Raw genomic sequence first — 71,923 nt, forward strand, 5'->3', positions numbered from 1 at the left:
ATGCCGCTTTTGAGTCATAATCAATTATTTTTGCAGTTGACATTTTATTTTTCTACCTCTGGTTACTTCCCAGTGTGACACTGTTTCAAAGGGCAAGAGTTTACAGTCTCTGGAGAAAAAGTAATTCCAAAGACAATATTTGTCAATTCTGCTTTACGCTGTGGCTTCCAGCAAGAAACTGAAATTTATTACAGAGATTCACACTATACACTAACTCATAATGTGAACTGGTTCATTTGGGTTAAGTGTACTGTGTGGACCCAGCCTTTATGGCTAGGTGTAAACATGAATTCAGCTAATTGTAACTAATTGAACAAACAGTGGTTAACAAATCATGGCTTCTATAAATATGCATCAATTATGGAATTTTCTAAGAGAGAGAGAGAGAGTAAACTAGAGAGAGCAATTTGATTATGGAACCAGTTAACCAGATACAGATAGACTTCAACTTAGGAGCACAATTGGGACCAGAATTTCCATTGCTCTGCAAGGCATGTGTTAAGTGAATAATAGAATATACAGAGTGGGAAAGGATCCTTGCTCAATAGGAAACTCTGTACCAGGGTAGGGAACCCTGGCTCTTTTATGACTTGTGGACTTCAATGCCCAGAATTCCTGAACCAGCCATGCTGACTTAGAAATTCTGGGAGTTGAAGTTCACAAGTCATAAAAGAGCCAAGGTTGCCTACCCCTGCATTTCAGACAATTGGTTGCCCAATCTCTTCTTAAAAACTTCCAGTGTTGGAGCATACAAAACTTCTGGAGGCAAGTTGTTCCACTGATTAATTGTTCTAAGTGAGTTACACTCAGTTTTATGACCCTTTTTGTCATTGTTGTTTAGTGAATCATTGCGGTTAATGAGAAATTCCAGGTTCCCCCATTGACTTTCTTTTTGGAAACTGGCTAGGAAGGTCGCAAATGATGATCATATGAGGCACAGATGATACAACCATTGTAAATACATGCTGGTTGCCAAGTGCCCAAATCCTGATCACATGATCACGGGGCTGCTGCTATGATTGTAAGTGCAAGAACCTGTTGCAAGTTACTTTTTTCAGAACAATTGTAACTTCAAATGGCATTAAGCTAATAGTTGTAAGTTGTGGACTTTCTGCAGTTTAGTGGATGAATGCAGTCAAAGAACAGACAACCAAAACAGACAAACTTTAATTTGGATTTCTGCACTAAGCATGGATCCTTCAATGGCCCTTCCCAACTTTAGGATTCTAAGAAGTAAAGAAAAAAAATCTAATTTTTCCTCCTTTATGCTTGTATAACTTGTTTTGGGGTAGAAGATTTTTTTCTCCAACAAATTTTATTATTTAAAATATTTAGAAACTTTGGACATGGTGTTATCGGTCTAACATACCTTCTTGTCTTACATTATTTTTTGTGTTATATACATTTTATATACACATAAATGTATCATTTATATACAATTGTGCACATTAAACATATTTATACATTTATGCCAATAATTTTCTTCAATCTTATCGTCTATCTTATACTAATATTGCTTAAGTACATAATCCTGTATACCTTTATTAAGACCTTCCTTTCTGTTCCCACCATAGGTAAAAGATTTTTTTGGAGCATCCAATTCATCTTCTTGTTTTATTCCTCAATGAAACAATCCAGCCTTGCAGGTTTTTTGGAAGTAAATTTTCCAGAATAAGGAAGTAAGGTGGAATCTGGAGCGAGTGGGCGACAAGAATGGAGCACTTGTCTCCAGCAGTTGTTTAAAGCAACTGCATCTTTTTCTGAGATCACATAGGTTTCTGGGGAAAAGAAGCATTTTACAGCAGAAAAAGATTGTGAAAAGAAAGGGTTAACTTTCTTTCTTCTGGATTAAGAGCCCAATTTAATTTGAAGGTTTCTCCTGTCTGCCTTTGGTTTTCAAAAACAGGAAACTCACACAGGAAGAAATATATCTACTGATCTGGGATGTCATTTGGGAGGAAGGTCATAGGAAAGCTTTTCTGAGATATTGGTGATTATTCTTTTAGTTTTTTTGGGCTCCTGCAGAAAACAAGCACATATTCTTTTTAAAATTATTTAAACGTCCATCCAATTTGGTCATGCCTGTAAGTGCATTTCCAATTTGTCTTCAGCAGAAATAAAGGATTATAAATACGACTGGACTCGTGCCATGGCACAGCACAGTTAGACAATCTCAGCTTCATCCTAGAGCATTACAGAAAACAGAGAGAGGAAGAAAAATTCTTTGTACACCTGAAAGTGCATCAACATTCTTGTTTCCTTGCTTTTCAAGGCACAGGTGCCCTCCTAAATCATGGAAGTAAGACTAACTGTGATCAGCTAAAGATGTGTATTCAAAATGAATGAAAAGCTTCACTTACTAAAAATGTTTAGGGAAGCCTGTGGTTAGAAAAAAAAATATCAAAAGCACAAACAACATGAAGTATAATTAACAAATATTCTCAAAAGTACGAAACAAAACAAAAAAAACCCTCAAGAAAAAGGCTATTTTAAAATTTGTAAAATGTAGAAAGAATTTTTCTAGACTAAGAAAAAAATCATCCATCTGTGATCTTAATTTTAAGTGGATCAGTTTAATAATTTGTTAATCTTTTATTCATAGTGTTTTTTCTTATTATTTTTCCTCACAACAGCCCTGTAAAATAGGCAGACTGGAAAGAACATGAATAAAATGGTACTTAGACAAGGTATGTTGGGAGGGCCCACCTATGGAACTCTTTCTAGTGGGAAGTCTTTCTAGAAGGAAAAAGGACCTTCTCTGTGGTGGTTCCTTCCCTTTGGAATACCATCCCCTCAGATATAAAAGTGGTCCCCACCTTGATACTTTTCCAGAACGCCCTGGAGAAGTGACTCTATAAGCAGGCTTGTACGCTCAAACTTGATATGAAGGCTGGTGTGATTGTGTGGTTGCTCCTGTTGTGGTGGTTGGTGGGTTTATCAGTTCTTACACTGTGAAATTTTAATGTTGTGAGTCACCCAGTGTGAGTTGAGTAGCCATATAAATTGGTTTAATAAATAAATAAAATATCTTCTTTCTTAGACCATGAGCCGTAATCATGACGCTGCAATTTCCACTTTTTGTATGATTTAAGGCAGAGCTGGTAGAGTAGTTAAGATATCAAGCCAGAAACCAAGAAACTGTGAGATCTAGTCCTGCTTAGGCACAGAGCAAGCTGTGACCTTGGGCCAGTTACTCTCTCTCAGTCCTTGGAAGGGAAGCAATGGAAAGCTTCCCTCCCAAAATCTTGCATTTCAGAAATACAGAATATTTATTTATTTTATTTTTTATTTATTTTATTAGACTTATATACCGCCCTTCTCCCGTAGGACTCAGGGCGGTTCACAAGGTTTTTTAAAAACAATAGAACAAATTGCAAAAATTAAAAACAATTAAAATGATTACATTAACCTTGAAATAAAACCCCAATTACAATTAAAATACAATTAAAACCCCAAATAATACTCTCAGTCCAGGCCAGAAAGCTCAAAAAGCCAAGTCTTCAGGTCCCGGCGGAATGAGCGAAGGGCAGGGGCAGTCCTAAGCTCTACATGCAGCTGGTTCCAAAGGGCCGGCGCACCCACAGAGGCCTTCCCCCTGGGTATTGTCCCCCGGCAATCTTTTACTGGTGGTACCCTGAGAAGACCCTCCCACAGGACGAAGGGAGCTTGATGCCGGCAGCAGGTGTTCCCTCAGATATCCCGGACCCAAGCCATTTAGGGCTTTATAGGTCATCACCAGCACCTTGAATCTTGGTTCTTGTAAACTGCAAGTCAGGATCCAGGCACACAGAGTTTGCTTGAAGAGGATGTAAAAAGATGCTCAGAATTGCTTCAGACTGCAAGATGGGTGACAGATAAATTTGATGATGATGATCATCATCATCATCCACATCTGCCAATCCCAGGTCCTTGGTAAGGACTCGATAGGTAGACAAAAATGTCAAAGTCAGTCTGAACATCTGGCTGACTGTGTGAACAATAATAATAATAATAATAATAATAATAATAATAATAATAATAATAATAATAATAATAATAATAATAATACCTTCAAATATCCACATCTGCTTATCCCAGGACCTTGGGAACTTCTCAATAGTCAGACAAAAATACCAAATCCAGTCTAAACATCTGGCTGACTGTGCAACAAAATAGTAATAATATATTCTCACTGACATCTAGCAAATTTAGCTTCTTCAATCATGATAGTGACACCCTTGATATATTTATCCCTGATACATCGGTAAAGACATAGTGTGTTCCTTCTCCCAAAATCAATCTCTCATAATAGTTTTTGAAGCAAAATCCAGAATGTCAAAAATCCATCCAAAACCAAAGTAAAATTTCCAGCTTTTACCAAAGAGTTGCCAAGTTATGATGCATATCTCTAAATGTGGACCACTTAATGGTGGCTATCAACTATCTCATAGAGGCCAATTTTCAGAAATGCTGCACTGTATAGCAGTATTTAAAATCATAATATACAAGGGTGTTGATGGTTGCATAGAGAGGATGTGAAGAACAAGCATTTCCATAGGCAAAAATCCTTACCGGAGCTAGACAACTGAAACTCTTAGGAGAAAAATTGTACCCTGATATTATTAAAATCAGCATTTATGGTATGAGGAAATTATCTTGGAAGGTAGACAACTTTGTTGCAAATTTTAATGTTTAGGCATTGTAAACCTTTAGTGAAACGTTCTCTAGATATCACATATTTTCTAGGATCTTTGATTGACTAAATAACCTTCAAGGTTTGTTAAAGCTTTATAAATCTGTTTAAATCTGTCCCTTGTACCCTACTCCTCCTGGATTTTCTCATTGTTGCAGAACAAATGAAATAGTTCTTTTCATTACTATTCAAAATGTGGAGTTGTTAGTACTCTCTGAGCTTGGTTGTTTGTTAGGGTAATGAAACATTTGCAAGCAAACAAGCTCAGAGAACACCAAGGACTCCACAGTTCAACACTGAGCTACAAATATTCTCTTCTATTGGAATTGTTCAAATCATAAAAACACACTTGGCTGGTTCCCAAACTGATAACTGAATCATAAACTGGAAATTAAGGTGGTGCTCTAAACATGCCTGCATGAAAGTTAAGCCCATTAGAATCATAAATCTGATTAAAGAAAAATATGTTTCAGGTGGCAGTAAAGATGTAACATCTGTAATTATTTCTAACTTAAATTTAGAAATTGAGACATTAGAGGGAAGGAAGAGTACATGTATTCAAGAAAGGAAAGTAGACTTCCCACCTTTTCCTTTTGTTATAAATCATATATGAAAAAGAATAAAAGAATAAATGAGACTAAAAATTTCTCACCAACATTAGTGGGATACAAGAGTACAATAAGGTAAAGGTAAAGGTTCCCCCGCACATGCGTGCTAGTCGTTTCCGACTCTAGGGGCCGGTGCTCATCTCCGTTTCAAAGCCGAAGAGCCAGCACTTGTCCGAGGACGTCTCCGTGGTCATGTGGCTGGCATGACTAGACACCAAAGGCGCACGGAACGCTGTTACCTTCCCACCGTAGTGGTCCCTATTTTTCTACTTGCATTTTTTATGTGCTTTCGAACTGCTAGGTTGGCAGAAGCTGGGATGAGTAACAGGCGCTCACTCTGTTACGCGGCACTCGGGATTCGACCCGCCAAACTGCCGACCTTCTGATCGACAAGCTCAGCGTCCTAACCCACTGAGCCACCGTGTCCCTTGAGTACAATAGAGTCATCCAAAACTCTTGCATGAATCCATTAGAAACCTCCAAAATTTGCCCTCATATAGAAGGTTTGAATGCATCCAAAGGAGAGAATTATTAAATGGATGATGCAGAAAACAATTAATTTTGTTCTGTTTTAAATTTATTTTTTTAAAAAAATGTAAATTCCTTTTTAATTGGTCTAACTCTGTCTACATTTTGGAATACGACCCTGGATTACAATTCAAGATCCTACAGGAGACTTTAACCTGGAAGTTGTACATGCCTAAATCATAATATATGTGAAGTTAATGTTGACCAAGTTCTAAATGAGCTTCAGAAATTTTAGACACTTGCCCAAGAATAAAATCTGATGCTCAGCCTCATGTCTATCTAAACAAAATTTTATGTGATGATGCAAGTTGGTAAGCACTATTTATCAGGCAACTGTCTACTTGAAACTCTGGCAATAAATTCTCCTCTGCTGGAGGCTTTCAAGTGGCTGTCTGTTGGGAACAGTTAAGCACTGAGCAAGCATCATTGTTTCTCAACCTCAGCAACTTTAAGATGTATAGACTTCAACTCCCAGAATTTCCCAGCCAGCATGGGAGTCCATACATCTAAAGTTGCTGAAGTTGAGGAACCCTGAACTATGTAGTCCTTTCCAATACATCCTTTCTCTGATTCTAACAGAATATCGTTTCCTGGTATATAACCAATTGTTCTTCTCAGAACTTGCACCAAACATAGTTACATTTTGGGGACAAGTGAAAAAGTGGGCATCTGACTTTTGGAGTCTTAATTTATGTCATTTAAAACAGGGGTCCCCAACCTCCAGTCTGTGAACCAGTACTGGGCTGTGGCATGCCAGCAACCGACCTGCACAAACAAGAAAAGCTCTATCCGTGAGATGCAGGCAGCACACAAAACCACACCCCCTCTGGTCCGCAGAAAAACCTCTCTCTATGGAACTGGTCCCTGGTGCCCAAAAGGTTGGGGACCTCTGATTTAAGAGTTATGTTATTAATTTATTTACTTAGTATAAGGAACAAGAATATAAAAACCAGAGTCAAAAGATAAAACCAGAAATTTGTAGCTGTTGGGTACTCACAACTCCACTTCCAGTCAAACAGAACACTACCTTCTCTCCCTCTATTTATTCTGTTTGATTGTTTTTTTCTCCTTTGGTTGTATCCTATCTATATGTCTATTGGTATTCAATTCTTGAAAAACATATAGAACTGGGATACATTTATGCCTAATATTGGCACATGAGATTGGCACATAAAAAAAATATTTCTGTCATTAGAACTTTTCACTTTCTACCTTTTGTGTACAGTTGATAGTGAATCCTAAAGACATTGCAGCATGAATCCTATTTTATTTGTCCTGATCATAGCTGATTTTTCAGAAAATGCTAACAGTAAGGCTGAAAGTTACATGATAATTTCAGCTATGGCATGTCATACACTTTTTATGTAAAGCACATAGGATGTAGATAATTATTTTCATCCAGTTTTTTCCCTGGCATTTCCCTGCAGTATAATAGCTTTTTGCAGTGCTTTTTTTGTAAAAGAAAAAGGTGCAGGAACTCCCACATGTCACACAACCCACCTTGCCTACCCTACAGGGTTCCATCCAAAAAAGGTGCCGGAACTCCGTTCTGAGCGTTCTATGAGGAAAAAAGCCCTGGCTTTTTGTAACTCAGTGCTATTTTATCTAATAATGAGAAGTGCATACTTTAGGTCAGCTTTAATGAGCCAGCTTGGGATATTAAAAATAAGAGTATCAAGGACAAATAATTGAACAAAGATGGCAAACTATGGTTGTCAAGTAAAAAGAAATACACAAATTGAATATCTGTACCAAAGTCTATAGTACATTGATTGCTCCAAATCATTAGCAATGATCTCCATCATTTATTTGCAGAACCTTTTTTCCTATAACTCTGGAATGGTCATGGTTAACTTTTCTTATCTGGCCACTAAACAAAAAGGAATCAAGCACTTTTAGTTTCTCCAGAAAGGCCTCGTTTATCCTGTGATGCTGGTATGGAGAGGTTTTATGACTTAGGTGCTGCTAAGGCATTTTTGTCATAGGATCCCCTGAATTAGAAAAATAGCAGTCTTTTTTATTTATTTTTTTCACTTCTAAAAAGCAACAGACTATTGTAGCCTGTAGGGAATGGTAGAAATGGGATGGTCCTAGTTTCTTGTTCTTTTTGCTTTGTGATCCTGTTTTTGGCTTTTACCTGCTTTTTCTTTTATTTCACTTTTTTTCACCAATAGATCAGGGGGAGGCAGAGATTCTAGTCCAGTATGACAGCTCATGACTGCTCTATTAGCTTTATGGAACATAACGAGTTGCATCTTCAAATAAGAAAAGGTAAAGGAGTCCCTGCAGATTTTACTCGGCTAATTGTTGCTGACTGCAGGGGGCAATGCTCATCCCCGTTTCAAGGCCATTGAGCCTGCGCTGTCCGAAGGCATTTCTGCAGTGGCCAGCATGACATCACGGAGTGCTGTTACCTTCCCATTGAAGTGGTACCTATTTATCTACTCGCATTTGTATGCTTTTGAACTACTAGGTTGGCAGGAGCTGGGACAAGGATGGGAGCTCACCCTGTCTCATGATGCTCAGTTCTCAAACCTGGGCTGATGGCTTTCCAACTGTCAAGCCAGTATCTTAATTGCTGAGCCACTGTGCTACTTGCCTCTTTTAAAAAAATTAGGCAATTTAAAAACTTGAAGGTACTGTATTTTTTTTTACTAGAAATGCGTATTCTTCTGCAAGAGAAGAATCTCCTATAGATAAGATGGTCTACTCACATATACATTAGTAGAAATTCTAAATTGGCTAGAAAAATAGGAAATTTGAGTAACAAATGCTCAAAATATGTGATCCAAATTTTTTAATACTGGTGATTAAGTATTTTAATGAAAGTCCTATATACACCTTACTATAGTTTTATTAAAGTTTTCTACAATTGTTACCTAGATGTTTTGAATATCTTTTTAAGCTATCCAAAGCACGGAGGGTCATGCAGCATGTATGTTTAATAAATTATTATTATTATTCATTGGTCACAGAGTCAGCCAGATGTTTAGATTGGATTTGTCATCTTGATCCACCTATCTAGTCCTTTCCAAGGATCTGGGATAGGCAGGTAATATTGTTTGGTATCATCACACAGTGTAGACTATTCCAAATAAAGCTGCCTTTCAGAATTAATTGATTGTGAGTTTGTCAATGTTCATGGTATTCAAGTTGTGCTCCAGATTTTTTGGAATTATTATTATTAATAATAATTTGACTGTTGGATGAGAAAGTTGTGGCTGTGAATATTGGTCAGGTTTTAGAGTCATTAGAGAATATCATCACAGTTAAATCTCATTTCTGTACCTGAAAAATATTATAAATATACTGTATATGTTGCAGTTTAATTTGATGTGCATATGGTAATTTTTAAATCTTTTGCAACAAGATTTCTTTTCCAGATCCACTTCAGAACTGTTTACAAATAGATGATTTTCTGTACCTTGATCCTTAATTGGATAAATTTATTAAAGTAATATACATGTTATTGCTATTTCTGGTCATGCATAAGTAACATTTTCAATTATTACAGAAAGAGTTACCCCATTTTTTTCAAAACAGTGCTGAAATATGCCAGCATTAAAAATCTACCTTTCCAGAATGGATTCAAAAAGAGTTTGAAGATTTTTTCTTAAATATTTAAGGAAAATAATGTAAATAAATATTTAGGTAATATTGCTATATTAATTTTATCCTCATCTGTTCTACTATCTTCTCTACTGATATAATTATTATGATTATTATCCTTTGTTATTATAATTATTATTACTGTTGTTTTGCATACACACTGAGAACAAATTCCTTGGGTCCCAAATAAAGAATTCTGTTCTGTTCTGTTCTGTTTTGTTTATTGGTTTTTGGGATGCCTTTAGAGCATTGGTCCCCAACCCTTGCCACTTGGCATCCTGACTGGGCAGGGAGAGGGGAACTGGGCTGTGTGAGTGGCAGGCTGGCACACACATGTGCAGCTCAACTTGCACAAGTAGTGGGCCGGCATGCATGCACACAACTTGACTTGAGCAAGAGGCAGGCCAGCACACACATACAAACATAGCTTGATTTGTGCAAAGAATAGGTTTGGTCTAGTCTTGTGTTTAAGGCACCAGTCTATCACTAGGAGACAGTGAATTCAAGTCCCCTTGTATATAAAAGCCAGCTAGGTACCTTTGGGCTGGTCACACTCTCTCACCCAACCCATCTCACAGGGTTGTTGTGGGGAAAATAGGAAGAGGAAAAAGTGCTAAATACGTTTGCGACCAGGTGTTATTTATAAAATTTATATTCTCCAATGAATAATAGATACGATTACATCTATGAACATAGGAAAAGCATCTAGTCCATACGATTAGCCCATTGAATAGAACAAGGCAAAGTAAAGTCTGTATATTAATACTACAGGATATTTATATTGATGCCCTTTTAAATATGATCCCATTAGGTTTATGTAACTGATTTGAAGGCTAGAAAAGATTTTGTTGTATGTTCAGGCTGTTAACTGGTTTTCTTGTTAAATGTGGATACAAAAATACTGACAGCAACTCTAGCACCAAGACAATAAATACAGATACTGTAGTCCTCGACTTATGACCATTTATTTAATGACCATTCAAACTTATAACCAATCCTGAAACTTATGACCCTTGCAGCATCCCTATGGTCACATGATCAAAGTTGGATTGCTTGGCAAGTGATACATCGTTATGATGGCTGCAGCATCCTAGCACCACACGGCTGCCATTTGCAACCTTCCCAGCTGGCTTCACCATGCAAACACAATTGGGGAAGCCAGATTCAGTTAATGACAATATGATTTGCTTAATGACTATGGCAAGAAACGGTCATAAAATCAAGCATGGTCACATAATGACTAACTTAACAACTGCATCTCTTAGTGACAAGATGCTCCAGTCCCTACTGTAGCTGTAAATCAAGGACTACTTGTATTATTTTTGATTATTCATCCTGCACAATCTAATTTTATAAAGAGCTGCCAAATGTCTGTATTATATTATTACTTAATATTGTGGGTGTATATTAAAAAAAATCAATAATGGCCATCTTGCTGAACAAAGAAAAAAGCTTTTGATATGGTGCAGTGGGAATTGTTGAAAGACGTTTTGTATCAATATGCACTCTTTGTAAATTATTGGAATCAATATATGGTGCCCCTTTTGCTAGAGCTAATTAAAAATGGAATCATTTTTATCAGTGACTCATGAAAGTCACCTCTAATATCCTTTTTCTCTCCTTCTTTTAATTTGACATCGGAACTGCTAATTTTCCTGATTAAAGAAATGGAAAATATTTTGACTGGGCTTGAACAATTATAACAAACTGCAATATTTATCATAATTAACATTTTCTTATGTATTTTTAATAACAAAATGTAATAATATAGTTTTAAAATGGTAATTTATCAGGCTATTGGTTTAATAGAATTGGTTCCTATGCTTCCTGTGGGTTATAGTATTACTATGTAAATTTATAAGGGATGCGGTGGCTCAGTGGGTTAGGATGCTGAGCTTGTCAATCAGAAGGTCGGCAGTTTGGCGGGTCGGATCCCGAGTGCTGCGTAGCAGAGTGAGTGCCTGTTACTCGTCCCAGCTTCTGCCAACCTAGCAGTTGGAAAGCACGTAAAAATGCAAGTAGAAAAATAGGGACCACTCCGGTGGGAAGGTAACAGCGTTCCGTGCGCCTTTGGCGTCTAGTCATGCTGGCCACATGACCATGGAGATGTCCTCGGACAAGCGCTGGCTCGTCGGCTTTGAAACGGAGATGAGCACCGGCCCCTAGAGTCGGAAACTACTAGCACACATGTGCGGGGGAACCTTTACCTTTACCTTATGTAAATTTATAAAAATTAGGAATTGGCTTGTGGTTTGAATTCTTTTAAATATCTGACAACAATTATTCTCAGAAAGCATTTGTGGATTTAAATATATCAGTGTTTTTTTCTCTCATGAAAAATCAATACAAATAGATATTAAAATCACGTAATATTAATATTTATTATTATTTATTACATTTGTATTCTGTCCAACATTAAATCTGGATGGTTCACACCTGTTAAAAAGTTTTACATAGAGCTAATGGGAAAAGATAAACATTGTATGAATGAATATTGCTTTAGATTTATATAAAGCAATATTCATTTGCATTAATCAATTTTTATAAGTGTTCCTATGTTGACAACTTATTTCAAGCAGATTACGATGATTTTAAAGTTTGAACTTGCCCCGAAGACTTAATTCAAGCTCCAATGAATTGTCAGCTGTTGTAATGCTATGAGTTGTCTATCTGACCTCTGGTGTGGTATATTTTATTTATTAAGTTTTATTATTTTATCATTTTCCTTTGTGTTTAATTTTTTAAAACTCTTGTTAGCTACCTAGGATTGCCTGGCCAGGGCCGGCCTTATAAATCTACAACTCTATTGATTTTCAGAAAACTACAAGTGAAACGATAAATAAACAGAAAAAAAAAAGATTTGAAAGAAGAAAAATGTCAGAGCAGAAAAGAAGTAAAGATGCAAGGAAAAAAAAGAAGAAGGACAAATAGAAAAAGAATGAGTTCTGACTTTCTTTGGTACACATATAAGTATAAACAAGTACATGAAACTCTTACTCTAAGATTAGCATCTGTCTGCATTATTTCCATAGTCCCATATAATTCTAATCATCAAATCCCAAAATCAGCTTTTCTTCTCTTTGTTTCTCAAAAAAGTTCAGAAGTGGTTTGCAAGCAGAAATAAAATTTGTCAAAGTCTTTTCTTTCCTCAAGGCAGTCAGTTTCACTGTGCCAATTCCCGCAGCTTCACTATCCATTCTTCCATTGCAGGTATTTGTGTGTCCTTCTACCTTTCAGGATATAAAAGCATCACTGTTTTATCATGCATAAGAACATGGGGTGGCCCTATATATCAGGTAAACCAATAACTAAAATTTCAGTGGGAAAAATGATTGCCTAGATTTACTTTATTTAAATGACAGCTATTGTATCTTGTTTTGTAAATTTTCCTGCGTCTCACTTTATCACTGGGAATGCTAGTGACTTCTATTTATGGGATTCAAGTGATTAAACCATGGCAGTTTTAAAAAGTTATTACTGTATAACTATCTCTTTGACATCTGGGACCTGGCCCTATTTTATCAACAGATCTGCTATGTTTCCCACATTAAAAGCCACAAGGCTCATTTGCTGAGATGAAACTATAATTTTGATGCTTATTCCTATGATGAATTTACAGCAGATGACAATCCCTGTTTTGATCGTCATGGCAAGTAGAAGCATTTATGTTTTAGATCAATTTAGGATTGCAAAAAACAAACAAATAAACAAACAAAAAAGAATCCAAATTCCCTACATTGTTTATCTCATAATTACATTCTTGAATTACTATTGTGGTTAGTCCTTTTTAAAATGTACGTGCTTTTATTGCTCTTAGTCAGTCTTTCTCTTTTTGTCTCTCTCATGTATTAAATAAAACTGCCTTTTTAGGATCCTGTAATCCCTTAATTCGGGATAAAGTTGGGGCAAATGGATGGAGCTGAGCATTTACTGGCCAGATGCCCTTCCTGATGCCACACGGAGCACACAGCAGATATTTTTATTTTTGTGCCCTAGGAGAGAAATATCTACTACCCAGGATTGAACTCTCAACCTTGTATCTTTACTACTAGGCCACCACACTTCTCTCTCTCCCCCTCTCCCTTTCTCTTCCTCCCCTCCTCTCTCTTATATTAAATACATAAACAAAAAGAAGCCTCTAATTTTGATGGTTCTCGTTAGTCACCAGCCTATCCTCTATTCATTTTGAAAAAAATGAAGAATACCCAGGATTTCGTTAATGCAGCAAATGGGCTTATCTGCAATTATCCATAGCAACATTTTTAAAAGGTGCCCATATTTCCCATATATGTTCATGTAAAAGTTCATTCATGGATAATTCAACCCTTGGATTTTTAACCAAGATACCATAAAAGTATGGCTTGGTTAATTTGTGGGGGGCACATTTTTCATGGTAATTGGGTTAAAAAACCCAATGAATTTATCCACAAGTATATATGGTACAGTATATAGAATACAAAGCCATGTATTTTTTTACCACCTACCCCAGTTAGTGTATATAGATTTAAGTACATGGATAGTAGGGAATGAGACTGTTAAGGAGGAAGAAATGGCCATCAGACTAAAGTTATATGTTCCTGATGATTGCTTGATAACTGCCTCCCTCTTTCTCACACACTTGTGACACGACTTTCTTTTGAATTGATCTTGGGAATGAGTCTCACGGTTAAGACTTTGTTTTTCCAGTTTCCGTGCTGGACATTGGTGGTAATTTTGTATTGTGTATGCTGATATCCTAAGCCAGAAACAGAATCTGATGATGTGCATCCTTTAGAAGTTGCCACAGTGTTTTCCTTTAAACTCTGAAAGTCACTTGTCACCATAGTGATTCACTTTGTTTCTCTACTTGACAGTATGGAAGTCACGGTGCTCCTGCTTTCAAATTCATTACGGTATATTTATTTACTGACCTTGTGTGCTTTTTCATATTAGTAATGGATGATGCATTCTCATTAGTTCCAGATAACCTGAACAACTATGGATGTTTTATACTTAGTTGTTTTTATATGATTTATATGTTTTATTCATTGTGTTCTGCTATTTTATTGATGTTTGTATTGTATTAGCTGCCCTGAGTTATTTAGGTGAGGTGGGTGGTCATATAAATCAATCAGAGAGAGAGAGAGAGAGAGAGAGAGAGAGAGAGAGAGAGAGAGAGAGAGAGAGAGAGAGAGAGAGAGAGAGAGAGAGAAAGTAGTAGTGATCTACAGTACTACTTATTACATCACATTTTCAAGGACCAGTGAATCTTGGCTTAACTTTAAAAGCAGATGTAAAATGAAAAATGTTTACTCAGTAGAATGGAGAAACTGGTCCTCAAGATATGAATTATGGGTTTTGACAGCCCGCCTTTCATTAGCATAATCAGTAATGAGCGATGATGGAATCTCAGCAACATCTAGGGAAATGCGTTCTCCTCATCCTGTTTTACTACTACTGCCTCCCATTAGTAAATTTTAGAATCTTCACTATACAACAAGGATATCTAAGATCTGAAAAGATTCTGCCCAAGATCAGTAATTGATTTCTCCTAAATAATAAACAACATGTGTTCTTAATTGTGAGATGATGAATTGGGATAACCTATCTAGGAAAATTAATGGGTTCAGGTCTTAAGAAATATAGAATACACATCAATATTTTTCATGTATTTATTAAATTTTTATCTGCCTTTATTACTAATAAAGGAAAATATTTGTAGCTCAGGGTTGAAATGAAGGATACCTGGTCGTGATGTTACGTAGTTTGGGTAATGAAACATCTGGAAGAAAACAACCAAAGGAAAAAAGGAAAAACAACTTAGTGGTGATGATATACAGAATGTGTTGTCATTTCATTCTGTTGCTCAATAAAACTGTCTGAAGAATGGCAACATTTCTTTACCTTTAAAAAATCACTTCACTTTCTCCAGTAAACAATAACATTCATTAGTAGTTGAGGAAGCATATTGCAACTGAAACTTCAGTTAAACGTTATTCTTCAATTGCCAGATTTTTGCATTGATTTTGTTTTTCTGTCATGACTTTCACCTTCATATATCTCCTGCAAGCCTACTTCTAGAAATTTCTGTCTGCAATTTTTCAAAATGCTGAGCTGCAAGTTTATAAGAAAAGCAAATGCATAAAAATGTCAGGAAAAAAGCAGAAATCAAACACTGCATTTTATTTCAGCCTTCTTATTTCATTTGATGAAATGTTCTTGACTATTTTGATGTGCTTTTGGTCTTAGCTTCTGTATCTGTGACTAAAGTTTTAGCCACAGGATATGACTTAACTCATTTTGGGGGCTTTACTCCCCCTCCTTAACTATAGACATGCAGCCTGTATGAAGTAGCACTGAGGCTGAGTTTATACCTTGCCAAGAGCAGAGTCCAAACAAGCAGATTTTGTATAAATTGAGTGTGACACCTTTCACAATGAATCTAAAAGACAGCCGACTTCTGGATAAAGTTTGTCCATTAAATGTGAACTGCTGAAACATCCTTGTTCAAGATTGATAAATATTTTGCCAAGGACTGTAAAAAAGTATAAGCAGAATGCATGTAAATTAGAGCCATAATAAGACTCTGAAAATATACTGTGCTTGAAGGATGCTTTTAGCAAAGATACTTTCCCTTCAGAGGTGACTCATGAAACATTTTCTCCCATTTCTTCAAAACAAAGCAAAACTGCGATGAAACTGCATTGTCTTTGGGGCCTCCTCCGCCATATCCTGAAACTAGACATGAAAAAGAAAGAACATCTAGAAAGCTACAAGACGGATGAAGCATCTTAATGATATACATATAATCTTGATATATGTTGTGGCAGGAACAGCTAATGGTACTCACTTTGAAAAGCACTGCTTCCTGCAAATGTTATAAAACTTAGTTAAGAAACTGAACAAAAAGAATGACAGATAGTTTATGGTAAATGGTACTGATTCTCTTTCAAAAAAGACATTTGAATGGATATTGCCTTTTCTGTCATCCCAATTAAATTAAACAGAATTTAGGTGTATTAGGAAGTCAGATTGTTCTTGTTGTTTTGCCATTTGGAGATTAGTTGTTTTCATTCACAGAGTTTGTGAGCCTATGGGCAAAAAACACCCTGCCATTTTTTAGCTGCCAAAAAGCAGCCCACTTTTAGAAATATCTAAAATTGTATTTCCAAGTAATGAAACATGGTATCATCTCTTAATTTTATATAAATCACATATATCATTTATATTCCCTTTTTATACTGCTTAGATTGGCAGAGATTATTCTTGTTTCTCCAGGCACTACCCCTGTAGAAATATTTCAGACAACCATCATATAATTTCTTTAGTATTTGGAAATTTTCTTTGGCAAGGATATACCTCTGATTTGAATGGAATATTGTTTGGATCGCAAGTAGCAAAATTACATGAAGGGTGATAAGACTGAATAAACATGAGGCAAAGGGGCAAAGAATCTGCTTAACTGAAGCCAATTGTGCTTTAAAATTTAGTCTCCTTTGCACTCTGAGTTCCCCCTCTTCTCTAGAGAGTTTGTGGTAATAGCTATAAAGCATTAATAATTCACTGGACAGTCTTTAAAATGCTGCTTTGTCTCAGCTTTGGAGAACAACCAATAGCATCTGGCTGACCTGGGGCCCAGCTGTTAAACAATGTTGACCCTAATTATTGCTTTAATAGAAGATCTAAAAGGAGTATTTTTTCAGTGAAATTAAATCTTTTCACACATCCTGAAAAGGAAATAATGACAAACCACTTCTGTGTTGTTGCCAAGAAACTACAGGGAATTGTCCAGGAAGTACTCGGGAGTCAAACTTGGCTTGAAGGAGATTTTACACATCATGGAAAAGTGTAAGGCCGTTGGAGAAAGGGAAGGCTTTGGCCGGAGAACTATTAAATGCTGGCATAGCACATTAACTGAATCAGGCACTCCATTCCATGTTAGATAATCATAGAATAAAAATGAATATGGTCCTGGAAACATTGTTGTTTTATGGTTTTAGATGGCCTCATTTATTTATCCTTTGACCCATCTGAAAAGGAAGAATACCAACAAGGATTGACGGATTTTGGAAATGGCTTCTGGATAAATGGAATTCTGACATAAGATACATTCCATTTCACTAGGACCAGGCAAAATGTGCTTGGCTGAAATATACTGAGCTTAATCAGGAATACTTTAAATCAGGGGTGTCAAACTGCCAACCCACAGGCTGGATGCATCATGCCGAAACCATGTCCACCCCACTGCCGGCAATGGAAAAAAAAAGTTGTGATACGTCGCACCACGTCACGTGACGCTGCGGGTTTGAAATCCCTGCTTTAAATAGAATCAGGGATAGATGAGTGGGCCAAAGCTATTCATTCTTAAGTTGCGCTGAAGGAAATAGGTAGCTGTAGTAGTCTGTTGAATTTATTAATTAAAAATTAAGAAACTGGGACATAAATGTCTGTGGAGATTCTCAGCCATCCAGGTAATAGTTACCCCCAAAAGGTGCTTCAAGGAAAAACGAAGTCCAGTTGTCTTTTGAAAAAGCACCTTTGGGACTGGGTCATAAAGTTCATAGCCTTTGTGGCCTCTGTAGTAATGATTACTGTAGAGTATGGACCATAAGCCAGGAGAGCTTAAATTTTTACACAAAGAAGTTAAGTATGACTTAATAGTAATAAACTGGGACCTAATGAAACGAATTCTATGATGAATTCAGAAGATACAATTTGTTCAAACTGGAATCGAATGAAAGGAATGGAAGTAACAAAAGAGGAGAAGCTGAACTGTATATTAAGAATATTGCCAGCTGATCAGAAATCTAAATGAGTGAGCTTGGCAATGCTGTAGAGGACATGCAGTTAAAAAAAATGGAGGAAAAATAAAAGCAATACTCAAACTCAGAGAGCCAAAGCCCTCTGATTGCTAGTGCTAAATGCAGTTCTGTACATGATGTAAAATTAAACCATTGTAGATATATGGTCATAACTAATTTCCTTCAGACATACTATAAAACTATGGTTAACTGAGCACACCATTCCATTTTAAATATGGAAAGAAGTAATAGAAAAAGCAGTTAATCTGGCTAGATGTGGTTTGCTGATGTTGTAACTCCTTTTAAAGTTAAAATATCTTAGCTATGCTTTCCTCTTATTAGTATATAATAAAAAGGCAGTCTGGAAAAATGAGTAATAATTTTTGCTGCAAGCTTTGTTTTAAACTGGCACATAAACATCATTTTTTTTTGAAAATTATTGGCTTCACAGTTATGTTGTAGTAACTGTAAGTCTTTTTTTTTATTGAAAAGTTTTAAAATACAATTTTCCTTTAAAGAACCCCCCTTCCCCCTCCCTCCTCCCCCACCTCCCCTCCTCCCCCCTCCCTCCGCCCCCCCCTCCCTCCCCCCCTCCCCCCCTACTTCCCAGAGCTGAATACAAGGTATATATATATAAAAAAACAGACCTAAGCAACCATATACTAACAACTATAAATTCTAAAATCCATCACTCTCTAGCTTATATAGGATAAAGCAAACCTTAACAATATTAAATATATATATAAAAAAAACTAGAATAAGAAAAGGACACTCTCTAGCTTATATAGAATATAAGCTTATATAGAATGGAACAAACCTTAATAGTATTAAATATATATTAAAGACAAAAAAAAAAGAAAAAGAAAGAAAAAAAAAACCCTTCTCAACCCTATACTTATCCTAAATAAACTCCATCCATTTTATCCATTCCATGATATAACATTCTTACAAATAATTTTTCAAATTAACCAAGAATCCCAAATCAAAAAACTTTAAAGTCAACTCTTCTGTAATCGGCCGTTCCTCTTCCAGTACCACATCTATAGTTATTCCAAACACAAAAATAAGAAAAAAAGATTGCAAACAAAACTTAAACCTCCATTTGAAAATCTTCTGTATATTCCCCCAAACTTTAATCCAAAAAAGCTCACCCTTTCCACAGAACCACCAAATATAAAAATATATTGCGTCTACACCCAAATCTTTTCCCACCTCCCCTACTTGACTACTTGACTATATCGTAAAAGTTCCATAGACTTCTGCAAATCCTGCTATTTTCTCTTCTTAGATCGTTTTGCAGCAGCACGCGTCACCCTCTGTTTTATAGATTCATCTGACGAGGTTGTATCTTGATCTCCTCCAACACCGTTGTCTTCTATCTGACCATCTTCGGCCTCTTGATGCACTCCTTCTCCAGATCCCTTTCCAGCTTCCAAAAGTGTTAATGGCGTTGCATTTAAAACATTATTGTAGAAATCACGCGCTTGCATCACAGTAACCAAACGGTACTTTTTACCTTCGTGCGTCACCATCAACCCCACTGGGATCTCCCATCTGAACCTTATATCTCGCTGCTTGAGCTCTTGCACAAGAAATGTAAAATCCTTCCTTCTCCTTAGAATCTTTGGAGGAATTTCTTTTAAGACCAAAACTTCTTGATTAGCAATCACAACTTTAGTATCATAAGCAGCTTGTATAACTTCATCTCTAGTTTCCCTTTTTGCAAAATATACCACCACATCTCTAGGCAACTTTCTCTGTCTGGCAATCCATGAATTCACACGAAACACTTTGTCCATGCCTCCTTTTATTTCAGATGCTGGCTGTTTCAACACTATTTCAAAAGCCTCAGAAACCAGCTGCTTTAGATCTTCCTTAGTATTCTCCTTTAAGCCTCTAATTCTAATAGCAAACTGCATCTGGAAATATTGAGCAAGACTCAGTTCCTTTTCCATTTTATTTTCATTCTCCAATACTTTTGCTTCTAATATAGCATTCTTTTGAGTCAAGTCTTCTAGCTTTTCCTCCAATTCTTCCACACACCGAGCCACTTTAAACACTGAAGTCAAGATGTCTACCCTCATCGCTTTGAGCTTCTGTTCCATCCTCTCCTCCATTCTCTCCTCCAATTTCTCCAATTTCTCCTCCATCTGTGCAAATCTAACATTAATTGATTCCAAAATTACCTGGGTATGCTTTTCAAGAGCATCTTGTAAGTCCTTTGATGTCAATACATCAGGAGGATGCAGCGCCTGCAATAATGATTGTTGCACGGGAGAAGTTCCAGCACTCCGAAGAGTTTTAGGGGGTGGTTTAGCCGCCATCTTTTACCAAATATGACGCACTTTCACTTCAGATTTATAATCCAAAAAAGTCCATCAAGCTGGAGAGTAAAACATAGTAATCCTCTTTACCATTTCCTCTTGTATCGCTCTGCCTGCTCCTTTAAACCATAGTCATTCCTTCAGGCAGGGGTGGTCGCAGACGGCTGGCTCTGCTCCAAGAAGTCAGGAGCAGAGGCGACGGCCAGCTGGGAGCAGCCCAGGCTACGGGGGAGTTCAATCCTTCAGCCGCCCAAGCCATAAGCTCAGGCGGCCCTGGAGAACTCTACCCCTACCTGGGGGCTCGCCCCCTCCTCTTCTCCCGAGGAGGGGGCTTCAGATTCGCCCGAACAGCTGATCGGCGCTGTTTCGGGCGAAAAAACAACAGCTGAGCCGCGGGCAGCCCGGGAAGGCTCCCTCCGTCGCCGCGGAGCCACCGGAAGTCATAGTAACTGTAAGTCTTGTACAAAATATGATGTGTTCTTTTATCCAGGACTGTTGATCTCATGGTAAAATCTACTTTCCAAGTCATATTATCTTTAATGTGTCTTTAGTAAGTTTGTTCCTCCTAGTAAAACCTTACATACAGCCATTTTAACTCACAGTATTTTCAAATGGTACCAGCTCAGAGAAGGCAATTTCTAACAAATCTTTAAATTTTCTCAAATCTATTTTTAATGTCAAGATAAAGAACACTGAAACCTTTTCACTTTTTAAAAAATGTACTTTATTTCTCAAGTGGATGAGGATTTGCTTCCAGAAACCAGATACAATCCAACTGCAAATTACCACATTTGCACATAATGAGAATGCTGAGCTTCAATTAAAAATATGCTTAAGAAAAGTGGATGTACATATTCAGTATAATTAGTTCAATGAGCCAATGCAAGCATTTAGGGAAAACATTTAAAGTAAATTTAAAAAATCCAATCCAAACAAAACAAAACTAAAAATATATCTACTTAGCTGCAAATTACATTTTCAGAGTGTCTTAATTGATTCAAGAGGCCAAATAGAAACAGTTACAATAAAAAGCTTTAAGGCAATTTGGAAATAATAATACATTTATTAAAAAATAAATCTCCAACTGCTTTCCTCCTAAATATACAACAATGTTGGTCATCCTTTAGGAGACAGTACACATTATATTGCAGTACATATTTGCAATATAGTTGATACTGGTATTCTGTACTTTTGTGCTACATTATGGAGTCATACCTGGAACTCATTATGAATGCAGAGAGACCAATGATATATGTTGTCATTATGAGACCATGATTAATTTTCATTGCTTACTTTTATTATAAATAGAGCTTTTGTTGTGAGAACATACAATCTCTCGTTTGTTGCTTGAAAACCCAAAAAAGGATCATGTGTTTCCAGAGTTGCTACCAACTGCTTAGCAAGCTGATTAACTTGTCTGCCTTCCTTTCGATTGTAAAGAACAGTTGTTAGAGGACTTGGCTGGCGATAGATGAACACTCTTCGCATGCACTCACAAAGGGCAGAATATGAGTGGTCTGGTGCACAAGCCATGAATTTCTTGTCCTGCTTGGATGCCTGCACATAACCTGAAACACACATAGCCAGCAAAAGCAAGTAATTATTATTTTTTTATCTCACAGACCAGTTGTTATTGTGTGAGCTTATGCTCTGGTTTTATGCAGTGTACGATGTGCAGGGGGCACAACTTTTTCTCTGGGATTCAACTGGATAAATGTGCACAGCTTTGTATCCTCAGGGCTAGACTACTGTTAATAGAATAGATTTGGGGTGTTTGAGGAAACTACAAAGACACACAGCTATGGCAAACATGCTAAGAGGACAGCACATGAAAAATACTTTAAGGGAACCCAATGTCTGGATTGGTTCTCTAGAGCAGGGGTGTCAAACTGCCGGCCAGCGGGCTGGACACGTCATCCTGGAAGCTGCGCCCATCCCATTGCCAGCAATGGCAAAACCGTCCTGATACGTTGTGCAACGTGACGTGACGAGTTTGACATATCTGCTCTAGAGCTTTTCAGTGCAGCATTTGAACTCTATGAAATGTTGCTTTCATTCTAATTCAAAGTAAACATCAAATGAAACTGAGTTTCTAAAGCTTAAAGAATTACATGGACTGACACGTCTGTTTAAGCCCTTTAATTGTGCAGTTGGCAAGATATTTCTAATCTTTCTTTATACGTGGGGAGAGTGAAGCAATATTTTCCTTGGAACCTATTACTGGAACAGATTATCACCAAAGTGTTGTATTGTATGCCATATTGTAACAAACTAATAAACGAAGAGGAAAATGTTGCTAGTTTTTAATCAAACTCTTAAGATAAAGCCAAAACAAAAAGAGCAGATTTTTTTCTATCTTTTTGCAACTTAACACAAATCATGGACATTTTAGTTTTTTGCCAAATAGCATCTTTAAGCTTTGAAACTGTACACTGACAGATTCCTATTTTCACTTTTCCAGGCAATATCAACAAGACATTAATTTTCTTCTTTTACAGACCAGACTTGTTTGTTTATTGGTACAAATGCTTCCACTTCTCTTTGCAATGCAGACACATAATGCAAGGAATTTTACAGCAGAAGCAAAGCACAATTTAAAATTACTGAAAGATGTGGGCGTCAATGAAACTGTACACAGAGGCAACAATAAAAACATAATAAAAACTTCATACCAGAGAGAAGGTGGAATTAACATCTAAAATTTAAGCTGTCTTTTAGAGGATGTCTGATTCTCTGGTATAAATGGCTGTCCAACCTTAAGACTGCCAGGATGCTATGACTATCAAAAATAACTTTTGCTGACTAGAATCTGTTCAAGTTAACTCAGCATAAAGATGTTGGAAATGCCAGGTACGTTTCTTCAGGAACATTTCATTTAATTTGGGCTCTTACCCTCAACTGGATATGGAGATGGTCCGCACTTGTAGCAATGAACAAATGTATTCTCTTTATATTCTCCCTAATATTTCAGAGGTTTTCTTCTCTAAACCTAGTTTCTAATTCTGAAAAATATAGATTTGACGAGACAACACTTCAATTGCTATACTGATCTCTTTTATCACAAGATTGCTGTTTTCTGAGATAAGGATTCCCAAGACTCAGCTCAAACAAATTTTAATGGGAAACTTTGCAATATGAACACAGATGACTGAACTAGGTGGAAGAGCGCTTCAGAGTATTATTCAATCAGAGTCTTCCCTTACCTAATGCATTGAAAGTAGAAATGTGCTCCCACTTGTCTTGCTGATCTGGGCGGGGCTGCCAGAGAAGAGCATCAACATCATGGCGTAAGCAGAAGCACGGCATTTCCTTAGGATCTACCACTGTTGAGAAAAGATACTGATTGCTTCCAAGGTTTACCTGCAGGATTAGGAAAAGCAATCTTATTTATTTCCAAAGATTCCAGAAAGTATTAACGGGCTGCACAGAACACAACAATATCAGTAAAAAATAAAATAAAATAAAATAGCTGAGCGGTCCAAATCTCTTTGTCTATTGCATTTGACAGTCCAGTTCTGATCTGCTCTAAAGGATTAGGATTTGGGGATTGGAGGATCAGCACACGCTGTACGAAACTGATATTATTCAGTTGTGCTCCCTGGCATACTGTTTTTAATACTGGCTCTACAGATTCTGATCTTTTATTTGGTGATGAAACTTATTGGGTAAACACAGAGTGATTTATTAATTTTATAACCTTTTCCAATAGAGGTAATATTCAGGATGATTAACAAGTTTTTTTAAAAAAAAAAGCAGTAAAAGTTAAACAAAAGTAATTCTTTTACTATTACTTGCTGTGCAATATTATATTTCAAAAGTCTTGTACCAAGAAAAACTTTTTGGAGGCATCAGAGAACTTTACGCGGGATGTCTATATAGGTTGTGGAATTCTGTGGGTTGTACTTAAGTGGAATAATTTTTATTTTATTTTATTTTTTATTTTAATTCCATTTATATCCCGCCCTTCTCCGAAGACTCAGGGCGGATTACAAGCTTAGCAGTAGCCTTCATTTTATGTATATGCCTGCTTATTAGGGCTTTCACCCCCCCCCAAGCGGTATTATTACAAAGTCAGCTTATTGCCCCCAACAATCTGGGTCCTCATTTTATCTACCTCGGAAGGATGGAAGGCTGAGTCAACCTTGAGCCTGGTGGGACTCGAACCTGCACTAATTGCAGGCAGCTGGTGTTACTTAAGGAGGCATTAGCCCACTGCTCCACCAAGGCTATTTAAAATCTATGAACGTAGAAATTGCTATATGTTCCTTTAGAAAGGCAGCTTTTAGCTGTCTTCCCCCAGACCTATAAATGACATTAGCACATTGTAAAAAAAGAAGTCTGCTGCATACATTTAAACAGCAATAACAATTAGGATGCTTGATACGCCAAACCATTAAAGCTGCTGTTTCCAACAGAAGCAAAAAACAAATAAACAAACAAACTATCTTTATGCCAATTTAAACACATACCTATTTTTTTCAGACTTTGAATGGAATCCAAATAAATAAATCACTCTGTTTTGCATATGGAAAAGGTTATAAGCTGGTCAAAAAAGCTCCAGAGGCTACATATTCAACATCATTCATTGTATCTTGTAAGAAAAACAGCTGCCTCATTGCTGAAAACCAAGGTTCAGGATTTGTCAAGAACAGTTAACCAACTTCTTAATCCAGTATCATCTTTCCTGAAATACTTCATTTTACACTGAATTTTGTGCATTACTACAGATGCCTAGGTCTCAATAAATATGCTCTGAGTAGCAAGACGCCAATTACAAACACTCCATGGCATTTTTGTCCTTGCAGCTGAAGCACTCGTTCTATACGAACCCCAGGAAAGTTCTTCGTACCATAGAAGGATGCAACTTTGGTTTTTAAACTCTCAAGGGATTGAAAATGGGATCTTTTTCATAGTTACCCTATGGCCATTTCACACAAATTGGAATTTTGAAACAAGATTTGTCACATTATGAGGACAGCATATTACCCCCTAAGTACGTATTTAGCTTTGCTGAGTTCAATAGTTTCATACCAATGTTTTAAATAAATCGAAATCAAAAGGTACATATCTTAGCAGAGGATAAACCATTTTTTAAAAAAATAGAAACTTTAATTAGAAATTCTTAATTTATAGTTTTTAGCCCTTACAAAATAAGTAACAGCTGCTTACAGATAATATTCTACATCTTCTGAACTGCTAAATTATTTATAGGCAATCAAAACTGGCAATATTTATATTTACGTTAAGACTGTAATAAAGCCTTACTGGATTAGATCAAAACCAATATTTCTTCAACATTTTGATTCTCACAGTGGCCAAATGTTTATGGGTTCTGACAAGCAGTCAGTGCATACATCTCTCGTCCCCTCCCAATCCTTGCTATTATTTCCTGCTACAATCTGGAATCCTGAACCCCCATTATAGAGATAACAGCTTTCCAAGGTAGTAACTCTTGATAGATCTGTCCTCTATGTGTTTATACAATCTGATTTTAAGACCATCCAAGCTACTATGTGGGTGATAATGCATTCTCTCTCCTTGGAGAACAGATTTGACCCTTTTGTCTATTCTCATTCATTAGGCTCACTACATAAATTCTGGTCCTGAGGCCATTTTCTTCAAGGAATGCTTGACTTTTCATACTTTGCTTGTTCCCCTTCTATTTTTTGCCTGTAGGAAAGGTTTATGAAACCCTTTTTATATTTATATATTTATATTATTGGATTTTATATTATTGGATTTTTATACCGCCCTTCTCCCGAAGGACTCAGGGCGGTGAACAGGGCATATAATAAAAATAAAAAAATACAAAAGTTAAAAAAAGAATTAAATTAATGCCCACAATAAAACAATAGAAATATACAAATAATTAAAACCCTAAAATAACTCCCCATCAGGCCAGGCCAGCTTGTTCGAATAAGTGGGTCTTTAACCCGCGCCGGAAGGAGCGGAGATCCGGTGCCATCCGGAGCTCCACCGGCAGTTGATTCCACAGGGCCGGGGCGCCCACAGAGAAGGACCTCCCCCTGGGGGCCACCAGCCGGCATTCTCTGACCGGAGGCACCCTGAGGTGGCCCTCTCTGTGGGAACGCACAGGGCTTAAAAACCATCACTAAGACCTTGAACCTCACCCGGAAGACAACTGGTAACCAATGCAGCTCGCGGAGCAAAAGTGTAACATGGGAGTACCGGGAAACTCCCAAGACAACTCTCGCGGCCGCATTCTGTACCAGTTGGAGCCTCTGAGTGGTCTTCAAGGGAAGCCCCATGTAGAGAGCATTGCAATAGTCAAGACGAGAGGTCATGAGCGCATGAGTGACCGTACACAGGGCATCCCAGTCTAGATAGGGCCGCAACTGACGCACCAGGCGAACCTGAGCGAAAGCCCCCCTAGTCACGGCTACTATATGATCTTCTAAGGTAAGCCGTGAATCTAGGAGGACTCCCAAGTTGCGCGCCCTATCCACGGGGGGTAAAGACTCACCCCCCATAAAAAGCGATGGAACATTTTGAATGTCCCGGGATGCCGGAATGTACAGCCACTCAGTCTTGTCAGGGTTGAGTTGAAGTCTGTTCCTCCCCATCGACCCGAACCGCCTCCAGGCAACGGGACATCACAGCGAGGGCATCACTGGGGTGGTTTGGGGTCGAAATAAAAAGTTGGGTATCATCAGCATATTGATGATACCCAACTCCAAAACCACGAATGATCTCACCCAGCGGTTTCATGTAGATGTTGAACAGGAGAGGCGAGAGGACCGACCCCTGAGGAACTCCACAAACGAGAGACCTAGGGGCCGATCTCTGCCCCCCTGCCAACACCGACTGCGAACGTCCCAGGAGATAGGAGGAGAACCACCAAAAAACCGTGCCTCCCACTCCCAATCCCCTGAGACGCCGCAGCAGGATACCATGGTCGATGGTATCGAAAGCCGCTGAGAGGTCTAATAGGACTAGGACAGAGGAACATCCCCTATCCCGGGCCCTCCAGAGATCATTCACCAGAGCGACCAATGCCGTCTCCGTGCTGTACCCGGGCCTGAAACCCGATTGGTACGGGTCCAGATAATCCGCTTCATCCAGGACCAGAGGGAGCTGATGCGCCACCACACTCTCAACAACCTTCGCAAGAAAGCGAAGGTTGGAGACTGGACGAAAGTTGTTCAACACAGCTGGGTCCAAGGCAGGCTTCTTGAGGAGGGGTCTCACCACCGCCTCCTTCAAGACGGTGGGGAAATTACCCTCACTCAAAGAAGCAGATATAACCGCCTGGAACCAGCTTCGTGTCCTCTCCCTAGCTGCATAGGCCAGCCAGGAAGGGCACGGATCCAATAAACATGTGGTGGAGCTCAACCTCCCCATAATCCTGTCCACTTCATCAGGGGTCACAGAATCAAACTCCTCCCAGATAACATTGACAAGAGCGCCCGTGTCCTGATCGTCAGACTCTGCCCAGCTGGAGTCCAAACCGGTCTGAATCCGAGCGATTTTATCTGACAGATGTTGACCAAACTCCTCGGCACGACCCTGCAAGGGATCCTCCCTCACCTCCTGATTAAGGAGGGAGCGAGTCACCCTGAACAGGGCGGCCAGGCGATTATCTGCGGACGCAATGAGGGCGGAGAAGTAATTACACCTCGCCGCCCTCATCGCTGCGAGATAAGACCTAATATAGGTTCTTAACCGCAACCGGTCGGATTCGGATCGGCTGGACCTCCAGCAGCTCTCTAGGCCCCGTTTCCGACGCTTCATCTCCCGGAGCTCCACGGAAAACCATGGAGCTCGTTGGGATCTGCACCGGATGAGGGGCCGCAAGGGTACTACTCGGTCCAGTGCCTCAGTGGCTGCCCTTTCCCAGGCTTCCACTAAGGCATCCGCCGAGTTGTGAGCGACGGAGGCAGGTGGGAATCCCAGCGCTGCCTGGAACCCGTCAGGGTCCATTAAGCGCCTGGGGCGGTACCATCTCATTGGTTCCGCATCCCCACGGTGGGGGGTGGCAAGACGGAAGACCAGCCGCAGGAGGTGATGATCGGTCCATGACAGGGGCATAATAAATGGAGAGCCCCCACCAAGATCATCCAACCATCGTCCAGATAAAAAAACCAGGTCAAGGGTGTGGCCTCCCTCATGAGCTTTGCTGGCTGAGGAATTCTGGGAGTTGAAGTCCACAAGTCATAAAAGGGCCAAGTTTGAAAACCCCTGCCCTATACCATTTCAGACCAATCTCTTCTTAAAAACCTGCACCGATGGAGCACCCACAACATCTGGAGGCAAGCAATTAGTTGCTCTAACTGTCAGGAAATTTCTCCTTAGTTCTACGTTAGTTCTCGTTTTATTTCCATCCATTGCTTCTTGTCCTGCCTTCAGACACCTTGGAGAATAGGTTGACACACACACACACCCCTCTTATTCTTTCTGGCAGGCCCTTAGATATTGGAACACTGCTATTATGTTGAGCCCTAGTCAACACAACTGAACGGAAGAAAAAAGACAATATGAAACATGATGCTACATTAGGCTTGCTGTATTTACACAGTATTCTTGTGACCAAGTCTCTTGCACAAAATTTTCTTGTTCCTAACGAGACTATAGATGATGGCTTACAAATTCATTCCTTTGGGATATTAAAGAACAAAAACCAACAATGAAACAATGTGGTTTCAATTTTACCAACAAATACATAATTGCGCTATGTTTTTATTCCAACAAATATTTACAGCAGCTTAAATATCTGATAATTATAATGAAGTGCTTCTAGTGTACTCATTGTCAAAAAAGAACTCAATTCAACTTCAGGATTCAGAAAAAACAACAACAAGCTTATATTATTTCAACAGCTGTTGTGAAAATGAGATTTTCACTACTGCAATATTTTCACGAATCATTTGAGGATGCAATATATTGTAAGTGAGCAGGTATATATTTTTTATGAAAAGCAAGATGCTAGAAGTGTTATGTTTTGCTGAACACATATTGGGGCTGTTTGGAATGGTTCTGACAACCTCTAATGTTGCTTACTAGTTTATAAATTTCATTTGTCTTGATTTTTTTAAAAAAATCTCACATTACTGAAATGCTGCTAAGGTCTTAAGTGCAAGAACTGATCATAGCTTACTTTTTTCAGTGCTGCTGTAACTTCAAATAGTCGCTAAAACAATGGTCATTGTGCGGATTCCCTGTAAACATAACATATTCTTCCAATACAAGCTGAAATGGGAAGCTTTTACTATTTTTCTGAAGCTTTTTGGTGGTTAGTTTCATCCTAAGATTTCCTATGCTGGAAGACAACACTTGCATACTTACCTAAACTTATATATTTAAAAAGACCAGAAGAAGTACAGAATTATCTTTTGAGGCTCATTTTTATCAAATTGGAATAAAAACAATGCAATTTCTGGATCTGAGACCATTGTAATGGGTTCTTCCCATACAGTTGTAAAGGCCCAGGGATTTAAAACAAACATTTGTTTTCATAATTTTCTGAGAAATTTATGGCTGTGACAATTTAGAAACCTAGAAAAATGGTTTTCATTTGCATCCATAACATTTTATTTGTAATGATATATAAAATGGGCTTAAGATACAAGAAAATGAATCTATACACAGAACTATATTTTTTAAATTTTACACATAATTATTTTGTTAAAAAATAACAAAGTGATTTTATAGCTGTGAAAAAAGCAATAAAAATAAAATATGGCTAGATTACAATTTTGGGGGAAGTTCTGTATTCTTTCTCTCCTCAGCCAAAAAACAGAAACAAAAATAAATCTAAGCGAGACATTTTTCTTTTGCTTCAATGCTTCTGAACTTGTATCTCTGTTCCTTAGTGCCCAACATGCTGTTGCCCTAATCCTGCATTTTTATGTAAACTCAATAGCAATATTTATAGCACTTATTATATACCGCTCCATAATGCTTTACAGCACTCTGAACATTTTACAGTGTAAACATATTGCCCCCAACAATCTGCGTCCTTATTTTATTGATCTCGGAAGGATGGAAGGCTGAGTCAATCTGTGCCACTGTCAGGCTTGAACTCCAGACTATCTATGGGCAGAGTTAGCCTGCAATACTGCATTCTAACCACTGCACCACCAGTGGTTAGAATGCAATATTAGAATGCAATATTGAGTTAGAAACTCAGTAAAGAAATCAACCCTTTAATTTAATTTTAATAGTAAGACCTATCCACAAACGCTCAAAATTAGCCATGGTATCATTCTGAATTGTAGTGAATTAAAAATCTAGTAGTATCATCACAGCAATGGTCAAGTCACTTTGGTTAGGAACTCCAAGTTATACTATCATGTACAAAGATCAGCATCCCATGCAGTTTTGCATTCGAAGAAAAATGACAATATGGATGGAACTTCTCTACCTGATGCCCTATGGTTCCATTATATTAGGCATGGACAACCTTTTTCTTCTGTGGGACAGCACTTCCTGTTCCTGCCTTGCTTGGTGGACACAGGGAATGATTACTGGCATCAATGGAGTGGATAAAGTTTTCAAACTCAATTCCTTTTGCATGGGAATTTGCAGGGAATTTCCAGGCTGTGTGCAGAGTTAGCCTGAAATACTGCTTTCTGACCACCGTACCACCAGTGTCTTAAATCTCCACCTTCCCCCAAAAGAGCAGTCAGCTTCTAAAGAAATTTTAATACATTTTAATCTTCAGAATAGCACAACCTGACATAAAGGAAAAAAAAGGAGCTGAAAATTGTGCCCTGTTTACTCTGGACTGGCCAACTGTGTTATGTAACTCTCAAGATTGTGAATCCTGGGAGTTGTAGTCTAATATATTTGGAAAGCACCAGGTTGAGAAAGGCTAATATAGACTGAAGATCTAAGCTTCAATAAGCCTATGGATACATTCATCTTGATTGCACTCAGCTAGAAGTTAATATTTATTCTGCTGCTCCCTTCTAAATGTCAATTTGTGTAAGCATTGGGAATCTGAAAAGGTGAAGTTTATTTTTGATGATAGTAAGAGTATATTGCTGAAGAGCAGATTTTAAGTTAGGTCGACGTGACCCATTACACTGAGCTATATTAAGCACTGGGTGGTTCATGGCTAATGAAATGTTATGGCATGACAGTCCTTTTAGCTTTAAGGGTTTAAGCTGACACTAGTGTAAGGTGTTTAAGTGACCAATTCTTGGTGGCCACACAAGATATGATGGCACAGCAACATGAGGAAATTCAACTATTGATTGTTGCAGGAAAAAAAACCAACAACCCTGAAAAGTATCATGAAGAAAGCAAGTGGTAATACAAATTAATGGAGATTACAGTTCTATGTGATTTAAGGGATAGCACTTTAAATTGGAAGCTATGTTTTTATACAGAATTCTTTTAATAAATGACTATTGGGATAAACAGGTCTATCCATTTGATGTGTATTCCTTGACAGCTAAAATAGACCTCAGGCTTTTTTCTTGACCGATGATGTCAAGTCAGCGTTGCCTTTTAGCAACCACACAGATTTTCCCCAGTATGATGACCATGGCTCTTCATGCCACCCAAGGCTGCACCCATCACCACCATACTTGAGTCCATCAACCTTGCTACTAATCACCCTCTTCTTTTTCTATCTACTTTCACCAGTATTAACGACTTCTAAAGAGACACAGGTCTTCATATAATATGTTCAAAATATTTCAACCTGGTCATTTGTGCCTCAGGTGATAACTCTGAATCAATTTGTTCAATGATCCATTTGTTTGGTTTTGCTACCCATGATGTTCTCAGGAATCTTTTCCAACATCAGAATTCAAAAATCTGTCAATACTCTTTCTATCTGGCTTCTTCAAAATCCAACTGTCAGTTCCATAGAGCCAATGCTGATCTTTGCAAATAAAAGCATATCATCTGATTATCTTTCCAAGGCTTTCCTTGCTACTCTACTGGTTGATAGCCTGCAGATATTTCTTGATTGGTTTCTTATTAGAATACTAAATAATTAATTTCTTTTTCAACAATGATGGAATTACTTACTCAAACTTTGGGCATGACTAAAATAATTTGAATCACTTCATAGATGCCAAGCTTGCATGCTCTTTAAAAGTAAGACCATAACAAGTGCACCAGATCCTTTTTGAATCCCAAGTATGGAAAATGTCTGCAAGAAAACAACCAAGCTCAGAGAGCACCAAAGATCCCTCATTTCAACCCCGAATTACAAATAATTTTCCTTTATAGGTATGAATGTAAAGAATGAATATGCTTATATACAATATAAATACCAAACTATAATCTTGCTCATCTAATTTCAAAGAAATAGATGCAGCTAAAAATTGTCAGCATCCTACTTGAAAGGAACCATATTTATATCCTTTAAAAAAGTAATGAAAGGACACTATGAACAATGCTATAACCACATTTCATGGTTAACTAGCAATTATTTATTTCTTGTCCATAAAAATAAGCTTATTATATTTCCACTGCTTATTACTTATGCTTTCTTTTTCTGTCATAATGAATTATCTTTCTATGTAATCTGCCCAATAATAAATAGCACCATTTTTTTGGCTGAGAAGAGCTGTTATCGTATATACTCTTTAACATAAAAAAGAAAAATGCACTGAGAAACATTCTAAGAATTGTGCTGTTTTAAGTTATATGCAACAGGGCTTTCTTTCAAAATAAATCCAATTTAGGTAGAAAACTCTCAAAGCAAACAGACAGAAAAGGCCTTATAAATTTGCTTGATGTAAAGGTGTAAAATACAGGAGTTACTCTCTACAAAATTCAGTGAGTTTTATCAGGTGATGGAGGGTACAGTAGCAAACATTAATAATAATAATAATAATAATAATAATAATAATAATAATAATAATAATAATAATAATAATAATTAGTAGCGGTAGCGGTAGTAGTAGTAGTAGTTGGAAGGGACGTTGGAGGCCATCTAATCCAACCCCCTGCTCAGGCAGGAAACCCTATACTATTTGAGGTAAATGGCTGTCTCTTCTTAAAAACTTCCAGTGTTGGAGCATTCACAGCTTCTGGAGGCAGGTTGTTCCACTGAATAATTGTTTTAACTGTCAGGAAGTTTTTCCTTAGTTCTAGGTTGCTTCTCTCTTTGGTTAGTTTCCATCTGTTGCTTCTTGTCCCGCCCTCAGATGCTTTGGAAAATAGCTTGATTCCCTCTGCTTTGTGGCAGCCCGAGATATTGGAACACTGCTATCATGTCACCCCTCGTCTTTATCTTCATTAAATTAGACATACCCAATTCCAACAACTGTTCCTTATGTTTTAGCTTCCAGTCCCCTGATCATCTTTGTTGCTCTTCTCTGTACTGTTTCTAGAGTCTCAGCATCTTTTTTACATCGTAGTGACCAAAACTGGATGCAGTATTCCAAGTGTGGCCTTATCAAGGCATTGTAAAGTGGTATTAGTACTTCACGTGATCTTGATTCTATCCCTCTGTTAATGCAGCCTAGCACTGTGTTGGCTTTTTTGGCAGCTGCAACCCACAGCTGGCTTATATTTAAGTGACTGTCCACTAGGACTCCAAGATCCCTCACAGTTGCTACTATTGAGCAAGATACCACCTATACCTGTGCATTTGGTTTTTCTTGCCTAAATTTCTCAAATACAATTACTATGTGATTACACCAAATGATAGATGATACTACTCAGTCTTGGAGTGGTTTGCCTATACATGAAGAAACAGGATGACTTTTTTAAAAAAAAACCTCAATGAAAGTAAAAAAGCAAAGTCTTCCTTACTTCCTCCAAGAACGTGCTGAAAGCAACCAGACAACTGCTTATATAGATCTATGACCACAATAACCATGTATTAGAGAATATAAAATGTATTTTTTTATTTTAAATTACCTTTATTCTTACTGGAGATGGAAGGCTTGAAGTGACATTGTAACATTTTCTTTATCCTCAGTGTTACGGAGTGTCTGATTCACCCTGGTTGTCCTAGGTCAGGGGTAGGCAACCTCGGCTCTTTTATGACTCATGGACTTCAACTCCCAGCATAGCTGACTCAGGAATTATGGGAGTTGAAGTCCATGAGTCCTAAAAGAGACGAGGTTGTCTACCCCTGTCCTAGGTATAACTTGTTTTGGGGAAGAGGGGGCAGGGAAGAGAGCAGGAAATTTCTAAGGGTGCAGGGCTTCCTTGGTGATAGCATGTTGGATGTTTGCAGTGGTTACTAAGGAGGAGTAGAAAAAGGGAAATGCTGGGAAGACCAGGGAACCAGGTGGGCTGAGGGGACAGCTCTACTAGAACAGGGATGTTGGCAATGGTTGAGGGAAGTCGCTCGGGAAGAGAAGAAAACACCTGCCATATTTTTTTTTAAAAAGACTAAAGTCACAAAAACCTCTATCCATTTCTGACTGAAAGGACATTGTTATAGTTGAAAACAATTGGAAGGCCTTGAAAAATCAACAGAAAAAAGAAATGAACTCTGTAAGTTGTCAATCATTATGGAATTTAAGAATATAATTTAATGCTTACCACATGAGTGATCTTCATGGTATCACCATCAAATCTACATAAACTTGTACTGTCTTCAAGGAAAATGTCGCATTCTTCCAGCTCTTGAGCATTACATGGAGGATTTTCTTTGTTAGGATCTGGATTCTGAAGTCAGAAATTAAATTTAGCTTTCTATGCATTCTGTGAGCCAACATTAATAAAACAGCAGTAAAAAAGAAGCATGTGATATAATAAATCTATAATACATGTATTGCATCCAGTATTTCATTGATACCTTTAAAAAGGTATCATTCTATGAATGTATGCTTTTGTTTTGTTTCATTTTATTTACTGTTTTGTGTTTTATTCTCTATAAAACAATACATAATAGTTAAAAAAAAGGTCTAATTCCAGAATTCCAGTCAATTCACAGGAGCATGAGATAACTGCATCCTAAATTGAAAGAATTCAGATTTCAGGTTGGGAAACAATGATTGTTTCTCATAAAAAACCTGGAAACTTGGAATTTTGGGAGGACAGTTGTGCTGGGTTTTAGTCCCCTTCTTTTTATGTTTATGCATACTGAGCTTTTCTTCAAAAGGGTGTAATCATTTAATTTCATATCTATAGTCTGAAATATGCCCATCACTTTCAGTCTACCTAAAGATAACTAAACATAATATATAAAGCCGATCACTGTAGGATATTCAACGAAGTACGATTTCAAAAATCATGCAACATACAATTTAATCACTAGATTGCAATATATTTTGCTATATATAGATATTTATATATTAAAACCACAAATTTTATATCAACAGTTTACCATTTCATCAGAAGTAAGATACATCAGCTGCTCAGCTATTGTGGCACTTTGAGCTGGGTCCATAATAAATTCCCCCCGACAGTCACCAATTATCAGTTCTGGCCATAAACGCTTCTCTTCTTCCTTCTTAATTAAAATTATCTCTAATCTAGGAAGGGATAAAATAGATAAACATTGATAAGCCATGAGCAAAAGTAGATTTCAGGCCTTAATATTAAATGAACTATATTAATCTATTCGCAATACTTTGATAGTAGTAACTGAGGTGCTTCAAGGAAACCCAACTATGAATTCACACCTATACTGTAGATGGTGCCCTTTCACTGGAACAGTCTAGAATTAAATCATTCCTTAAGAATCTCTGCCCACAGGCTTTATATAGCGTCTTCTCCTCAATTTTAATGACTGACAGCAATTCCAAAAGTACAAGGAAATACAAACCATTTGCAATAGGAAGGTGAGTAGATCATATCGGTTTATAGATGACCACAGGAAAATCTTCAGTTATAGATAAGTAATTGACTGAACATTATTATATTTTATGAATCAGACATGGGTGACCAACTATTTACAAACTCACATGTTAAAACGATACAGGGACTGCTTTGCTGAATGCTACATACTACCAACATTCATTTCATTGTGGCAATCTACACTAAAGGTATTCTAGTATTGCCACCACCTAGTTACCCCTTTCCGCATTAAATAGAAAATGAATAATGGCAATAGGCTACAGATGGAAATATGTAACAAATTCAACATATCAAGTACGCAACACTAAAATAAATACCTATTTTCTTTAATTATCCATGTGGAGCTTTCATGGTCAATCAATGAAAAAAGGTCACCTTTCAGTATAGGAAACTGTGGGTCTTTCAATGCTACACTGAGTTGATTTGGAGAAAAGCTGACATGTATATCTTCTTTGGTAAAGTTTTCATGGAGTCGGAAAATGATTGTCAAATCATCTTCAGTCTGTTGCCAGTAATATAGAGGCTCTATAAACAGAAGCACATAAGGGGAGTACATAATTAGCTAAAGGCTAAAACACTGAAGATTTGTGGAATAGCTGTCAAAAAACCAGTTATTAGTAGAATAAAATGTTGCATTGCCTAGCTACCTGAAACTGGAAAAACAAAAGTAACAGCAGCTCCAAAGTACATTATCTGTCATTATTTAAAATCTACTAGGAAGGTACAAATTATCATTAAATATGAAGAGAATAAAAAATACAATGCATAGATAAATAGAATCATAACAGTTGCAAAAGGGGCATTTAGGTTATTAATTCAATCTACTGCTCAGTGAAGAAATGCAAATTAAAGCAGCCCAGAAAAATGGCCACCTAATTACTACTAAAACACATCCAAATGAGGGGTTACATGGTCAAACTGCTATTAATATTAGGAAGTCAGGGTTAAACATATTGTTTTCCATTTTTCATCACTTAAATTTGTAGTCCCTGATCATCTTCACTGCCCTACTTTGAAATTGTTCCAATTTTTCAGGATCCATAAATCATGGAGCCCAGAACTAGATGCAATAATCTAAAGAATGACCAAAAAAGGAAAAGAGCAGAATAGTTACTTCTACCAATTTTGAAATTATATTTATATTTATATAGACCAATGCAGGTTGAATTGTATTTAATCATCTTCTAATGAATTAAATGACAGGTCTGTTAGTCATAGGTAAAGGTAAAGGTTCCCCCGCACATGCATGCTAGTCGTTTCCGACTCTAGGGGCCGGTGCTCATCTCCGTTTCAAAGCCGAAGAGCCAGCGCTTGTCCGAGGACATCTCCGTGGTCATGTGGCCGGCATGACTAGACGTCAAAGGCGCATGGAACGCTGTTACCTTCCCACCGGAGTGGTCCCTATTTTTCTACTTGCATTTTTTACGTGCTTTCGAACTGCTAGGTTGGCAGAAGCTGGGACGAGTAACAGGCGCTCACTTTGTTACGCGGCACTCGGGATTCGACCCGCCAAACTGCCGACCTTCCGATCGACAAGCTCAGCGTCCTAACCCACTGAGCCACCGCGTCCCTTTTTTTTCTGTTAGTCATAGAGTTGTCATTTTTCCTTGACTGTTCCGATTGATAAAATCACTTCAACAATTATATCCTATGAATCATTAGAAAACATTATTACTGTCATCTTAGACACTAATTGAACAGTATAATAAGATAACCCTACCACAAATGTACTGTAATTTACTAAGACATGAATATAATATAAAACATACTAGCTTTTTAAAAATCAAAGTATCATTTCCCCTTATTTGGCTACACAGGATAAATGAGCCTATTAGCATGGATTTTTTTTCTAGCAACTTCGCTAGCTAAAAAGACAGAAACTTTTGAATAAACAGCACTACCCACCATTTATAATGTCTGAACTAGGCTATGATAGTACTTCTGAGGTCTACTTATCTACTGAGAAGTTTACTTATGTCACATAAATGAACATAAATTGGATAACGTCATATTTCTACATCAGCATAGCTTCTTATAATCTTACAATCATAAGGATTGAAGACTTTGGCAGGTTAAATATTTAAACAGATGGAAAGCTCATTGCATACAGGTAAATATATTGTAACTCAAACTTCTACAATTACTTCTTTTAACTGTAAAAACTGTGTGACAAGTTAATAAATCAAGGTATGTAAACATAGAAGTTGCTTTTGAGATTCTGGGATTAGATCATTGACTATCAAATGCTGAAGAATTTTCAAACCTGCATGATTTTAATTATGTTTCCACTATAAAGACTTAGGATAACATGAGTGGTAGGGAGTTACCTTTCCTGTTTACTTCTGTTTTCTCCTTTTCATTTTCATCTTGTTGTGTCTCACCATTCTGCAAAAGAGTATAGGGCTTGTAGGAAATAACCATCAGGCCATTGCCATTTGGTTCCAGAGCTGCATAATGAGGAACAGATTTTCCTTGAAGAACTCGGCGTTTGGAGACTTCATACACTTCTTCACCTGATTTAAAAAAAAAACTTTGAATTTCTTAATTCCTCCAATTTTTAAAGGATAAGCATTCAACAATACCTTGATCATACCAAAATTTGGGGCATAATTTGACAATGTCTCTTTGGAATGCTTTAATACAGCCTTCATGAAAGGAACCAACATGCAGTCCTTGAAAGAACGTTATGTAGATATAGGAGCACAGAGCATATATACTCTCCTTATAACTCCAAGGTTAATTACACCACTAGTAATTCTTCTGGAATATCTCAAAATCCTCATTTGCACGATGGTGTATAGAATATATTCACTGTCTTAAATTATTTGTAAAAAATTATAAAGGTGTGATAGAAATAAATAAATAAAAATGTAAATGGTCTTGTGAAGCTTGTTGGATTCATAGAGAGTGATCAGCCCAAATTCACCCATCTAGTTTTCCATTTTCTACCCTGCCTTATGTCCAGAGCTCAAGGCAGGGTACCAGGGCACACTCCCCTCATTTTTCCATATAATATGAAGTAGGCTGGGCTGAGAGAAAGTGACTAGCTCAAATTCACATTTTCATGATTGACTTCTATGGCCAGGCTCTGCCTTAGAGAAAAGCAATTCAGAAAGATGACTGCTTGTAGCACTGAGTCTTTTTCAGCCATCTGAGATTATTTCTATACATTTTTGGGAAACAGGAAGGATAACGAAACATTTATTGAAAAGGAACTTCTTTAATTTCACTGTGATTTACTACTATTTTTAATGTCATCCTACCTTACCATATTTTGTTTTAAGAAACATTTTCTAACAGCTCTTCCAAACATTTTGGCTATTAGGCATTTGCAAATTTGTATTCGTATCTTTTCTCCATTCCCTAAGTTAACAGTTTGCAGAATTCCTACGGTAAGAATGTAATAAATGTGTATAGATAGACCATGAACTTTCTTTCATAGACCAGCAAAATAAAACCAAGTGAAACACTCACCCTCCTTAGACGTATTCACAATTCTAACCCACTCCAATGAAACATGAAAGCCGCTGCCTTGTGCATCCAATTCATCCTTTTCTATTCGTAAGAGCAACACACCAACTGAATGTGAGTCTGACTGTAAAAACGATATGCTGTGGACTATAATAAAGGGAGTCTCAAACTCTTCGCTGAATAATATCTGGAGAAAGAAGAAATTTTAGTAAGCAACTGAGTAATATTTTCTGAGTGCACAATCCACTCTTCAGATCTAATAGAAAAGACTATCAACCTGTGTTTTTGTGATGGTAACTCAGTATATACTATTTCCAATAACACAGGAGAAGATAATATTTATTTGAAGTGCTTTAGATGTTGCTGATGGTTCATGATTATATGATTCCAATTTTAAATTCCCCCCCATACAAATAAACTTTGTTATTGGTCCAAGATGTTCCATCTTTATAACTGAATCATGTATCCAGAGCAACCTACACGTAAATCTGGAGTCTAGACAATAAAATTTATTCTGCCTCTACATCTTTCAATACTAAAAATCTTTTGCAAAGGGGAAAAAGATCTTCTCAAGGCCAAATACAGTGCTCATTCAAGCCTTATTTCTAGGGACTGGCTTATCATGATGGATGAATCCCCTTAATTGTAGCTTTATTCCACAAACCATGAACACTAATATGCCTTGCATAAACTTCCTCAATCATCCAGGAAAACAACTAGGTCACCACAGATATTCCTCAATCCATCATAGAAAGCTTTATGGGCAAGTGGGAAGTTTGTTTACCTCTTCAAAAACCAGTTTATATTTTATGAATCAAAAAACAGTTTATATTTTATGAATCAAATTCTAAGATTGATTATGAACATATGAATGAGAAAACAAGATACTAAAAACACTCTGAAATACTAAAAAAAGCTCTGGAAGCTTACAAATGTTTACAAGATATCAATGTGGCTCTCAAGATAGAATGCATAATAAGATAGGATGGAGAGCCAATTTGGTCTAGTATTTAAGGCACTGGGCCAGAAGGAAGGAGATCATGAGTTCAAGTCCCACTTTGGCCATGAAAGCCAACTGGGTGACTCTGGGGCAGCCTAACTCTCTCAGCCTAACTCACCTCACAAAGTTGCTGTGAGGAAAACAGGATAAGAAAGGTATAGCGGATATGTTTGCCAGTTTGAGTTGTCAAAATAATAAAAGCAGGATACAAATAAATAAATAATAGTAGCAGGATAACCCAAATTCTGAATTTAGTTATTGCATTCAACTCTTGACACAATTTCTAGGGAAAAGATAATAGTGATATTTATTCTGCAATGAACATACTTAATATTCTTTCCTCCTCCTATTTTCCCAAGAACAATCCTGTTTGGTGGGTTGGACTGAGACAGTCACTGGCCCAAAGTCAGCCAGGTTGGCTTTCATGCCTATGGTGGGACTAGAACTTATAGTCTCCTAGTGTCTAACCTGCTTGCCTTAACTACTGGCTGATTTTAGGAATAACAAAAGAATTAATATTAAAAAAGCCCCACTAAAGATTCTAAACTAGCAAAAAGCTAGATACTGTTCTGAAAATTAGTTCTTTTGCTATATAAAATACGTAGAAGAAATAGTTAATTTCTATGCTGTATCATTTTTTTTCCAAAAATGGCTTAAGTGTAATTTAGAATTTCTTTACTCAGAGAATGTTAGGAAATAGGGCAATTTTCAAGGCTTGATAATAGTACTTTTGAAGCTAGCTCCAGCAAGATGCAATTAAGATCAACATGTTGTTCAATTAATTAACTTTCTATATGAATTCATTTGCATAACTACCATTTGGACAAAAAAAATTTATCCTTCCAGAAATCAACAGATCTATGTAGAAAGGCATATTTCACAGATACTTTAGAGAAAATGTATTTATTTGTTTCTAGGAACTATAAGCCTTTATAGCTGATATCTTTATTTTCATATTTTACATATTTCTGAATGTTAATGGTTAGATCTTCTTATGACTAGAAGTAATTTTTATAAATATTTTTGTTTTATATTTAATTGTATGATGCATTTAATATTTTACAGCATTTGACTTACAACAATAATTTCCATTATCAATCATGATGGTCATAAGTCAAGGCATTCACGTGACCGGACCTGACTTTATGACTTTTTTCTAATAGTTGTTAAGCAAATATTGTAGTTTTAAGTGAATACCATATTCAGTGAATAATCTATTCCTCTGTCATTAAAGTGTAGTGACATGAGTGTGGAACACTGTAACCAACTGTAACAGTGAACAGGTTGTCAAGCATCCAAAAATATGGTCATGTGATTGCGGGATGTGCAGCCATCAGAACTTCAAGTTGTAAATAGCTTTTGGGGGTCTGTTGTAACTTCAGTCAGTTAGTAGCTGGTCATTAAACAAGGACGTACAACAATGCATTATAATCCCAGAGTTTTACCTCCCCCAATTAATTTCAGTATTCTCAAAAGCAATTAAGTCACTCCTTTTAAGCAGGCATCTCCACATGCTCCAGAGATGATTAAGCAGATAATAGGTGTTTAATTTTGACACTTGAGTTGGCTAGATTGATCTTCAAACTTCAGGAGTGTTGGTTTAGAGACTGTGTTTTACGTACATTGTCTAGAACAGTTTTGTGTGTGCATCAGACATTTGCAAAATTATAATAAATGACAATAATAATTAGGTTTCCCGAGGTTAGCAGTCTTTAATGAAAAAACAAGGAGGAAATTATTTATCTTACAATTCAAAACATATATGAAAGCCTATTTGTTTATACCGAAGCAACTAAGCAGTAGAAAGAGGGTGATCTTAGCCAAGCATATTCAACCATTTGAGAAAGGAAACAGCATTTAAAATATACTTAATGCTTCTCAGCAGAAGACAAATTCTCAGGACTTACTTCCCACTTTTCACAAGAACCATCATCCCGCTTGCCAGTTTGAATAAGATATAGTCTTCCTGTTCCATCTGAAAGGGTAACCCAGGTGGAAGATGTGAAATGTAATGATGCACAAAGACGATTATCACAAGCTATTAAGTCTGCAGGAAGCCTGAATACTTCTCTTGGTTTTTTTAAGGCAGTGTCCTGCAAAGCAAGAAAACAAGAATATGTTCAACCTCAAACAACAAAGAATAAACAATCATAATAGTGTAGCTAAGCTTTTCATGGACTCTGCTGATGGTCTTTAGTCTATACATCCCAAAAATAAGCAGAAACAAAGTTAGAAATGATAAGAAGTCAGAAGAAAACATAATCTCCTTATTAGAAAAACAATATATACTGAACAAGAATGTGTGGCTATTTGATCCAGAAATTCTCTGATTAAGGGAATTCAATTAACACTCTGATAAGGGTGGTATTCCCCTGAAAGAATTGGCAAGCGGGATAAAAGTCAAAATCTGGGAGTAGTTTTTTTACTTATGTTTCCTAGTACATTAATACATGGCTAGTATTTTGGTTAGTACCCACTTCCTATTACATCAATTAGAACCACTTCTGGAATGAGATGTACAGAATACTAATACACGTAATTCTTAATGTTCACCTGCACACACTTACCTCTTTTCATATTTAAATTAAAAACAAGTGCATAGCTTTAACTGAAGAGATATTACACATTACAAACTGCAGCCTTTTTGACAAATATCCAGATCATCCATAATTATCTATTAACAGAGAGAAGACTGTTTGCTCAGGGTTGGAAGTTTAAACTTCCCCATATCTGAATACTGAAATTTGTGCGGCAAGAATGTGAAAACAATATTTTTGCTGAAAATTACACATGTAGCTCTTGGACACATACTTGCAAGAAAATTTGCCCCGTTTGCTGCTACAGCCATGGACATATTTATTTTATAATGAACTTACCAAAGTAACACTTAAATTCATGACTCTTCCAAGTTGATCAACATAATAAACATTATCTTGGTACCAGGAATCAAGATGTAGGTAATTATACATGCCAAATGCACGCATGTGATCCAAGGTGTACTGATCATCTCTCAGTCTGACTTCTGCTACCGCTGAAGGGGGAAACAGAAACAGGAAAAATGTGACATTGCATAACCACTTAGGAAATGAATTTACAATATTTAACTCATGGGTCTTGTTCAAAATATAGTTTCCTAATTACATTATTTAAAACAAGGGTATTATAGGTTTTGCCCAAGATACCTCAAAAGTAAATACACAGAAACCAGGCTGATAAGTAAAACTAGTATTAGAGTGCCATCTGCTGTCTGTGACTTTTCTTTAAAAATGCCTTCTAAAACGTGCATAACAGCTTTCATAGCTTCTATTTCCTTGGCATTCAAAAACATGAAGAAAAATTAAATTGTGACAGCAACTTTAATCTACAAATCTACCATACCTATTTTCTTGCACCAGGACCATAAATGTCTTCAGAAACAAAACATGCTAACATTATGGGTATACACAGCAAGCTAAATAATTAGAAATAACTCAAATTTCATTAGTAGGACTCTGGATTATCAAGTAACAGAATAACAATCACAAATCTCCTGGATCACCAAATTAACAAATTTTGTAGGAAGCTGTGGCCTTCCTGTCTCTTGTGTAACAGGAGAACAATCCCAAAAAAGAGTTGCCCAAAGAATTAAGGATATAGAAGCACAAACTGATATAGCTATCTTTAGTAAGGTGGGTAACTTGGAATGGCTGAGTAAATACAAACATACTTTTCAAGTAGACAGTTATTTGAAGTTACAACTCCCAAAACATCTTAGGGAGATATTTACAAGAGCAAGATTCGAACAGCTTGACACAATGGTCAGATATGGGAGATTTCATTCTATACCCTACAATGAGCGTCTCTGCATTTGCGGAGTGGCAGAGGTAGAAGACCTGGCCCACATCCTATTTGACTGTTGCCTGGTGAGAGACAGGTATCTTGGTCTATATACCAAACGAATGACCCATTGGGATCCCCATATCAAAATAACTTATCTTATGTCCGGCCAGAACTTGAAAATAACATTTAACGTAGCACAGTACTTAAACAAAATGATCTGGTTGAGATCTGCATAGTGGGACTGATTGGGGTAGATTGCAAGGGCGACTCCGAAATATAATGTTATCATATTTTATCTATATCTTAAATTATTGTACATTATTACAATTTCCTTTAGATTGCATTTTATTACTATTTCATCTTAAATTGTATTTTATTTTAATTCCATTTTAAATTGTATTTTATCAATTCCATTTTAAATTGCCTTTACCAAATTTTAGTAACAATTTGTTGCTGAAACTTTGCACTTTGATATGGCCCCAGGGCTAATCAATAAAGAGTTATTATAAGTAACAGAATACTGAAAAGTTGTCTACTCATCACAATTTTATAACCTATTCACAAGTATATTGAAAACATTATTATTCTCCCACATTCAACTAGTTTGCTATTACATCTTAGGGATCTCCCATAGTATTTTTCCAGCTGATCCTATCTGGCAAGGTTGACAGACTCCAAGACTTTCCAATTAAATAACACCATCTTTCTGGATCTTTGCAGTGCCTGCCCTCTGGAATGAGGTTTCCTCCAAGATTTGAACAGCTACCAAGGTAAGAGTCTTGGTAGATATTACAGCAGTTACACACCAATAGTATACAAGCTTCTCTGTCACATCATTCTTAATTCTTACAAGTGTTACTACACAGTAAGTTTTACCTTTACTTAAATCACCTTAAATCACTACCATCAAACCTTAGTTTATAAATACAATTATTATGACAATAAAGAATCAGAGTACAATCAAGTTCCTAATATAATTCAATTGACTTTTTATTGATTTCCTTTGACTTAAGATATTTCTTTTAAGCAGAAAAAGAATGTACCGGTACATTAAAGTCTATCTTTAATGATCTAGCCTGAATTAAATTTACAAGCAAGTCAGGTTTTTTGAAAAAAATATTAGTTTGAAACTATTCAGAAGAAATATACAAACTCTATATATTTGAAACCAAAGTATCTGTATACATATTTATTTATTTATTTTATTAAATTTCTATACCGCCCTTCTCCCAAAGGACTCAGGGCGGTGTACAGGGCAATAAAATGCAACATACAAAAGTTAAAAAGAAAATTAAATCAATTAGCCCTAACAATAAATAATTAAGTAAAGAAATTCATGTATGTGTATGCCTATATTTTCATGCTGTTTTATTCTATAATGTATTTTAGATGCTCTTATTCTATACTGTATTTATGTTGTGTTTTAACTGTATTTTAAATGTCTATACCTACTAAGTTAAAAATGAATATGCATTTTTATGTAAGGTACTGAAATGATTTTGCCTAATCTTGAAAATCTAAGCTGGGGACCCCAAACATTTCAGCTCATCAATCCCTTCATGAATTTTCAGACGGTTGCTGGATAGAACGGTAGCTGGAATTGGGTATGTCTAGTTTAATGAACTAAGGGACGCGGTGGCTCAGTGGGTAAGGACACTGAGCTTGTCGATCAGAAGGTCGGCAGTTTGGTGGATCAAATCCCGAGTGCCGCGTAGCAGAGTGAGCGCCTGTTACTCGTCCCAGCTTCTGCCCACCTAGCAGTTCGAAAGCACGTAAAAATGCAAGTAGAAAAATAGGGACCACTGCGGTGGGAAGGTAACAGCGTTCCGTGCGCCTTTGGCGTCTAGTCATGCCGGCCACATGACCACGGAGACGTCCTCGGACAAGCGCTGGCTCTTCGGCTTTGAAACGGAGATGAGCACCGGCCCCTAGAGTCGGAAACGACTAGCACGCATGTGCGGGGGAACCTTTACCTTTACCTAGTTTAATGAAGGATTAGGGGTGACATGATAGCAGTGTTCCAATATCTCAGGGGTTGCCACAAAGAAGAGGGAGTCAAGCTATTCTTCAAAGCATCTGAAGGCAGGACAAGAAGTAATGGATGGAAACTAATCAAGGAGAGAAGCAACCTAGAACTAAGGAGAAATTTCCTTGCAGTTAGAACAATTAATCAGTGGAATAACCTGCTTTCAGAAGTTCTGAACACTGGAAGTTTTTAAGAAGAGATTGGACAACCATTTGTCTGAAGTGGTATAGGGTTTCCTGCCTGAGCAGGAGGTTGGACTAGAAGACCTCCAAGGTCCCTTCCAACTATTCTACTTTTATTATATTCTACCTGGAATATTTATTATCTGAAATTAATTTAATAAATACAACTTTATCCTTAATAGTACTACAAAGAAGAATTTTGCTCTTTTGGATAGTCCCCTACTTATTTCTCTGGGGAATCCTGAATTAAGCAGACTCCAAACTGATGTTTTTAGAACTTGGATGGGAAACCAATAGGAAATTTGAGAGCTGCAGGAGTTTGGGGAGTGAAAAAACACCCCAGAAAAGGGCAAGTCACTTTTTAAGGAAGAAATTTACAGAGCCAGTGGTCGTTTTGTAGTTAAGGCATCAGGCTAGAAACTGAGAAACCATGAAAGCCAGCTGGTGCTCTTGGACTGGTCACTCTCTCAGCTCAGTTCACCTTACAGGGTTGCTGTGTGTGGAAATTAGGATGAAGAAGGTGTGTTGGATATGTTCACCACCTTGAGGTATTTGTAAAATAAATAACTAAATAAATACATGGGAAATAAATAAATGCAACTCCATAAAACCACCAGAAGTCAAATTTGGTTCAAAGGAATGGGAAATTAATAGTCAAACGTTGCTTGACAGTGAGACGGCAGGCATATAAATTTAATAAATAAGACACAAGAAAATAAAATAATTAACTAAATGGAGAACATAAATAGAACCGATCACAAAAGGTGATCACATGACCTGGTCATAAATGTGAACCAAGTGTCTGAATTCTGATCATGTGACCATGGGGATGCTACAATAGTCGCTAAGTGTGAAAAATGGTCACAAGTCACTTTTTCAGTGCCGTTATAATTCGGAACGGTCACTAAATGAACTGCTGTAAGTCGAGGACTGCCTGTATATAAAAACTCAGAGCAGAAAAACATTTTTTTAAAATTTTATTTTCTTAAGCCTGGGACTATTCTCGGCTTTTCCTGCTCCATTTTACCCATCCTCCCGGTTTTTTGCCTGGAAGCGCTCTCCCCGTCCAGCCAGGGCTCCAAAGCCGGGAAGCCGAGCCAGGGGGTCCCCCAACGCAGCCTGCGCTTCCCCGTACCCCAAACCCGGCCGCCAAAGGGGCGCCACGCCGACACTCACGCGAGTCCAGCTCCACTTGGTAGCAGGCCAGCGGCTCCAACGAAAGCTTGTAGCCCTCGAACCTGGGGTCCAACAGCAGCCGCTTGACGCGCAATGAACAGTTCGCCGCCGCCTCCATGTCGCAGGCCTCGGCCTCAACCGCCGCTGCTCCAAGCCTTTCGAGTCCCGGTCGACGCAGGGCTGAGGCCGTGGCAGCAGACACCCCCCCCCCACAACCCCTCCCGCGAAGGATTTTGGGTAGGAAAGGAGTGCAGAGCCTGATGGGAATCGTAGTTTTGGAGCGCCTGTCGCAGGAGACAAGCCTTTCTAGAACTCCTGGGCGCTTCGTGCCGAGGCGTTGCAGTTTGGTGCCTGGTCCTTTGCAGGATGGGGGTCAGTGCTAAGGGTCTCCATCACCCTAATCCAGGGGTCTTCAAACTTGGCCCTTTTATGACTTGTGGACTTCAACTCCCAGAATTCCTCAGCTAGCGTGCCTGGCTGAGGAATTCTGGGAGTTGAAGTCCACAAGTCATAAAAGGGCCAAGTTTGAAGACACCCCTGCCCTAAGCAATTCAGTACAAAGCAATGCTGTTCCGTTCAGGAAGGTTGCTCCTTTTCTTCATTTGATTGGATGTAGTGGGCAGAACTATACAAAAGTTCCTAAGATGGATATTTGGGTTACTCCTTGGTCTAAAGTTTAGACTCTAAACCAGTGTTTCTCGATCATGACAACTCTGAGAATTCTAGATTTCAATTTCCAGAATTCCCCAGGCAACCATGTTGAAGTCCACACTTCTTAAAGTTGCAAAGTTTGAGAAATGCTGCTCTAAGTCGTCTAAAGTAATAAAGGTAGAATAATAATATGACAGACAGAGGGTTTCTTCACTTTGGTTTAGCATATTAAGTGAGCTCAATCATTAGGGTTAATGAAATTTTGATGTCTTGGTTATGACTTAATGTGTTGTCTGGATGAGGATACATAACATTTTGCACTAAAACTATGGTCTATGAACAAAACAGTCTGCATCTACACACCATGCTAAGCCAAGATCAAGCAAACCACATTATGGCTTGGTGCAGCGGGTCAACTTGCCTTCTCTGTCAACCTAACTTTTAGGGTTTATTTTTAGGTTTAGTTAGAGTAATAGTTGGAATTTCCAGATATATGCTGTTTCCAATGCAGTGATATATATGTGTCTTATTTTGAATCTGGTTACCCATTTTATAAAATGATTTCACTTCCAATAAAATATAAGTTGGATTGCAAATTTACTGGCAATAAAATTCATTGAACAGAAAGGGTCCTATTTCTGAATTTTACATACTGAAGGTTTTTTCTCTCTCAGAGACACATATATTTTGAAGTCACTGCCTACTTCCCCGTGTACCATTCACTTTTATGCTTTCCGAGCAAACTACCTGGAAACATCAGAGACTAAACATTACTTTCCATTCATTTTAAATAAAATAAAGGTCAATTCCTGTGTTTTCTTGGAAAGTGTGGAGAAATTGTTCTTTTTCGGGATGTTTTTCCTATGTTCATAATGTGATCCATAGACCCAGGATTTCCTAACCCGATCCCGCCGTGAATTCTGTTTACTTTTCAATATAACCAAACCAAGATTCTTTTTTAAAAAGTAGATCCCAAATACAACAGATAATGGGAATACGCCCCCACCTCCATTGCGCTAAACAGCCAGTTTAAAGTCAGAAAGAACGATTGCAGCATCAACGTAAACCAACCTAGCGACAAAAAAAAGTACAGTACAGAAGAGCATTGTGGGAAAAGTAGTTTTTATGTTAAGGCAGCGTGAAGGCGTCATGGGAACGGCTAAGAGGCAACGGCCTTCTGGGAGTTGTAGTTTTCATTGGGCTTCGAGCCGTTAGAGCCATGCTGCTGAGAACTACGCTTCCCAAAGGTTTCTGCGAGGGTTGAGGCAGGCTGTTGCAAGGCTTCTTCTCTTTAGTTGGGTAAAGTCTTGGGCATCCGGGAGGGTTGGTTGTGTTGCGAGTTCGAGGCTCCTTTGAACCGGGTCTCCTCGGAGGTTCAGCTCGCGGAAGAAGCAAGTGGCTCGCCCGGGAGGTAACCCGTTTGTTTGGGGCGGGCAGTGAATCTAATGGACGCTTTTGTACTCGTGTGGATGTCGATTCTTCTTCGAATTTGCTTGATATTCCCGTCCTCTTTTCCCATCCTTTCCAGTTTCCCTTCGTTAAAACAAAAACCGACTCCAAATCTGACTTTTCAGTGATTGCGGGGCGTTTTTCAGTAGTATAGTTTAAGTATCATCGTCATCATTTTATATTATTATATTATGAAACTGATGGGCGTGCAACTCAAAGCATGCAGGACTCTTAACTGGGTGGTTTTCAGAGAGGGGATCCCCACGTTATTAAGTAACCTCAATTGTTTGGGTGCTTGATCCACTCTACACTTGGAAAATGCATTTGTAGAACAGGGTTAGGTGGGTTGCTGAATTAAACCCCTCTTAATGGGGAAATATATGGACTGGCTTTTTAGTTGAGTAGGTGATGCATGTTGTGTGAATGCAGCCGAAATACCATGCAGGTTCCTGGCAAGCTCAAAATCAAAATTGGCAACATGGCAAGGTAACTTACACCAAGTCACAATATTGATACCCTTATTTCAGTTGTGAGTCTGCAGGTTGTGGAGCTGTACCAAGAATTTATGGAAGCCAGAGATTATCCTTGAAATAGTTTACATCATTGAAATGAAGTAATGATGATCATTCACTAATTATGTATTTATTTGTGTGACATATATTCTGCTTCTTTTATTCAGGAGACCAGGTCTCCATTTTTCCAGTAACTGTAAGATAGTGAGATTTTATGGCTGCAAGTACACCTGAATGCCCGATTCAAGTCAGGATTTAATCCAACCACTAAGTCACATATACTCTTTTTTTACCCTTTTGATAAAATAAAGGTTTTCCATCTTGCCCTTTGCTGCTTCTTTGAACTGTTCAAAGATGCATACACTAGGAAAAAACAGGGATAGAAGTTGGGGGGGGGGAGGGGAGAAGAATCTGAGTTCACATGATGCATCAAACTTCGTGTGGGGTCCTTTAATCACAGCAGTAAATCTTAATCATACAATCATCAATCTTTCCATTACATTGATACCAGTTTCAGATTTAAGTGGGAACCAAAATTAGGTTTGTGTATCCTCTGGCATAGGGACGCGGTGGCTCAGTGTTTTAGGATGCTGAGCTTGTCGATCAGAAGGTCGGCAGTTTGGCGGGTTGAATCCCGAGTGCCACGTAACAGAGTGAGCGCCTGTTACTTGTCCCAGCTTCTGCCAACCTAGCAGTTCGAAAGCACGTAAAAATGCAAGTAGAAAAATAGGGACCACTACGGTGGGAAGGTAACAGCGTTCCATGCGCCTTTGGTGTCTAGTCATGACCACAGAGACGTCATCGGACAAGCGCTGGCTCTTCGGCTTTGAAACGGAGATGAGCACCGGCCCCTAGAGTTGGAAACGACTAGCACGCATCTGCGGGGGAACCTTTACCTTTATCCTCTGGCATGAAATTGGCAGTATTGTCAGTTTCAGAAATTAGACTGCACCCTCCTGAAAAATGAATGAAAATGAATGTATTATATATGACAGTTAAGTCCATCTGCTTCTCTCTCTCTGCTTTTCAGTAGATCTGATCTACTTGCCTTCAGGTGTGAAAAATGAACAAAGATGCACAAATGAGGGCAACTATTAATCAAAAGTTAATTGAAACAGGAGAACGAGAACGGTACGTGGGTTTTATTTTTTACCCTAGTTATAGAACTGCATTGCTCGCTTGTTTAATGTTTTTCTAGTACCCAGGATGGATATATTTCTAATGCTGTTGTTTTTACAGCCTTAAAGAATTATTGAGAGCCAAATTAATTGAATGTGGTTGGAAAGATCAGCTAAAGGCACACTGCAAAGGTAATTGTCACTTTGGAATAGATTGTAACTCTCACTTCATTAATTGGTACCAGGAAGTCACAAATCTGATATTCATGTAATATGTATGTTCTCATGTTGCATTTTAAATTGCAGATGCCTGATATATAGACAATATTTTTAAAAAGGAAACACACATTGCAATATCATACTAATACATGATTCCTAACATCTGGCCTGCCTAAGGAATTTGTTAGTATCCCTCTCTCCTTTACTTTATCTTTCTTCAATATTTGTATCCCACCTTTATTATTTTTACAAATAACTCAAGGCAGTGAACATATCGAACACATCTTCCTCCTCCTATTTTCCCCACAACAACAACCCTGTGAGGTGGGTTGAGTTGAGAGAGAATGACTGGCCTAAGGTCACCCAGTGGCGTGAACTCATGATCTCCTGCTATCTAGCCTTGTGCCTTAACCATTAGACCAAATTGGCTCTCTATCATTGTATTTTTAACAGACATTCTGAGATTAATGCAAAATATAAGGCATATTTGTAGAATATGCTAAGTTAACTGTAAAGCTAGCATGGAATACGACTGGCTTGTTCTGAAACTAAGTTCCCCTTCCTGTTTGCCTGCAAAATAAGCTATTTTATCTACGCTGTCTTCTGCCTAATTTTATTTTCTTTCCTGACAAAAGGTACGCAAAAGGATGAATGGAAATTGCAATCAAAATGGTTTCTATCTACAAACATTATGAACCTCATCTGGGCCCTATAAATTGTGTTTTGTGCATATATACATATTCAAACATACATGTATATACATGTATACCATATACATTCACAAATATTGTGGGCCCTATAAATTGTGTTTGTTCATATACACATATTCAAACATACGTGTGTATACACGTATACATACACATTCACAAATATAGACGTATACACTGCATGGACAAGACCCTGTAAGCAAGATTTTTCAGAAGTGATTTGCCATTACCTCCTTTCTAGAGCTGGGAAGGAGTGTCTGGCCCAAGGTCCCACAACTGGCTTTCTGCCTAAGACAGGAGTATTACTGATAATCTTCAAGTCTGATGCTTAACTACTGCACCAAACTGGCTCTCAATATTTTGTATTAGTTTTCTTTATTCCAATTATTTTGAAACAGAAAAATTAAATAAAATAGCAATGTCAACTAGGTCGCAATGGTGTCTAGTTATGGACCAAGATAGATTCTGCCAAACAAGGACACAACTGGTTGATCTTAGGTAAAGGTTGCTACATTACTATTAAATAATGTAGCACTGCTTTAACTGAGTTGTGCAACTCAACAGTTGCACAAGAGCGCTCTCATCTGGATTTCAAGATTTTTTTTGTCATGGGTTGAATACATTGCTATACAAAAACTACTCAAAATAGTTTGGATTGCTTGGGGCTAAATGATGGAGTAGAAGAGTGAGTGGATATGGTTGGATTCTAGAATATGTAAGTGTGTAATTCAGGCCACAGTCCAAAGTATGCTTATTTATTTTTAAAAGGCTGTATTTTAAAATATAGCCAGTTTGTTCTAGTGGTTAAGGCATCAGGCTAGAAAACAGGAGACTGAGTTCAGGTTCCACCATAGCCATGAAAGCCAGCTGGATGACCTTGGACAGGTCAGTCTCTCAACCCAACCTACCTCATAGGGTTGTTGTTATGGAAAAAATAGAAGGAAGATGTGTTGGATATGTTTGCTGTTTTGCATAGTTTGTAAAAATAATAAAGGGAGGATACAAATATAGTGATATATATATATATGTTTTCTGAGGTTTTCGCGGGTGTTCGTATGTGGATCTTTGGTTATTCGGGTTTTTCCCCGCGTAGAACTAAAGGTGTAGGAGCAACGTCATCATCAGGCTGGTGGCTTCTGCTTCCTACACACACACACACGGTCTGTGCTATTAAATTTAATGTACAAACAATATGTATTATGTCAATTTCTGTAATTAAAACTAATTTCTGTGCTTTTATATGACTTTAACCTGTCTGCTTGTCTTTATCTTGTTTAGATGTCATCAAAGAAAAAGGGCTAGAACATGTTACTGTTGATGATTTGGTGGCTGAAATTACTCCAAAAGGCAGAGGTAATAAGGTTCTATTGCTTTGGTACTCAAGCATAAAGTATACACTGAGTTCTTGGAATAAATTGTTTCTAGACACTGAACAGACTTTATTTGTATAGCTTTAAGAATGTGGCTGATTCATGTACCCTCCAATGAAGTCCTGGGATTTACATTTGCATTTTATTTCAATGTTTATCCCAGTGTTTTTCAACCTCAGCAACTTTGAGATGTATGGACTTCAACTCCCAGAATTCTTCAACCAGCATGCAACACATCCTGGGAACTGAAGTCTACACATCTTTAAGATGCTGAGGTTGAAAAATACTGTTTTAACAAGACTGACCCTTGTTTATTTGATCTCTCCATTAAAATATTCTCATGTTGATTTGCTTTGAAAATGCCTTACTCTTTTGAATGTGATTAGCCACTGAGGGTAACAACAAAAACTAAGAATAGAACTTTCAACAATTTCAAGGGACCAGTGCAGTCCTACTTGAAGAGATATTAATATTAATTGAAAGGGCTGAACTTGCTGGGATCTTCAATCTGTTTTTAATAATGACTATTCTAATAGTAATGCTTGGTAATGTTCATCTGCTCTGCTTTTTCATATTCCAAGATGCTGTTTACTGTCTCGGGGTGATATTTGTGGGGGCCCTGAGATCTTGCTGTAAATAATCATCATAGAATTATAGAGTTGACAACAGCTGTATTGAACTGATCAATGCAAGAATCCAAATGAAAGCAGTGAGAAATGCCAGCCTCTGTAGGAATATATTCAACAAAGACAAGCCCATCAGCTATCTTATTGTTAGGAAGTTTTTACTATCAGCCTTACTGTGCCTTCCAATAACATAAGTCAGTTAAGGTTAGTCCTTGACTTTCAGCCATAATTGGGACCAGAAATTTGATTGCTAAGTGATGCGGTTGTTAACTGAATTATACCCTTTTTTGTCATAGTTGTTAAGTGAATCACAGTGAATCACACTGTCAAGTGAAATCAGGCTTACCCCATTGACATTGTTTGTGGGAAGCTAGCTGAAAAAAGCAATTTATGACTGGTCCTTATGCTTAATGACTGTTGCAATACCCCCACAGTCACGAGATTCAGAGTTGCGATGGCAATCATATGACCCCAGAATGCTACAACTGTTGTAAATACATGCCGGTTGCCAAGGGCTAAAATTGTGATCTTGTGACCGTGGAGGTACTGCAATAGTTGTAGGTGTGAAGACCATTTGTGTTTTCAGTGCTGTTTTTATCTAAATGAATAGTTGTAAGTCGAGGACTGTCTCTATTCTTTTCTGCATCCTCAAATATGTTGCCAAGAACTGGACACTAGGATATGTAGCAAAGTTGAAAAATGACAAAGTGAATCCAAGGAGTTGGAAGCACTCTTTGGCACCTTCTTAAAGCACTTCAGGACTGTCTGCAAATCGGACGTCATGCATCTGTGGGACATATGTGCCCCAATTGCTTTGACTGACTTTCTCCTTTCAAGTCTGGATTGCAACACAGTGCAGAATAGAGTTTAGCTGTTCATTTGCATGATACAAACTGGTCTTCTTTTCAGGTGCACTGAATTTGCTTTTTGAGCAGCCGTATTATACTGCTGATGCACCTTTTGATTGATTTCAGTCCCCCAGGCGCTATTCCCAAGCAAGGCATCGCATATCCTGTACCTTTTGCCTTTTGATTTATTTTTCCAAATGAAATTTTCACCTGCCTCTACTACACATAAATCATTTATTTTCAATCCGCCACTCTATCAAGATTGTTCCACAGTTTGTTTCAGGCAGCTAATACTATTTTGGGGTTCAGCTTGATTTGGTGATTCACACAGACACATTCATGTTGTTATCTTGGCATGATTTACAAATGTTGCCATTCCGTACGATTTCCCATTGAAGTCCTACCCATAGTCCATCATACTTAGCTTTCTAGAGATTGCCAACATTGCTCAGATGGTGCCACATGACAAATATATCTGCAGCTCATACACATAGAAAGGCACAGAGGATTATATAAACAGTACTTGACTTATGTCTCTGAGCTTGGAATTACAGCAGTAAGTCATGTCAGTTGTTAAGCAGATCACCGTGTCACTGTGCCCAATTTTACACCTTTTTTGCTGTGAATAAGTGACTGATACAGTTGTTAGGAGACCCCAATGGACATTTTTTTTGCCGGAAACCAGAAGTAAACATCAGTGTCCAGCAGAAAACATATACTGTAATCAAAAAGCTGTCAATGTGGGCAGGTTGTCACACACCCAAAATGCGGTCAAGTGACCATGGACAGAACTGAATAACCTGGTCGTAAGTAGCTCTGGGTAGGTCTGTTGTAACTTTGGTCACTAAGCGACCAGTCGTATGTGGGGACTATATATTTGAAATTATTTGCAATGTGGCGATGATTTCATCTTGCTCTTTATTATTCTTTTTCAGCTTTGGTCCCTGATAGTGTAAAGAAAGAACTTCTACAAAGAATAAGAACGTTTCTGGCTCAACATGCCAGTCTTTGATCCTTCCTTTTGAACCTTGCCATGCTTTAACATGTGCTCAGTGAATCACATGAAAAACTGGATGAACATTTTTCGTGCTTCAGGATTAAAGTTCACTATTTTTTTTAAATATTTCATTTACTTATTCCAAGTCTACTTCCATATACCAACTTCTTAATGTTTTAATTTAAAAAAAATGCCAACAACCTGTGGTTCAATGTTAAAATCAAAAATGTTTTGCCATTAAAACAGTGTTGTGTGTCTTAACGGGTCTGACCTGTGTCAATATGCTTTAATATTAAATGGCTTCTTTGCCATCCCGCTAGATGAATCCAGCAGAAAGGATAAGAATTCTAAATGTTTGATGTCAATTGCAAAACAACACTGCAACAGAGGGAAAGCAAACTGTAAAATAAATTACCATGGCTCCAAATAGTGGTGCATGACCAGTGACACCATGAAAATCCAGCCATTGCATGCTTGCCAGCTGACCTCTGATGAAAATGCCAACATTTGTGTGACAGCATCTTACACATATTGTCATCTGCCTGCTTTACCTCCTTCCCTTGGATGACCAGGAGAATAATTATTCCTTTGAAATAATGGAAGGTAAAATAGAATAGTAAAATTTAGATTCCACCTACTTTTAGCCCCTCAAAATCCATAATGAGTAAGTAACAAGATGAATTCAGTATTCTTTTTTTAAAAGGAAAGTAATGTAATGTGTTCCATAACCAACTAAGCCATATTCTGTAATCTGCAACACAATTTGGGCCAAATATACTAATACTCCTCTTGCTACAAGACTCTCGGAATGTCAAAAATACAAGACACTCAGAAATCAAACTTACCGGTATTTGTATAATATATGGGTTTGGTTGCTATAATGTAGAAAGTTAAACGTGAATGGCTCAAATAAATGTGAGTCTATATCAGGGGTTTTCAAACTTGGCCCTTTTATGACTTGAGGACTTCAACTCCCAGAATTCCTAGGCCAGGCATACTAGCTGAGGAATTCTGGGAGTTGAAGTCCACAAGTCATAAAAGGGCCAAGTTTGAAGACCCCTGGTCTATATTGAGCCTAATTATGGTAGGATTGCATTTCATGTCTAGTTATACGTAGTCCTCGGCCCTATAATTATTCGCTTAGTGATTGACCATTCAAAAGTGACACAAGACTATTGCAGCCTCCCCATGGGCAGTGATCAGAATTAGGATGCTTGGGGACTTCCGGTGGCTCCGCGGCGCCGGAGACAGCCTTCCCGGGCTGCCCGCGGCTCAGCTGTGTGATTTTTCGCCCGAAACAGCGCCGATCAGCTGTTCGGGCGAATTTGAAGCCCCCTCCTCGGGAGAAGAGGGGGTGAGCCCCCAGGTAGGGGTCGAGTTCTCCGGGGCCGCCTGAGCTTGGAGCTTGGGCGGCTGAAGGATTGAACTCCCCCGTAGCCTGGGCTGCTCCCAGCTGGCTAGCGTCTCTGCTCCGGACTTTATGGAGCAGAGCCAGGCGTCTGCGACCATCCCTGCTTGAAGGAGAGACTATGAAAGGAAAAGAGCAGGCAGAGCAGTACAGGAGGGAAAGATGAAGAGATGAAGAGGATTATCTTATTTTACTCTCAAGCTTGATGGACTTTGCTTAAAACTTAAAGTGAAAGTGCGTCACAATTGTAAGTAAAAGATGGCGGCTAAACCTCCCCCTAGAACTTTTCGGAGTGCTGGAAATTCTCCGGTGCAACAACAATCATTATTGCAGGCGTTGCATTCTCCTGATGTATTGACATCGAAGGATCTTGAAAAACATACCCAGTTAATTTTGGAGTCAATGGGTGTTAAATTTGTACAGATGGAGGAGAAATTGGAGAAATTGGAGCAGAGAATGGAAGAAAGGATGGAGCAGAAACTTAGAGAGATGAAGGTAGACATTTTGTCCTCAGTGCATAAAGTAGCTAAATGTGTGGAGGTGCTGGATGACCAAGTGGAAGACTTGACTCAAAAGAATGCTATATTAGAAGCAAAAGTATTGGAAATTGAAGATTTAAAAGACAAAATGGATAGCGAACAGAGTTTGGCTCAATTTTACCAGATGCAGTTTGCTGTTAGAATTAGAGGCCTAAAAGAGAATATTAAAGAAGATTTAAAGCAGCTGGTTTCTGAGGCTTTTGAGGGGGTATTGAACCATCCAGCATCGGAAATAAAACAAGGCATGGACAAAGTGTTTCGTGTGAATTCGTGGATTGCTAAGCAGAGAAAGTTGCCTAGAGATGTGGTGGTTTATTTTGTAAAAAGGGAAATTAGAGATGAAGTTATACAAGCTGCCTATAATACTAAAGTTGTGATTGCTGGTCAAGAAGTTTTGGTTCTAAAAGAAATTCCTCCAAAGATTTTAAAGAGAAGGAAGGACTTTATATTTCTTGTGCAAGAGCTCAAGCAAAGAGATATAAGGTTCAGATGGGAGATCCCAGCTGGGTTGAGCTTCATGTATGATGGCAAAAGGTACTGTTTGGGTACTGTGAAGCAAGCGCATGATTTTTACAACAATGTTTTAAAAGCAACCCCATCAACACTTTTGGAAGCTGCAGAGGGATCTGGAGAAGGAGAACATCAAGAGGATGAAGATGGACAGATAGACGAGAAGGGTACAGGAGGAGATCAAGCTGCAACTCTTTTGGATGATCCTAGAGAACAGAGGGTGACGCGTGCTGCCTTAAAACGCTCAAAAAAGATAAAAAAATAAGACCAGTAGAAATCTATGGAACTTCCACAATATACTTATAGTCAAGTGGTAGTTGTGTTTTTAAGAGTTTTGGGATGATATGTATGGTAACAGAATTTTTAATTTGGAATTAATGGACAATTTACTACAGAGGAAGAGGAAGAAAGTTTTGTGGGTTAATGCGGGTTAATTTGTGTAAGAACTATCTATTATAGCCTATTTTGGCTAGAGAGGTTAATAGGGATAGGTGCTTGTGATGTGTAAGTGAGAATATGTCTAGGTAATAGTGAATTGTGGAAGAACATAGATGGGAATGATGCTAGTTTTCTTTTATTTTAGTTCTTTATACATATTTAGTATTGTTAAGGATTGGTTTACTCTATATAAGCTAGAGAGTGATGGATTTTAGAGTTTATAATTGTTAGTATATGATTGTTTATGATTGCTTTTTAGATATATACCTTGTATTTTGCTCTGGGAAGTGGGGGGGGAGGGGGGAGGAGGGGAAGTAGAGGGGGGGGAGGCAGGGGAGGGAGGAGGGAGAGGGGGAGGGGGGGAGATAGGGGGGAGGAGGGAGGGGGAAGGGGGGTTTTTCAAAGGAAAATTGTATTTTAAAACTTTTCAATAAAAAAAAAAGAAAAAAAAAGAATTAGGATGCTTGGCAACTGGCATGTATTTATGATGGCTGCAGTGTCCCAATGTCATGTGATCATCTTTTGCTACCTGACAAGCAAAGTCAATGGCAAAGCCAGACTCACTTAATAACCACATTACTACCTTAATAACTGCAGTGATTGGCTTGACAACTGTGGCAAGAAAGGTGGTAAAATGGAGCAAAACAACTTGTCTTGCTTAGCATAATGTGTGGTGGGCATATTTGTTACAACTAAAACTACCTTGAAAATAGAAGATTCTAAAAATGAGTGTGTGCTTTACAAAGCTAGCATTATTTACATTGCAAATATCCAGACAGGTGGTAGCAGATTGCATGTCTCTGCTGCCAACTTGCGATTGCCCTGATGTTTGCAGCCTAATTATGGTAGATCTAGTAACACATACAGATTAAGTGGAGGTAACCTTTTCTGAATGACAGTTCAGTTGTTTGAATATTATTAAGCAAATATATATAGATGTTTGGTCTTAATTCTGTAAAAAATGAAATGCTTCATAACAATTATTTAAAATGTATTCAATACCTTCAATTTGTATTTTTTAAAGATGAACCATTCAGGGTAAGAGAAAATATATTTTTTGGAACAGGAAGATGGGCCCCAATTAAAAGTAACACAAATACTCTAAAATTAATGTTTTTAATTTTTATTTTTAGAAACTGCACTGTTTTAAAGATTTATTTGGAGAAGCTCTGTTTCATTTAGATAGCATCACTTGCCAGCAAAAGGGGTTTAATTTTCTAGATTCATTATTTATGCCATAAAATATATATTATTTCTTGATTGACACCTTTTTTTACTAGAAATTTAACCTCAAGGATGTAGCACTCTTTTGAAAATCCACATTGCCAACCGCCTTCTCTTTAAAAATGGTTTTGAACATACTGTTAAAAAAATACCAATTCCCAGCCTACTATGTCTGTGTGTTTGATGATAAAGAAGTTGCCAGTTTTATTTTGGAAGGCTCAAGTGTAGACCAGCATGAATAATATGTTGAATATTAATATTAGGGAGGACGGCAATGGTAAGCTTAGAGACAATAATAAAGATAAGGAAATTTCAGTGAAACAAAAATCAAGTGGTGATCTATAGCTGATGGATAGTGTACAGGGGGAAAAATCGATGATTTGAAGATTTGGAGATAAGTTACAGGTAGCCCTTCTTTAACGATTGCCTCAGTTTGGACAGCCATTTGTCCAGAACGGTATAGGGTCCTCTGCTTCATCAGGGGGTTGGACTAGAAGACCTCCAAGGTCCCTTCCAGCCCTATTTATGACTTGTTCTATGTAGCTACTCTTTGTAATTACAATGAATGCTAACAATGAAAAAGAAACTTTCCCAAACTTCGCAGATCTGTAGAACACTGCAAAACACCGGCTTAAACCATTCCGTTTTCTCCTCTCCTAAATATAAAAAAAAAACATTATGCATATATTCTAGTCCAGGGGTCTTCAAACTTGGCCCTTTTGTGACTTGTGGACTTCAACTCCCAGAATTCCTCAGCCAGCATGGCTGGCTGAGGAATTCTGGGAGTTGAAGTCCACAAGTCACAAAAGGACCAAGTTTGAAGACCCCTGTTCTAGTCGGAGAAAATGCGCTAAACTCCCAGCACGGAAAAGGCCGTTTCAGACGCGCCCAGCGCAAACCTCTCCCTCAACCTTTCCTAACTGAACCGCGAAAGGCAGGCGGAACGCCCAGATCACGTGACCAAGCGGTCCTGCCTCGTAAGCTCCACCTCCTCTCCTTTCCTCTTTTCCCCTCCCCCGTCGGCACAGCGGGCTTAAGCTTTCTGCGCTTGCGCAGGAACCCCCGTCCTTCCGGTTCTTTCCCCCACCCCTTCCCTCGATGCCGAGCCCGGTTGGCTTAAAAGTATTGGGGCGGGACCGGAAGAGGCGACTGCAGGCGCAAGGTGCAAGGGGGGGGGGGGCTGGTGTCTCTAGGGTGACAGGAAGGCGGAGCCGTTAGTGGCCGGTGAGGGAGGCCATGGAGGAGCCAAGAGCCGCGGCTGGGACGGAGGCCACCGCGTCCTCTCTTGAATGAAGGGAAGTCGCGGTCGCCGAGGGAAGCGGCTGTCCCTCGGCTTGAGCCGCGTCGCCTCCACGTCCGCTCGCCTCCGCGCTGGACAAGGTGAGCGAGAGAGGAGCGAGCGCCCCTGCCCGGGAGTCGCCTTCCTCGAGCCGCTTCCTCTCCGTCCCCTCCCGGGGAAGAAAGCGCACGGGCGGGTCTTTCTTCCTCGCTCCTCCCTCCCGTCGGAGTCCTGATGAGGCGACGGCTGGTTGGTTGTCCGGGCTTTTCCCGGCCGTGGGCGGCCTTGCCCTCCAAGCGAGCCTCCGGGAGGCCCCAACGTGGCTTTTCTGTCCACGGACCTTTCGAGGTGGGGGCGTTATATTCCAGTGCAAAAGCTCTACCGCAGCGTTTCCCAACCTTAGGAACTTGAAGATGCGTGGACTTCAACTCCCAGAATTCCCCAGCCAGCATAGCTGGCTGGGGAATTCTGGGAGTTGAAGTCCACGCATCTTCAAGTTCCTAAGGTTGGGAAACGCTGCTCTACCGTTACCAAAACTAAAACCACATAAAAGAAGACAGTGTAGGACACGTATCTTCCAAACAAACTTAGGCATTTGTTTTTTTTATTTCTTTTTTTAAAAATTAGCTGGTAGGCTTTCTGTGGTTGGTTGGTTGGATTTGTTTTCCTCTGTGGGAAAGAGAAGGGTAAATATTAGAACAAAGTTTCTCCGTTTCTTTCTCTCATGCAAGCTGATTTTAACGTAATATCCGTGGCCATGCTGCAGGGGTCTTCAAACTTGGCCCTTTTATGACTTGTGGACTTCAACTCCCAGAATTCCTCAGCCAGCTTTGCTGGCTGAGGAATTCTGGGAGTTGAAGTCCACAAGTCATAAAAGGGCCAAGTTTGAAGACCCCTGCCATGCTGTGTTTCCCTCCCCCCCCTGCTCCTTCATTTCACCAGCACTTTTTGCCCCCAGGAGCAAAACTTTGCTTTTTCTGATATTCCCAGCGGCCTTTGAGAATAACGTTGGCCCCTCTGAAGAGTTCAGCTTTTAATTCCTCTGGTGTTCAAACTATACATACAACTTATGAAGGGGAAGCCTGTGTTTGACAAGCTTGGTTTCATTCTCACAAATTCTGAGACAAATACTTGAAATTGCGGTATCCTGAGAATAAGGCTTTAGAAAGGGATTTTAAAAGTCTCTCGGCTATATTTCCTATCTACTGTATTGCATTTACCAGCTAGTTGATGGGATGTGAGTAACAGTATATTAACTTGCTAGGTAGTCTCTCTCTCTCTCTCTCTATATATATATATATAGTTTGCATATAGAAATGTGAGTCTACTTGAGATAAAACTTGGTTGCTTGTGTAGCACACTAGACTAAATGTATCAAAACTGACTGGTGCTGTCTTTAGGAAGGACTAGCGTGTGTATGACTAAAGCTAGTAACCTACTCCTCTGTTTTATTAAAATAATTGTATATAAAAGCCTGAGCTGAACAGAGCCATCACTCTGGTGATGACCATGGCGTATGAATTAACATACGTTTTCTCTGTGTGTGGAATTGAGTACTCCAAGGAAGTGAATCTGCAGATTTAATTATATATGAAAAGCTCAAAAATATGTATTGGAAGATATTTGCCGTTATATAGGTAATTAGAAAGTAGGTATTTATAGGTTAGTTGAAGGGGGAAGAAAAGTAAGTTGATTTTTGAAAAGTAGATCAGAAAAAGGAAAGAAATGAAAAGAGTGAAATAAAATAATGGCAGAAATACAGAATGCATATGAGAAAGCGATAGCTGCAATAAACTGATGAAAGACTTGTGAAAGAAAGCTACAAAGAATGTACTGTAGTTAAGAGTAAAATACATTTCAGAGATTCGTGTTTTAATCAAACTTGAAAAAACATTTTGGAACTGAGCGAATAGAAAGAACACCACATAAATACTATAGTTTAGATGTCTTGCAAGCAGGAATTTAAATGGAACTTTATAATTTAGTAATGTATTATATCTAGTACTTGCCCATCTATGCATGTAAAACACTGAAAAAGATATAATGCATACAGTTCATATATGGTTTTTTATAAAAAACATTTACTCAAAATTTACTGCTCTTGTAGCTTTAGGAAGAAGAGCAAGTTTGGTGTAGTGATTAAAGCACCAAGCTAAAAATCTGGAGACACTGAATTCTAGTCCTGCCTTAGGCACAAAGGTGGCTCCATGACCTAGGCCAGTCATTTGTTCTCAGCCCTAGGAAAGAGGCAGTGATAAACTACTTCAGAAAATGCAGGGATTTCCCTGTGTAGTTGATTCTAAGGAAACAAACATTAGGCAACAGCATCTTTTGTGTGTCATTTAACTTGTTTGATAGTTTGGAGCATATTTTTTAAAATAGACTTCCATAAAAGTAGCTTTTTATTGTGAACTAGTTGTTTCTTTGACTAATAGTGTCACACAGATACATATGAGCCCAAGCAATCTAATATTTTTTTGAGACTTTGCCAAGGTGTATTAGAAATAACACAGTTTTTGCCACTCTGTTGCTGAACTGCTTTAAAGCAACCTTTTCAATTAACATTGAAAGAAGCCTAACATTTGAATTCAATCTTCATTATATTGAACCAGTTCAGACATTGTAGCCAAAAGTGCAGATATTGTAACCAAAATATAGTTTAGCTTTGAAAATTTTCTATTTGAATAGGCTCAAACTATTTTATATTTTATAGTTTGATCCTATTCATCCATCATCTACTTTCCTGGAGCTTTTCTTTCCTCTGATGGACAAATATTTCTGCAAACAGTTTTCATCCAAATTAGGGTTTTTTTAATGATTTTTCCTTGTTAGTTCAGAGACACATTCTCATTAGTATTAACTGTAATGCACCTAGTTGGGATATCAAAGAAAGCTAATGAGAATGTGAAAATGGAATAGATCACAATATGATTTGGAAAAGGAAGCAAAAAGAGTACAGCATAATGGCTTGCGCATCATGCCCAAACCATCCACGTTTAGGTTTTTTTATTTATTTATTTATTTATTTATTTATTTATTTATTTATTTATTTATTTATTTATTTATTTATTTTATTGGATTTGTATACCGCCCTATTCCCATAGGACTCAGGGCGGTTTACAGGGCAGTTAAAACCATGAATACAAAAAATTAAAAACAATTAAAACAATTAAATTCAAGCCCCAAGAGTAAATCTAAAACCCAGTTAAATTAACAACCCCACATTCTGGACCAAACAGATCGAAGAGCCAAGTTTTCAGGTCCCGGCGAAATGAGCGAAGGTCAGGGGCAGTCCTACGTTCTGTGGGTAGTTGGTTCCATAGTGCAGGTGCACCCACAGAGAACGCCCTTCCCCTGGGAATAACCCGCCGGCATTCATTAACCGGCGGTACCCTGAGAAGGCCCTCCCTGTGGGGGCGCACAGGACGATGGGAAGATGATGCCGGCAGCAGGTGTTCCCTTAGATAGTCCGGACCCAAGCCATTTAGGGCTTTATAGGTCATCACCAGCACCTTGAATCTCACCCAAAGGGCAACCGGAAGCCAATGCAGCTCACAGAGAAGAGGTGTTACATGGGAGTATCGGGAAGCTCCCATCAAAACTCGCGCGGCTGAATTCTGCACCAGTTGAAGCCTTCGGGTGGTCCTCAAGGGCAGCCCCATGTAGAGGGCATTGCAGTAGTCTAACCGGGATGTCACGAGCGCATGAGTGACTGTACGTAGAGCATCTCGCTCCAGATAGGGACGCAACTGGCGCACCAGGCGAATCTGGGCAAAAGCCCCCCTGGTCACGGCTCCTATATGATCTTCCAAACTGAGCCGTGAATCCAGGAGGACTCCCAAGTTGCGAGCCCTATCAACGGGGGGTAATACCTCATCCCCTATCGTTAATGATGGAGAAGGCTGGTCAGCCCGAGATGCCGGTATGAACAGCCACTCAGTCTTGTCAGGATTGAGACGAAGCCTGTTTCTCCCCATCCAAACCCGGACCGCCTCCAGGCAACGGGACATCACAGTGCGGGCATCACTGGGTTGGGTCGGGGTGGAAAGAAAAAGTTGGGTATCATCAGCGTACTGGTGATACTCCATCCCAAAACCACAAATGAGCTCACCCAGCGGCTTCATGTAGATGTTGAACAGGAGGGGAGAGAGGACCGACCCCTGAGGGACTCCACAAACGAGAGATCTCAGGGTGGACCTCTGTCCTCCCTTCAACACCGACTGCGAGCGGCCCAGGAGGTAGGAGGAGAACCACTGTAAAACGGTGCCTCCCACTCCCAGCCCCCTGATACGCCACAGTAGGATACCATGGTCGATGGTATCAAAAGCCGCTGAAAGGTCTAATAGGACTAGGACAGAGGAACAACCCCTGTCCTGAGCCCGCCAGAGATCATTCACCAGTGCGACCAATGCCGTCTCTGTGCTATGCCCAGGTCTGAAACTAGCTAACCAACTAACTTGCTGGCCTACCTTGTCAGGAAAAGAAAACATTTTCCATTGTTGAAGTGCTTTAGATGTCTATAGATTTTGACAGTTTTTGTTGAGGTCTAGCACAGTACGAATATATATATATATATATATATATATATATATATATATATATGTGTGTGTGTGTGTGTGTGTGTGTGTGTGTGTGTATATGTATATATATATATATATATATATATATATGTATATATGTATATATATATATATATATATATATATATATATATATATATATACACACACACACACACACACACACATATATATATATACACAGACACACACTCACTCCAGTAGTATTCTTGATTTCTTAAAAATCAGTGGGATATCTGGATATAGCAATCCTGCTTGCAGACTAGCACTGTGAACTGCATTAGATGTTCATGAATACCATACTTTCCTTTTGATCTTTGTTAGTAATATGCATTTTAAGTCGTAGTTGTAGCTACATTGAAATGTATGTGCAGACCTCTCAGCACCTATGGCTGCAAAAGCATCCAGATAGCATTACGGTTATCAGTATATTTTCCCCTCTTTTTCAGGTGAAGTCTTTCATCATGGCAATTACACAGTTCCGTCTATTTAAAATTTGTACGTGCTTGGTAGCAGTACTATCTTTTTTAAAAAGATTGATTTGCAGGTAAATATCAAATGTTGCATGTGAGTTTGCTCTGATTTTTCCTCTAAGATTTCTACCTCATTACTCTTGAGAATTTTCTTTGTGTGTGTTTCAAATTGGGGAAGGGGGAATGTAGTATTCCTTCAGTAGTTTTTTTTATATGAAGGTTTAAAATGGTTACAAACATGAAGTGGAATCTTCCTTCATTAAACAATGAAGTGACATAATTTGAAGTTGCATTGAGATTTTTTTTTAAAAAAAATAGTAATGTCCTTTCTAGTATCTTTGTGTAGCTAAAGAAACTGATATAATAATGCTTAGAAAAACAGAACACTACAGTGTCATGTGATTAGTTTTACCACTTAAAAATAAATATGTATAATACAAATATTTATACAAGAACTTGTTTTGTAAGTGTGTGTTTCTTTCTTTGCATACATAAAATGAGTGATTGATTGAATTAATATATATCTCAAGTATTCAGAAAAAAGGAAAAATAATATATATTTTTCAGTAAGGAAAAAGCCACTACGTTAAATAATATAAAGAAGGACAGATAGTAATGTAATACTAGTATTCTGCTATGGTTAAGTTTTGTACTGTTTTGAGAATTGCTGTGAATTGTTGCCTGAAATTATAGATACTACTTCTGTTAAACAGGAATAGGAATAAATATATATTCAGAAAATATTTGTAAAAATAATTTCTAAAGATCTAAGGAACCACATATTCATTTTTGTTTAGTTTTTATCACAACAGAAACAATGCAGAGACATGTAATAACGTTTAACTTTTATTTTCTAAGCACTTTTGCTGCATTAGTAGTGATTATAATCTTTAGGGCAAAAGAATCTAATATTTGATTTGATTTGTAAAGGAAAAGGAATGACAATTTCTCTTGAAAATTCTGATGATTGGAACAGGAATATTTTTCCTTACTTTCTGACAGACCTGCTTTTTGTTTATACTGTTTTCTCTGTCTTTATAAAGTTACTTTCCTCTTAAGGCAGGGATGTCAAACTCGCCATGTCACGTGATGTGTCGCGATGTATTGTGACTTTTTCCCCCTTGCCGGAGGTGGGGTGGGCGCACCTTCCGCGTGACGCATCCGGCCTGCAGGCCAGCAATTTGACACCCCTGTCTTAAGGTTTTGATTTTATAAATATATGCTACAGTTTTCTACACTATTTTTTAATAATGTTTTACCCTTTCAAATATGCATGTCCAGCATGCATGCTAGTTTTTCCACCTATCTGCAGGATTTGGAAGTTTAATGATGCATATTTTTTTATATGCTATGGCAGAAATAAAATGGAGTACATGCTTTTAGTACTGAGAAGCACTCAAGCATGTAAATCTCTTCAATTGGGAAATGTCAGAGTTTCTTTACATATTATAGGAGAATCCATCTAAATGTGCATGAATGTGATAATTGACATACCATAATGTAATCTGTACCGTTTTATAGAAATACCAAGTTGTTTTCTTAAAGTTAGCTTATTTCTTAAATGTTGATTCTACTGTACTTCTTGTTATTACATCATTTTATAAAGGAAGGTTATCTTAGTGAAAAATTCCTTGAATAATATGGATAATGCCTTGAATTTTAAATTGGTAGTGCCTTGAATTTTAAATTGGTAGAAAAAGATCTGGAAAATAGAACTATTGGTTTTATTCTTAAATTAGGATGTTAATCAGTATGGGTAGTCCTCAACTTACAACAGTTCATTTAGTAACTATTCAAAGTTACAGCGGCAATGAAAAAATTAACTTATGAACATTTTTCGCACAACCATTGTATCAGCCCCATAGTCATGATCAAAATTTAGACAGTAGACAACTGACCCATATTTATGACAGTTGCAGCATCCCAGGATCTTGTGATCACCCTTTGTGATCTTCTGACAAGCAAAGTCAATGGGAAAGCCAGATTCACTTAACAACAGCGTTAACAATTGCAGTGGTTCAGTTAACAACTGGCAAGAAAGCTCATAAAATGAGGCAAAATTCACCTAATAACTGTCTTGTTTAGCAACAGAAATTTTGGGCTCGATTATGGTCATAGGTTGGGGATTCTCTGTAGTTTAAATTTCACGAAAAGTGCTAAGCTTTTTAAATATTCTAACTTTTAACGTAGCTTTGAAATGATTTCTTATTTACAACTTCACTTTTATCAAATGTGTCAGAGTTAAAAAGAAACTTTTGTTTTTCAGGACCGGAAGAGGACGAAAGCTTAGTGGAGACCAAATAACTTTGCCAACTACTGTGGATTTTTCATCTGTTCCTAAACAAGTAATATATTGAATGATCTGGATATCAGTTTTTAAAATTAATTCTACCTAATGACCCAATAAAAATAGGTTATGCATTATGCACATTAGATGGCCAATAAAGAATGGAACTCTTTCCCTTTTCTTTTTAGCCAGAAGTAGAAGATTGGTCTTCATGGGATGAAGATGCCCCTACAAGTGTGAAAATTGAAGGTGGTAATGGCAATGTAGCCAATCAACAAAATGGATTGGAAGAAATGGAGCCTGATTACTTTAAGGACATGACACCAACAATAAGGAAAACACAGAAAGTAGGTTTTCAGCACTGACAACAGTCTAAAATCTATATTACCTTCCAATGTGGTTGTTATTTAGCAGTGAAAATTGTTTTCTGTCAGCCGTCCCTTTGGTAAATGCAGCAAAAGAAACTTCTGGGACATTATTTTACCAAGAGTATAACTTTACTGATAAATCCACACAGGCACAGAAGTAGCAAAGCCAGTTCTAAAGTTTTCGCACGAAAACCAGCATAGATAAAATCCCCCTTTTCCCCTGGACTTACCCACTGTTCATTGTCCACCAATCAATTGCATTCATTTTGTTTTGGAAAAAATCTGAGCGTCTCAAAGTTTTCCCAGCATTTGACCTTGGAGTGTTGGGACTGTCCCATGCTGTGATGGCTCACTTGCATTCCTCAATGCCCTCTCAAGCCTTTCTTGCATTTCAGTACCTTCCATCCTCCCTCCCTGTTTCTGTTGTCTGATTGTGAGCAGGGGTGTGTAGTGAGTCAACCATGACATTTTTTAATCTGTGGCCCAGTTAGATAGCTTATATACCGTATTTTTCGGACCATAAGACGCACCGTACCATAAGACGCACCCAGTTTTTAGAGCAGGAAAACAAGAAAAAAAATCTTTCTCCTTCTCTCTCTCTCCCTCTCTCTTTCTCTCCCTCCCTCTCCCATTGTCCCTTCCTTCCTTCCTTCCTTCCTTCCTTCCTTCCTTCCTTCCTTCCTTCCTTCCTTCCTTCCTTCCCTCCCTCCCTCTTTGTCCTTCCCTCTTTGCATTAGAGCAGTACCCGCGGAGGCGGCCCTGCAGCCCGGCTTTCTCTTGCAGAAAGCAAGCTGAAACTGAGGGAGATTGCCAGAAATGCGAATCGGCCGATCTCACGCTCCTGCAAACTCCCTCGCTTGGTTTCAGCTTCCCTTGCTACAAGAGAAAGCAAGCTGAAACGAGGCAGATTGCAGCAGCGCGAGATCAGCCAATTCACATTCCTGGTTGTCTCCGGGGCTCATGAGCGGGTCGTGGGATTACCGATTCCCACGACGGGGAATGGCAGCAGGTGGATAGACAGAGGGCCGTATCGTTACCGGGAGGGCCGTCTCCGCTATTTGCAAGCGGTGAGGCGCTCCGACCCTCTGCCTCTTCCTCGAGGTTCCGGGAGCGAGGATGTGCAGCCTCCTGAGCTCCGGCTGGTGTACCTGAATGCCAGGTCCGTGGTTAACAAAGCTCCCCTCGTTAGGGATTTAGTTGAGGGTGAGCACGCGGACCTGGCTTGCATCACGGAGACTTGGTTGGGCCCAGAGGGTGGGGTCCCTTTGGTTGACCTCTGCCCACCAGGCTTCCGGGTGCTACATCGGCCACGAGCTCATGGTAGGGGTGGGGGTGTGGCGGTGACTATGAGGGAGACCTTATGTCCGCGGGAGACCACCGTTCCTCAGATAGTCGGGTGTGAGTCTCTCTTTGTGAGATTTGGTTCTGAGGCGCAGTTGGGCTTGCTGCTGGTGTACATTTCGCCTAGTCGCGCAGCGGCAGCCCTGCCCGAGCTGCTCGATATCCTCTCGGGGTTGGTGGTTGAGTTTCCCAAACTTATTGTTTTGGGAGACTTCAATCTACCATCCCTGGGAGGTTCATCTGAGCTAGCTCGGGAGTTCATGGCTTCCATGACGGCCATGGACCTGACGCAAGTAATTTCTGAACCTACTCATGAGGGAGGCCACACCCTTGACCTGATTTTTTTATCTGGACGGTGGTTGGATGATCTTGGTGGGGGCTCTCCATTTATTATGCCCCTGTCATGGACCGATCATCACCTCCTGCGGCTGGTCTTCCGTTTTGCCACCCCCTGCCGTGGGGGTACGGAGCCAATTAGATGGTTCCGCCCCAGACGCTTAATGGATCCTGATAGATTCCAAGCGGCGCTGGGGTCCCCACCTGCCTCCATTGCTCACAACTCGGCGGATGCCTTAGTGGAAGCCTGGGAAAGGGCAGCCACTGAGGCACTTGACCGGGTTGTACCCTTGCGGCCCCTGACCCGGTGCAGATCCCAGCGAGCTCCATGGTTCTCCGCGGAGCTCCGGGAGATGAAGCGTCGGAAACGGGGCCTAGAGAGCTGTTGGAGGTCTAGCCGATCCGAATCCGACCGGTTGCGGTTAAGAACCCATATTAGGTCTTATCTCGCAGCGATGAGGGTGGCGAGGTGTAATTACTTCTCCACCCTCATCGCGTCCGCAGATAATCGCCCGGCCGCCCTGTTTAGGGTGACTCGCTCACTTCTTAATCAGGAGGTGAGGGAGGATCCCTTGCAGGGTCGTGCCGAGGAATTTAGTCAACATCTGTTGGATAAAATCGCTCGGATTCGGACCGGTTTGGACTCCAGCTGGGCAGAGTCTGGCGATCAGGACACGGGTGGTCTTGTCAATGTTATCTGGGAAGAGTTT

General features: G+C 38.6%; 4 protein-coding genes across 16 annotated transcripts in view; 2 read left to right on the forward strand and 2 right to left on the reverse strand.

Moving 5' to 3' along the window:
* Positions 1-3,949: 3,949 nt before the first annotated feature.
* On the reverse strand, positions 3,950-48,134 carry NUDCD1 (NudC domain containing 1). Of its 10 annotated transcripts, XR_014492329.1 has the most exons (13): positions 47,934-48,134; positions 43,607-43,761; positions 42,638-42,823; positions 39,734-39,917; positions 38,587-38,772; positions 36,577-36,784; positions 35,787-35,934; positions 35,000-35,125; positions 23,725-23,881; positions 21,815-22,089; positions 15,301-16,134; positions 15,142-15,178; positions 11,828-12,647 (listed from the first exon to the last, which is right to left on the reverse strand). XR_014492329.1 is itself a non-coding variant. In XM_083361240.1 (11 exons), exons 1-11 carry the CDS (start codon positions 48,049-48,051, stop codon positions 16,069-16,071), a joined length of 1,809 nt encoding a protein of 602 aa, XP_083217366.1. In that variant the 5' UTR covers positions 48,052-48,134; the 3' UTR covers positions 15,055-16,068. The 10 variants fall into 10 exon arrangements, 2 of the variants coding, with proteins under 2 accessions (XP_083217366.1, XP_083217367.1); XR_014492328.1 differs by lacking the exon at positions 11,828-12,647 and adding an exon at positions 3,950-3,967 and having other exon boundaries at positions 15,142-16,134; XR_014492330.1 differs by having other exon boundaries at positions 11,828-12,643; positions 15,142-16,134.
* On the reverse strand, positions 18,801-20,937 carry LOC310637547 (uncharacterized protein). The gene is made up of 2 exons (XM_083358003.1): positions 19,329-20,937; positions 18,801-19,293 (listed from the first exon to the last, which is right to left on the reverse strand). Exon 1 carries the CDS (start codon positions 20,519-20,521, stop codon positions 19,469-19,471), a length of 1,053 nt encoding a protein of 350 aa, XP_083214129.1. The 5' UTR covers positions 20,522-20,937; the 3' UTR covers positions 18,801-19,293; positions 19,329-19,468.
* Positions 22,102-56,691, forward strand: ENY2 (ENY2 transcription and export complex 2 subunit). Of its 4 annotated transcripts, none has more exons than XM_083361248.1 (5): positions 22,102-22,117; positions 51,576-51,676; positions 51,785-51,855; positions 53,868-53,942; positions 56,369-56,691. In XM_083361248.1, exons 2-5 carry the CDS (start codon positions 51,609-51,611, stop codon positions 56,443-56,445), a joined length of 291 nt encoding a protein of 96 aa, XP_083217374.1. In that variant the 5' UTR covers positions 22,102-22,117; positions 51,576-51,608; the 3' UTR covers positions 56,446-56,691. The 4 variants fall into 4 exon arrangements, with proteins under 4 accessions (XP_083217374.1, XP_083217371.1, XP_083217373.1 ...); XM_083361245.1 differs by lacking the exon at positions 22,102-22,117 and adding an exon at positions 49,774-49,995; XM_083361247.1 differs by lacking the exon at positions 22,102-22,117 and adding an exon at positions 49,808-49,995 and having other exon boundaries at positions 51,579-51,676.
* A 5,028-nt stretch (positions 56,692-61,719) lies between these two features.
* Positions 61,720-71,923, forward strand: part of EBAG9 (estrogen receptor binding site associated antigen 9) — a 21,931-nt gene continuing 11,727 nt past the window's right edge. The window contains exons 1-4 of the mRNA XM_083361244.1: positions 61,720-61,929; positions 66,858-66,955; positions 69,148-69,226; positions 69,357-69,515. Of these exons, the coding sequence (XP_083217370.1) occupies positions 66,873-66,955; positions 69,148-69,226; positions 69,357-69,515 (321 nt within the window). The 5' untranslated portion in view covers positions 61,720-61,929; positions 66,858-66,872. The remainder of the gene's footprint in view (positions 61,930-66,857; positions 66,956-69,147; positions 69,227-69,356; positions 69,516-71,923) is intronic.

Source organism: Vipera ursinii, assembly GCF_947247035.1.
Source record: "Vipera ursinii genome assembly, chromosome: 3".
Lineage (NCBI taxonomy): Eukaryota > Metazoa > Chordata > Lepidosauria > Squamata > Viperidae > Vipera > Vipera ursinii.

What these genes read in the sequence shown, in the direction of transcription:
- LOC310637547 (XM_083358003.1), bottom strand. Translation starts at nt 20,521, where the DNA reads ATGGCGGCTAAACCACCCCCTAAAACTCTTCGGAGTGCTGGAACTTCT.
- NUDCD1 (XM_083361240.1), bottom strand. Translation starts at nt 48,051, where the DNA reads ATGGAGGCGGCGGCGAACTGTTCATTGCGCGTCAAGCGGCTGCTGTTG. An exon ending in TGGATAATTAAAGAAAATAG is followed by an intron (nt 35,935 to 36,576) that starts GTATTTATTTTA and finishes ATCCCTTCCTAG; the next exon opens with ATTAGAGATAATTTTAATTA. An exon ending in ATCTTACTTCTGATGAAATG is followed by an intron (nt 35,126 to 35,786) that starts GTAAACTGTTGA and finishes TTCTGACTTCAG; the next exon opens with AATCCAGATCCTAACAAAGA.
- ENY2 (XM_083361248.1), top strand. Translation starts at nt 51,609, where the DNA reads ATGAACAAAGATGCACAAATGAGGGCAACTATTAATCAAAAGTTAATT. An exon ending in GAAACAGGAGAACGAGAACG is followed by an intron (nt 51,677 to 51,784) that starts GTACGTGGGTTT and finishes TTGTTTTTACAG; the next exon opens with CCTTAAAGAATTATTGAGAG. An exon ending in GCTAAAGGCACACTGCAAAG is followed by an intron (nt 51,856 to 53,867) that starts GTAATTGTCACT and finishes TATCTTGTTTAG; the next exon opens with ATGTCATCAAAGAAAAAGGG.